The following is a 69,299-nucleotide window of genomic DNA, read 5'->3' on the forward strand; positions in this document are numbered from 1 at the left end:
CTCCACGGAGTCAGGTACCATGCAATGTCTCCAATCCGAGACAGAAAAGTCAATCTCAGGGCTGGGAAGAGATGGCTCAGTGGTAGAACGCTTGCCTTGCATGCATGAGGCCCTGGGTTTGATTCCTCAGCACCACATAAGCAGAAAAAGTCAGAAGTGGTGCTGTGTCTGAAATGGTAGAGCACTAGCCTTGAGCTGAAGAGCTGAGGGACAGTGCCCAGGCCCAGAGTTCAGGCCCCACGACTGGATCCCCTCTCAAAAAAAAAAGAAAAGAAAAAAGAAAAGGCAATCTCAGGTTTTTGATAGCCCCTTTTGGGAATCAATCCTTCCATGGCATATTCCTCTCTTGGGCTACTAACAGCAATTTTTGCCTTTTATTAATTGTGTCTTGCATTTTAGATAACTATTGTCATGGAAAAGATGAGGACCTTTACCAATCAAATTGTCAAGCGAAATGCCTCTTGGATGGTACACGGCCAAGACAGCAGGAAGTAGTTCCAGAAGAAATGACCTCTGTCCATACCCTGGCCTGGTACCCCTCCTATTTTTTTATTTTTTTGCCGGTCATGGGGCTTGAAATCTGGGCGCTGTCCCTCAGCTCCTCAGCTCAAGGCTAGCGCTCTACCACTTGAGCCACAGTGCCACTTCTGGTTTTCTGGTAGTTTATTGGAGTTAACAGTCTCACGGACATTCTTGCTGGGGTTGGCAAATATAAAATATAAACCAGGATCCTCAGATCTCAGCCTCCTGAGTTGGTAGGATTACAGGCATGAGCCACCAGTGCCCAGACAGTACCCCTATTTTTATTAAACAATGAAATGGGGGAAATGTTAGCACCGTGGTCCTCAGCTCCATCCAGCCTGAGCTCCTCCCAGCCTCAGAGTTCCCTCAACCACTCCGCTCTCCACCCAGACCCACCTGAGCATACCTACCTCATGTTCTGTTCCCCACAGCCTCCTGCTACCTGGATAGGGATGGATGCCATGTGCTCCCTCTCCTGGGAAATATGGCCTCTCTAATAAACCTTATAATAATCTTTCTCTTGTGCCTGCTTGCCTCTGGGTGGTCCCCTGAGTTGGGCATGAAGGATCCTTTCACTGAGAATTTCCTTTAATAATTAACCTAAAGTTTCCCTCCACAAAGAGGTTCTGCCTTTAATGTTTTGCCCTGTTCTGAACAATCAGTAATTTTTTTTCTGTAATTTCACATTTTATATTCTTTTTGGGGGTTCATCACAGTGCCCTGGCCCTGGACTGTCTATCTGTCTGTCTCTGTCTCTGTCTGTCTGTCTCACATACACACAGATAGACAGACAGACAGACAGACAGACACACACACACACACACACACACACACACACACACACAAGAAATAATGTAGGAAGGAAAGAAAATGAGAGAAAGGAAAGGAGAGAGAAAGAGAAAGGAAGGAAGTGTTGGGAGTGGTGAGTTTTAGCAGAAGCAGAGTATCTGGCTATGTTACATCAAATGTCCAAGCAGGAAGAATTTACCATGGTTAGGAAACACAGCTAGATATAGAAAGAGCAGAAAGTGAACTTAACAGAGCCGGGTATCAGTGGCTCACACCTGTAAACCTAGTACTCAGGAGGCTGAGATCTGAGGATCACAGTTCAAAGCCAGCCTGGGCAGGAAAGTTTGTGAGACTCTTATCTCCAATAAACCACCAGAAAACCAGAAGTGGTGCTGTGGTTCAAGTGGTAGAATGCTAGCCTTGGGCTGAAGAGCTGGGGGACAGTGCCCAGCCCCGGAGTTCAGGTCCCATGACCTACAGAAAGGGGCGGGGGAGAGCGAGAGGGAGAAGGAGAGGGAGAGAGAAAGTGAATTTAACAGACCAGATCAACTTTATGAAAGTTGAAAAATGATTCCATGGTGGCCTGAGGGGATTCACTAGATACAAGGCAAAACAGGGTCAGGGTGGAGAGCCTATAAATAAGGTCAGGGGGTAAGATTGCAGGTAGTTGGAGCAAGCTGGGACTTGCCTTGAGAGTCTGGTTAAGGCCTGAAATGATCTGGTTCTAGGAACCTATTGTACAAATCCATTGTGCAGGTTAACCATTCAGCCAGTTGTGCCCTGTTTCAATGAACTTACCTGAGGTAGTAGGGTTAGGGGAGTAGGATTTCACATTTAGATTAAGGATTTTTTTTGGTGGGGGGGGGGAAAGGGGGGAAGTCAGTGGCTCAAGCCTAGAGAACAACATTGACTTATGAGAACAAAGCAGGGCTTTGTCAGATCCAAGTCATCAGGAAGGATGGGCACAACAAGAATGCATTGTGAGATAAAGTGGCATCTTTGAAATCTGGCATAAACAAGGTCAGAGGACACAAGAAAGCTTCAAAGCAAAGTCCAAAGTCCCATGCTACGTATCAGTATGGTATAGGCATGTTCCCACATGTCCAAGTCCCTATCAGGGATCCCATATCCAGGTACTAAGTGAGGCCCCTGGTTGGCCATCTAGTGGAACCCTTCTGTCTCATAATGCTTGCATGCAGGAAGAGTCACACCACACAATTTCTTATTTGATGCCTTCTCAGAATTGCTACAAAAGAAGGACAATTAATCCAGGCACTGGTGGCTCACACCTGTAATCCTAGCTACTCAGGAGGCTGAGATCTGAGGATCTCAGTTCAAAGCCAGCCCAGGCAGGAAAGTCTATGAGACTCTTTTTTTTTTTTTTTTTTAATGTGTGCCAGTCCTGGGGCTTGAACTCAGGCTTGGGCACTGTCCCTGAGGTTTTTTTTTTTTTTTTTTGGGTCCGGTCATGGGGCCTGAACTCTGGGCCTGGGCGCTGTCCCTCAGCTCTTCAGCTCAAGGCTTACGCTCTACCACTTGAGCCACAGTGCCACTTCCGGCTTTTTGCTTATGTGTTGCTGAGGAATCGAACCCAGGGCCTCATGCATGCAAGGCAAGTGCCCTACCACTGAGCCACCTTCCCAGCCCCTATGAGACTCTTATCTCCAATTAACCACCAGAAAACTGGAAGTGGCATTGTGGCTCAAGTGGTAGAGCACTTGCCTTGAACTGAAGAGTTCAGGGACAGCATCCAGGCCCAAAGTTCAAGCTCCAGAACTGACCAAAAAAAAAGCAAAACAGCACACACACACACACACACACACACACACACACACACACACACACACACACACACACATGCGCACGCGCGCGCGCAGAACAAAACACATAACTTCAGTGCAACAATTTCTTGAATCTATAATGTTAGGAAAAGGAGGAGAAAGGAAAAAGGAAACAGTCCAGAATCAATCTTTCACAGGTGAGGACTATTTACTAAAAAACAGTGAGGAGCAGCAACCTTCCCATGGGATTGGAGGTTGTGCAAGGGGCTGGATTTGGGGTAGGGCTGATGTGGGTTTTAACAGGGAAGTAGAAAATAAAAAATGGTGGTCTCAAGGCACTGCCCTTGGCCCCCAAAGGAGGCCAGAATGCTCTGCCTAGGCTGCTGGAACTTTCAGCTAAACCAAGGTTGGAATGACCTGCTTGTGGTCAAGCACAGGAGTGCTCACTGGTGTTTTGCTTGACCTGGGAGAATAAGGCAGGAGTCAATCCTTCATAGAGGTTTTATTTCCTATTTTTTAGATATTTGTATCTTTATAATACCACCAATATTTGTTGTTCTTCTGGTCTAATTAACATGATGTTATATACGTATTGAAAGGACCAATGAAGGGATCCACCACATCGATCCCAGGGGACCATGCGGAGGCAGGCAGGGACAGGAGAAAGATTATTACAAGGTTTATTAGAGGAGCCTTATTCCCCCCCCTCCCCCAGAGAGAGCACATGGCGGCCTCCACCATGGGTAGCAGCAGGGTCTAGGGGATAGGAAGTGAGGTTCACGGGAGTTCTGATGGGTCTGGGGGAGAGAGGGAGGGGCCAGCATGTAGGGCAGGGAGGAGCTGAGGACCAAAGGTGGGCATAATGCTTACTTACACTATGACCAATATGATGTTCTTCAAAATGTCTAGATAATCTCAGCTACTAGGGAGGTAGTGTGAGAAAAACTTTTTTTTTTCTATCAAAGTGTGTTGTTTAAAAGTCCATGCTTTAGGGATGTGAAGGTGGCTCAGTGGTAGAGTGCTTGCCTTGCATGCATGTGGCCCTGGGTTCGATTCCTTAGCACCACATAAGCAGAAAAAGCTGGAAGTGGTGCTGTGGCTCAAAAAAAAAAAAAAAAAGTCCCTGTTTTAGCTTGAAAGTGAAAGAGGAACTGCTTTGGGATAAGGAAGGATTTTTTTTTTTTGTCCCTCGTGGGGCTTGAACTGTGGCCTGGGCGCTGTCTCAGAGCTCTTCAGCTCAAGGCTAGCGCTCTACCACTTGAGCCACAGCACCACTCCCAGCTTTTTCCATTTATGTGGTGATGAGGAATCGAACCCAGGGCCTCATGCATGCAAGGCAAACACTCTACCACTGAGCCACCTTCCCAGCCCAAGGAAGGATTTTTGAAATGTAAAGTTTTTGTAAGGTAAAATAAAGAGTCCTGCTACCATATGTAAGGTAAATTAAACAGGTAGGTTTAATTAGGTAGTCAAGGAAGAGAACGCCATGCAGTATTCAGGCAGGAAGAGTTTATTTTACCCAACTCCTGGGCGCCGTGCATGAAGAGTACATGGCAGAATGGAAGAATGATGGCCCAGCTGGGTTTAAGTAGGGAAGGGGGCGGGAAGAAGGTACCGCCAGGTGTGGCCAGGTGGGGAGGGGGAGATAAGGAAATACTGGGCGCAAATGTGACCTCAGGGCCTGTGACCCTCCCAAGGTCAGATGGGAGGTGTGACTGGGGACCTACCCAGGATGTGACTTAGGAGGAGGGGAAGTGGCTGACTGCTCTGGTGTGCCAGTTACTTAGGTGACACAGGTACTAGGCGGAGACTTAGCCCAGAGGAGGGTGGAGTTTGTCCCGCAGGCCTTATAGTTTTGTAGTAACTGTTTTTTCTAAAATGGAATTAAGACACACTTCAAAAGACACTCCTCAGACAGTTCAAGAAACAGAGTATAGGGGCTGGGAAGGTGGCTAAGTGGTAGAGCGCTTGCCTTGCATACATGAGGCCTTTGGTTCCATTCCTCAGCACCACATAAGCAGAAAAAAGCCAGAAGTGGGGCTGAGGCTCAAGTGGTAGAGCCATAGTCTACGGCTGAGAGCTGAGGGACAGTGCCCCCACGCTCAGAGTTCAGGCCCACAACCAAAAAAAAAAAAAAAAAAACAAAAAACCAAAACAAAACAGTGTAATTTGAGATTACTTGTCTACTGTTAATCTTATTCCAGAGTCATGTTATATAAATACATTTTACCCTATTCAAACTGCTGTAAGGTGAATCCAGTCAGTGAGATACAGAGAAGCCACATTTTGAGAGGTCAAATGGGGAGCTTTTATTAAAAAGACAGTGTCTGCAAGTAAATTATTGTCACAAAGACCTGCAGCCCTGCAAATACTCTTTAACACTATTAAGAAACTGAGTGATGAGAGCAGGGGAGGGAAGAAAGAGCAGAAAAACAGTACTAACAACCCAGATCAACTCTATCGAGAGCTGAAGTAGGGTGCCATGTTGACCAGAGTGTGTCTAGGAGACAGGTCACAGCAAATCGGGCCTGGCAAAATGGCGTATGCACTGCCCTGATCCTCAAATCTGGCAGGTTGGGGGTGGGGTGTGTGTGTGGGGTAGGGGACAGGGTCCCAGGAAACTCGAGACTTTCAAGTTCAAGGTACCGAACTGATAGGTGCAGTAACCTACAATCCAAGCCCCAGCCTCTGCCTCTAGGAATTCAGGCACACCCATTACCAGGGTAGTGGGACTTCTCTGGGGCTAAACAACATGATACATTAACATATCCCTTCTGGGTCTAAACACCATATATCTACATCTACAATTCAAAGGATGGCTTGTCTCACCTCTAGGGTTTGGAAGCTGAGTGAACAGCCCCTTTCACAATGTTAGGTGCCTGGATGGCTATGAAAACAAAATGACTTACTTAGACCTATTAGTTTTTCCTTTAAAAACTAGCCAAGCTTGAGCAGATTGTAAACCTGAGCTCAACCAACTTGAGCAGAGAGGCAGGGCCTCCTACATTAGTGATAAAGAGAGCAACCTGCATGTTCTTTGTTTGCTTGGGCAGATTTTTGGCTGTTGTTTATTCTTCTGCAGAAGTAAATTTTGTCTTGCTGAAAGATTTTTTTTTTTTTGCCAGTCATGGGGCTTGAACCCTGGGCCTAGGTGCTGTTCCTCAGCTCTTCAGCTTAAGGGGAGTGCTCTACCACTTGAGCCACAGTGACACTTCCGGCTTTTTCTGTTTATGTGGTGCTGAAGAAATGCGGGGCAAGCACTCTACCACTGAGCCACCTTCCCAGCCTGAAACAATTTTTTATTTTCATGTCTGCCATTGTGACTCCAGTGGTTCTTGGAGAGCTTATTTGTAACAGTAAAGAACATGCATATTGGGGGCTGGGAATATGGCTTAGTGGTAGAGTGCTTGCCCACATGCATGAAGCCCTGGGTTCAATTCCTCAGTACCACATAAACAGAAAAAGCCAGAAGTGGTGCTGTGGCTCAAGTGGTAGAGCTCTAGCCTTGAGCAAAAAAGCTCAAGGACAGTGCCCAGTCCCTGAGTTCAAGCCCCAGGACTGGCAAAAACAAACAAACAAACAAACAAACATGCATATTGGTTTGAGGCCAACCTGGGTAAAAAAAAAAAATACCAAGACTATCTCAAAAAAAGACAAGCCAGCCGTGGTAGTGCCAGCCTATAGATCCAGTTACTAGGGAGGCAGAGATAGGAAGCTTATGGTCCAAGGGCAGTCTTGGATAAACCCAAGGCCCTATCTGAAACAAAAACAAACTAAACTAAAAGCTGAAGTGCTTATGGTATGGCTCAAGTAGAGTGACTTGCATAATAAACCTGAAGCTCTAAGTGCAAAAAAAAAAGTCTTATCGAATTCTACTCAGATTACATAATTACAGAGGGCTAGGGAGCTTGATCTTGGGGCAAGCCCATAAATGTGCATTGCTGTCCTTTCCCTGTGGATGCAAACTGCTTCAGAGCCTCCTTTCTGATCCAATTGGGACTATAAAGCTGTAAGGTATATTGAATAAGTAGGTTTCATTAGGTAGCTGATGAAGAGAACACCAGACGCTATTCAGGCAGAAGAAGTTTATTCACGGAACTGCTGCCCTGCCATACATGGTGGAGAGGCATGGCTGAAAAGGAAAGGGGGTGACCCACCCCAGGGCCAGGACTTATCTAGGCCAGGGACAGGAAGAGGTGTGGCCAGGTAGGGGAAAGGTGTGGCCACACTGGATCTGGATGTGATCCCCCCGGGGTCTGGGACCCTCCTAAGGTCAGATGGGAGGCATGTGACCAGAGGTGGCCCAAGACGTGACCTAGCAGGCAGGGAAATGTGCCAGTTACCTAGGTAACAGATACTGGGCAGAAACTTAGCCAAGAGGTAGGAAGGTGTCCCTGTGCAGACCTTACAAAAATAACATTCTTCAGATTAAGAGCTACACTTTATCAGTCAGAGGCTAAACTGTTTTACAAAGTTATCATTTGGGACACACAAATTGCAATTGAGGTTACTGTTTGGTTAAATTCATAGAAGATTACTACCCTTTGCCACTATGTAGCCGTGTGTGTGTGTGTGTGTGTGTGTGTGTGTGTGTGTGTGTGTGTGTGTGTGTGTGTGTGTGTGTGTGTGTGTGTGTGTGTGTGTGTGTGTGTGTGTGTGTGTGTGTGTGTGTGTGTGTGTGTGTGTGTGTGTGTGTGTGCGCGCGCGCGCGCGCGCGCGCCAATGCCAATACTGGGACTTGAAATCAGGGATTGGCTTGCTGGCTTGGTGTTCTTTTTTTTTCCTGGTCCTATGGCTTGAACTCTTTCATTGAAGGCTGGTATTCTACCACTTTGAGCCACAGTGCCACTTCCTGTTTTCTGGTGGTTAGTTGAAGATAAAAGTCCCATGGACTTTCCTACCTGGGCTGGCTTTGCACTGCAATCCTCAGTTCTCAGCCTCCTGAGTAGCTAGGATTACAGGCATGAGCCACCAGTGTCCAGCTTGGCTTGGCATTCTTGCTTGGCTTGTCCAAAGTTGGCACACTTCCATTTCTGGCTTTTTGTAGGTTAATTAGAAATAAAGTCTCAGGGACTTTCCTGTGTAGACTAGTTTCCACAGGTCCCAGCCTGATCCAGCCAGTTTTTTTTTTTTTTTTTTGGTCCGGTTATGGGGCCTGAACTCTGGGCCTGGACATTGTCTCTCAGCTTTTCAGCCCAAGGCTAGCCCTCTACCACTTGAGTCACAGCGCCACTTACGGCTTTTTTTTTTTTTTCTGCTTATGTGGTGCTGAGGAATCAAACCCAGGGCCTCATGCATGCAAGGCAGGCGCTCTACCACTGAGCCACCTTCCCAGCCCCGCTTTTTTTTTTTTTTTTTTTGGTCCGGTCGTAGGGCCTGACTCTGGGCCTGGGCGCTGTCCCTCAGCTCTTCAGCTCAAGGCTAGCGCTCTACCACTTGAGCCACAGAGCCACTTCTGGCTTTTTTCTTTTTGCTTATGTGGTGCTAAGGAATCGAACCCAGGGCCTCAGGCATGCAAGGCAAACGCTCTACCACTGAGCCATCTTCCCAGCCTTTTTTTTTTTTTTAAACATGTGATACACACATGTAAGGAAGTTAGGAAAGCAAGGTTAGGTATGGAGAGAAACAGACACATTTTGTGGTTATTTATAACAAAGGCCTCAGCTGATCCTATGGAGAACGCTGGAGCTGGCATAGCCCTTCAGGGCTGCCCCCTATTGAGGCAGAGGCCAACCTGCAATTGTAGAGGGGACCCACAGCAGGGCACGTAATAGGGGAGGCCACTTCCTGCCTCAGAAGGCACTGCCCAGGGAGGGAGGTAGCTGTGTGGTATCAGCAGCTGATATTCTCAGTATCTAAGGAATGGGTGTGTTGTCTCTAAGAGAGATGTGGATGAAGTACTATATATTCATCATAACAAGAAATATTAATGTCCACAGAGGTGCCCAGGACTGTACCAAAGCCTGTCATTACATAAATTGTTTCTTAAGAAACTCATAAACTATACATGGAGTTTTTTTTTTAAGTTGTTACATTGTTTCCACCTACCAGAATATAAGCTAGGAGGGCAAAGGCTGTATCATGTATCCTCAGTGTTCAGACATTGACTCACTGTGGAATGAATTGGAGAGTTGAAAAAGACTCAAGAAATAGGATCTGTTTCTGTTATTCAGATTAAGAATGGCAGGTACACAGAGGACAGATATGTAATGTCCTTATCTCAAATCATGTTGGAGACACACTCTAAGGAAATACATTATGCATTCCACATGTAGCTTTCTTCTTCCTTTCCTTCCTTCCTTCTTTCCTTTCCCTCCCCCCCTTCACTTCCCTCCATTCCTTCTTTTATTTCTTTTTGTCAGATCTCAGCCTGCTGATTAGCTGAGATTACAGGTGAGCCACCAATGCCTGGCTCCACATGTAGCTTTCTTTCTTTTTCTTTCTTTCCTTCCTTCTTTCTTTCCTCCTTCTTTGCTTCCTTTCTTTCCCTTCCTTTTCTTCTCTTTCTTTTCTCTTTTCTTTTTCTGGGCCTGAAGCTTGAACTCCCTGCCTGAGCACTGTCCCTGAGTTTCTTTCTTTTTTTTTTTTAATGTAAATATTTATTTTATTTTTTCATTCTGAGAATACCATACAGAGGAGTTACAATTACATGGGCAAGATAACGAGTACATTTCTTATCAAGCATTTGCTGCCTCCTCGTTAGTTTCCCCTTCCCATCCCTTCCCATACTCCTCCCCTCCCCCCCACCCGATCCTCCCCCACCCCCCACCAAATTGTTAAGTTCATTTTTTGACATAACAACTTGTACATCTCATTGTTGCAATGGGTCCACCTGTATCCCTAGTTAAATGATTTTTTTTTTCCCTTCCCCTCCAGAAATTATACCAACATCAAATACAGTGAAAGTATGGGTTATACTGTGGGGGAGGGACATACAAAGCAACATAGAAATCATCTTATAAATGTGTTAGAAACAATAGCATGAAAGGAAATGTCCCTGAGTTTCTTTGTGCTCAAGGCTAGCATTCTACCACTTGAGTCAGAGCACCATTTCCAGCTTTTTCTGAGTTGTTTATTGGAGACAAGAGTCTCATAGAAGGCTGGGAAGGTGGCTCAGTGGTAGAGCGCTTGCCTTGCATACATGAGGCCCTGGGTTCCATTCCTCAGCACCACATAAGCAAAAAAAAGCTGGAAGTGGTGCTGTGGTTCAAGTGGTAGAGCTCTAGCCTTGAGCTAAAGAGCTGAGGGACAGTGTCCAGCCCCAGAGTTCAGGCCCCATGACCAAAAAAAAAAGTCTCATAGAAGGGTACTTGTCTAGCATACATGAAGCCCTGGGTTCCATTCCTCAGTACCACATAAACAGAAAAAGGCGGAAGTGGCACTGTGGCTCAAGTGATAGAGTGCTGAGTTCAAGCCCCAGGACTGGCAAAAAAAAAAAAATTACAGAAAGGCATTACATCCCAGATGAGAGGCATTGTGGATTCAGAAGTCTTGGATTTGAATTCAGTCAGCCACTAATGGTGTTATCTTAGGGGAATTTCTCTCTTTCTTTCTTTTCTTTTCGTGATTTTTTATTTTTTTGCCAGCCCTGGGCTTGAACTCAAGACCTGGGCATTATCCCTGAGCTTCTTTTGCTCAAGGCCAGCACGCTACCTCTTGAGCCACAGTACCACTTCCAGCATTTTCTGTTTATATGGTACTAAGGAATCAAACCCAGGGCTTCATGCATGCTAGGCAAGCACTCTACCACTAAGCCACATTTCCAGCCTCTTAGAGGAATTTCTAAGGCTCAGTATCTTCATTCCAGAGAGTGGGATTCACAATAGCACAGTTGCCTGAGGACTAGGGGAACTAGCAGACATGAAGGAGGGTACTTACCCTGCCCCCAAAACCTCAGTATAGAGGGAGGCTAGACCTGTGGAGAAGCAGATGAAGGACAGAAGAGACAGGGCCTGGGTAAACTTCCTACGTTCTGGCTTCCATTAGCACTGACAGCTACACTGTCTAGCCTCCACACATGCAGATAGTAGCTGCTGATCTGGAGTTGCACTAATTGGTTTTAAAGTCTCCTCCTTATCTTCTCCTCTGGAAGATAGCAGCTGTGTGGTAGCTGCTGCTAGTGCAAACAGAAGGAGCAGTAAACGGTGGCGATAGGGTGTCCTTACCATGGCAGGTGCACAGCCCCTAGTTCAAATCAAGGAACATCTTCGGATCCACAACCTCTTGGTCCGCCAGTGCCTGGCAGAGTTCCTGGGTGTATTTGTACTGTTGGTAAGCCTGGGAATTGATGGGAGGATAAAGGGAGATGGGCTTCCTACCATCCTTTCTTCCTCCCCGACCTTCCTTTCAATTCTGCTTCTTCTCTTTTCCCTCATCTTTTTTTTTTTTTTTTGCCAGTCCTGGGGCTTGAACCCAGAGCTTCTTTTGCTCAAGAAAAACTTTAGCCACAGCACCACTTCTGGCTTTTTCTGTTTATGTGGTACTGAACCCAGGGCTTTATACAATCTAGGCAAGCACTCTACCACTAAGACACTTTCCCAGCCCCTTTTTTTTTTCTTTATTTTTGCCAGTCCTGAGCTTGAACTCAGGGCCTGGGTGCTATCCATGAGCTTCCTTTGCTTAAGGCTAAGGTTCTACCACTTGGGCTCAGCCCCACTTTCCTCTTCTGCTTCTTCTTTTGGATTCCTCCTGCTTTTCCTTAGCTCTCACTTTTCTTCCCTTTCTTCCTTCCTCCTCCACTTTTTTTTTTTTTTTTTGGTCAGTTGTGGGGCTTGAACTTTGGGCCTGGGCACTGTCTCTCAGCTCTTCAGCACAAGGCAAATGCTTTACCACTTAAGCCACAGCGTCACTTCCGGTTTTCTGGTGGATTATTGGGAGATAGTCTCATGGACTTTTCTGCCCCAGCTGGCTTTGAACTGTGATCCTCAGATCTCAGCCTCCTGAATAGCTAGGATTACAGGTGTAATCCAGCCACCAGTGCCTGGCTCTCCTGCACTTCTTGCATTATTATTATTATTTTTGCCAGTTCTAGGGCTTGAACTCAGGGCCTGGGCACTGTCCCTGTGCTTCTTTTGCATAGAGCTAGCACTCTACCACTGGAGCCACAGCACCACTTCCAGATTTTTCTGTTTAGGTGGTACTGAGGAATTGAACCCAGGGCTTCATGCATGCTAGGCAAGCACTCTACCACTAAGCCAAATTCCCAGTCCTCTTTTTTTTTGGTCGGTTGTGGGGTTTGAACTCTGGGCCTGGGCGCTATCCCTCAACAATTCAGCTCAAGGCTGAAAAAGTCTCATGGACTTTCCTGCCCAAGCTGGCATTGAACTGCAATCCTCAGATCTCAGCCTCCTGATTAGATAGCATTACAGGTGCTTGACGCCAGTGTTTTTTTTTTTTGGGGGGGGGGAAGGGAGTTGGTTGTGGGCTCTGAACTCTGGGCCTGGGTGCTGTCCCTCAGCTCTTCAGCTCAAGGCTAGGGCTCTACCACTTGAGCCACAGAGCCATTTCCAGTTTTCTGGTGGTTTATTGGAGATACGAATCTCTGGGACTTTCCTGCCTGGGCTGGCTTTGAATCGAGACCCTCAATTAGGATTATAGGCATGAGCCACCAGCGCCCAGCTGGGAGACCCTTATGTCCAATTAACCACCAGAAAACTGAAGTGGCTCTGTGGCTCAAGTGGTAAGAGTGCTGACCTTGAGCTGAAGAGCTTAGGGACAGTGCCCAGGCCCAGAGTTCAAGCCCTATGACTGCCAAAAACAAACAAAACAAAAGTCACAGACTTTCCTTCTTGGGCTGGCTTTGAACTGGGATCCGTTGAACTCAGCCTCCTGAGTAGCCAGTATTACAGGTGTGAGCCACCAGCGCCCAGCTTCCCCATTTTTTTCTTTCCTTGCTTTTCTCCTTTCCTTGCTAGTCTTTCAAGTTTCTTCATTTCTCCTCTTTCCCGAAACTTTTCTCTCCCGCCGTTCACCTCCTGGGCTCTTAATTCTTCATCTCCCCTCTTTCCACAAGCTCCTTACTCAGGGTGCTGTAGCTCAGGCTGTCACCAGTGGAGAAACCAAAGGCAACTTCTTCACTATGTTTCTGTGTGGCTCCCTGTCTGTCACAATAGCCATCTACGTGGCTGGCAATGTCTCAGGTAAGGAGGGCAGGGTCTGGTCACTGAAAATGTGAGATGTGCGTGAGAGTATGTATGTGGTGATAATGAAGTCAGACCCTTTGGTGACTCATGGACATTATCTCCCTGAGCTTGACCAGTGACCTGGACTGAGATAGGCCTTTGGCCTCACCCACTCCTTCTCTGTCCAGTATCATCACTCTGTTCCCTTCTTTACAATAAACCTTAGCTCACCTGGGCAGAAATCTCATACCAGGGTGTTAAGGCTAGGTGATATCTTTTTGTGCCTTACACCTTGAAGCCTCTAGAGTTCACTGGACTCTGTTCAGAATCTCCCGTTTGTCCCTTAGATACACACTGCATTGGTAGGCCTAACCAGAACCTTGAGATGCAGCTTGCTCCAGGTTCAAATCTTCACTTCACTGTAGGACTTTGCCAAGTCATTTTTTGTTTTTGTGGCTTGTGGGGCCTGAACTCTGGGCCTGAGTGCTGTACCTCAGCTGTTCAGCTCAAGGCTAGCACTCTACCACTTGGGCCACCTTCCCAGCCCCTCACTTAAACTTTTTGAGTCTTAATTCCTTAAGTATATGAAAGTAATACTCCTCCCCGCCCCCCCCACCTAGTTTATGGCCCAGGCATTGTCCCTTAGCATTTTCTCTCGAGGCTGGCACTCTATTACTTGGGCCACAGCCCTACTTCTGGCTTTTTGCTGGTTAATTGGAGATAAGTCTCATAGACTTTCTTCCCCAGGCTGGCTTCAAACCTTGATGCCCAGATCTTAGCCTTCTGAGTAGCTAGACTCACAGGTGTCCAGCAATATTACTGTTTTAAGTGTTGTAGGGTTGTATGTTGTATCGCTATTGATTGGTAACAGTACTGGGCAGTGATATTTAGTAGATGGTGGCTGGTTTTCTTTTCTTGATGCTTCAAGGGGCCCACCTGAATCCAGCCTTCTCCCTGGCCATGTGCCTCGTTGGACGCTTCCCCTGGGCCAAGTTCCCAATTTACTGTGTTGTGCAGTTGCTGGCAGCTTTCTGTGCCTCAGGAGCCACTTACGTTCTCTACTATGGTAATAGAGGGCCTAGGGCTGGAGCCACCTATGTATGGGCTGGGGTGCCTGGGAATGGTTTCTGTTTGAGCAAAGATGGGAAATATCAGGTGTTCTCTCCTGAAGATGCTTTACAGAACTATACAGGTGGGGACTTGACTGTGACTGGACCAAAGGAGACAGCCTCCATCTTTGCCACCTATCCTGCACCCTACCTATCCCTGAACAATGGCTTCCTGGATCAGGTAGGTCTGAAAAAAAGATGTGGAAAAGTCCCAACCTTTGCCTTTTCCCTTGGTACACTCCAGCCTACTGTTGAGGTTTGGTGGGACAATTCAGAATTGGTTCTACATGGCACTCCTCCCCAAACCTGCTGCCTGTGTTGGATAAAGTCAGATAGTAAAGGGTGGTGGTGGGAAGTGTTTGGGTGAGGGAGGGCAGATGGAATACTACCAGGCAGCTGATGGGGTCCCCTTTTTTTGACTTCTGTCTACTCTAAGGTTCTGGGCACTGGGATGCTGATTGTGGGGCTCTTAGCAATCCTGGACAGACGGAACAAGGGTGTACCTGCAGGTCTGGAGCCTGTGGTGGTGGGGCTGCTGATCCTGACCATTGGACTATCCATGGGTGTCAACTGTGGGTTTCCACTCAACCCTGCCCGGGATCTGGGTCCACGGCTCTTCACCTATGTGGCCGGCTGGGGCCCTGAGGTCTTCAGGTGGGAGTCAGCTTTCTCTGGTGTGGTCTTCTACTCCCTCTCTTTGATAATGGCTGTTTCACCAGCTCTCTTCTAGACAGTTCTCTTGGCCTCTTCTGATAGTGTTCTCCAAGCCTCACATTCACCCTTCCTTCCTAGTTCCCCTCCCCACTTTTCACTGTAATAGTAAGGTTCGAGGATTGTTCTGGCACATCAATTTCTTCTTCCTCTTAGAAGAAGACCTCATCAGCAAAATATACAGATAATTCTCTAAGGCTCGAGTCTGGGCCAACTTGTGCTGGGGTTCCCTCCTCTCCAAGTGCAATGTATTGTTGTGAAAATACCCTGGTGTTGGTCATTCCAGGGACTATTGGAAAGGAGGTCTCTTATTACTGTCCCCCAGTCCCTGGGGAGAGGGAAAGCTAAAACAGTCAACCTTTGATGTCTCCTTTTGTTCTTCCCTTACAGTGCTGGTAATGGCTGGTGGTGGGTGCCGGTAGTGGCTCCTCTAGTGGGGGCCACCCTGGGCACAGCCACGTACCAGCTGATGGTGGCTCTGCACCATCCTGAGGATTCAGAGTCAGTTCAGGAAACCTCAGATTTGGAAACTCCTGCCTCAGCTAAGACAACGGAGAGTAAGCTGTGATTCTCACAGGATTCACTCCAGGATGTCAAGAGAACCACGATCCTGCCAGCTTGCAAATAACACATTCTTCATCCTTTTTCTTTTTTGGTCGTGGGCATGAACTCAGCTGTCCCTCAAGCTCTTCCGCTCAAGGCTAGCGCTCTTCTACTTGTGCCACAGCGCCACCTCCGGCCTTTTCTGTTTAGGTGGTGCTGAGGAATCGAACCACTCTACCACTGAGCCACCTTCCCAGCCCCCGACCTTCTTTACCTTAATTAGTAATCTAGACCCAGGGGAAAGCTTTCTGTTTACTTACTCCTTCCTCTGGAACCGCACTGCCCGCACAGGTGGAGAAACGGAGTTGTTGGCGGGTTGGGATTACTCCCACCCAGACCCGCCGGACCTCTAGGAATGCAGGTGCTCAGAGCAGCCGCCAGAGGGCGCGCACGCCGGCCGAAGGTCTGCTAAGGCCGTGGGAATCTGAGGGACGGAGACGCTGGCCAATTAATCCAATGGCGGCGGGAGGAGCTCGGCCGTGGGGACCTCTCAAGCTGGGTCCCCAAGGCCCGGCCTCAGCTCCTACGACCTCAACGCCTCCTGCTTCGGCCCTCTCAGATCGCCTCCATAACCAAAAAGCCCTCCACCCCCCCCACCTGCCCCCTCCCAGGGAGGCTGCCGAGCGCCGCCCCACCAGTGCCCGCAGACCCGGCGGAGAAACTGAGGCACCACAGCCAATCTGGAGAGGGGGAAAGGTCCTGAAATGAGGCGGGGAGAGAAGAGGAGGCTGCGGCACCGAGGGCGGAGGGCGGAGGCCCGGGCTGTTGGAGAAGATGCTCGCGGTGCGGAGAGGCCGGCGTGGCGCCCAGGCCCCCCGCTTCCCTTTCTTCCAGATTAAAGCATCCCAAACCTCTGCGTTCTGTCGCGCCCCGGGCGCTCGCGTGCTGGTGTGACGGAGCGGAAGCTCGGGGGTGGGGCTAAGACCCCCGCCCACCCCTCCTCCACTTGCCCCGCACAAAGATGGCGGCGCGCCCGCCCCGCCGCCCTCCCCAAAGCCCCTCCCGCCCCCCGCCCTCGGCCGCCTCCGCCGTCACTTCCGCCCCGCGGTGGCCGAAACTGACACAAAGTAGCGGGCCGAGGCCCCCGGGGGGAGCGGGGCCGCAGCTGGGGGGGGCGGGAGCCCGCGGGGAGCCGAGCCCAGCGCCCCCCGCCCCAGCCCCCGGCATGGGCCGGACGGGGCGGCCGCGGCGGGCGCTGAGCGCCGAGCGCTGAGGTGAGGTGAGGCGCGGCGGGGCGAGGCGGGGACCGGGCGCGGGGCCCGAGCGCACCGGGAGAGGCGGCCGCACCCCGGGCCGAGAGGAGCGGGAGGGGGGCGGTGTCTGAGGCCGGGGAGTCCCCGTGACTGTCCGCCGGCTGGGGTGCGTGGAGAGCGGGACGGGGGTGCGGAGTGCCGGGCACCAGCGTGGGGGGCCCCACACCCCGAGAGTTGTGAAGGTGACGGGGAGCCCCAGCCCCCGACTCCAGGTGCCCCGTGGAGGGAGCGCAGGGCCGGGCAGGGTCCGGGCTGGGTCCCGTCTTGGGGGCCGAAAGGTGGCGTGGGGTGGCGTTGGCGGCCGGGGAGCCCCGAGGGGCTGGGGGCTCTTTCTCCTTGAGCTGGCAGCCTCCCCGGAGAGGAGCACGGGCCAGCCCTAGCGCTGGAGGCGTTTTTCTTCGTGGAACATTGCCTTCTTCCCAGGGCTGGCTATTTTTATCCCAGATGTGGCTCTGTGGAGGGGGCTGGGGTGGGGTGATGGGGCAGGGCGACGTGGCTGATGGGCCTGACCTGTTTAGAAAACCCTAAGCTATTTGAGACCAGGAAGGAGACCTGGTCCCAACTGCCCGCTCCTCTCCTTGGCCCTGTTGCTTGCCCCCCAAGCCCTGTTTTCCTCTCCTCAGGGTCTCAGGGAGGTAAAACAACTTTGCTGCTCTGTGTCCAGATGCCTGGCTCCTGAGGGTTGGGTCTTGCTCTCCATTAACTCTTCCATAGACACGGACCCAGATCTTTGGGTTGGCTCCTGTTTCTTGGTACCCCTCCCCAGGGTGGGTCCAACTACTGAATTTGCTGTATGCCCACCCTGCATCTTCTTCTTTAACCTCTCCCTCCACACCCCGCCCTCCCATGACTCACGCTCTAGACTGGGTGGAGACCCTGGCTGGGGGCCCTGGAGGAGGGCTTGGCATCTCTAAAATGTGCATGAGGTTTTTCCATCCTGAGCCAGGCACCCTTGCTTGCCACAGCTGAGGAGGGTCAGGGATGAAAAGGACTATTAACTCTGAGGACTTTAGGTCAGGGAAGGAGACTGTTAGTGAAGGGAGAATTGGTATGGGTGACTGGGTTGTGGGCCCAGTCTCTGTAATTACAGACTTCGAGCAGACAGGCAATTAGTATCTCTTGGGGCTAACAGAGGCTGGAGAAAGGGGAACCAAGGAGGAGGTGGAAAGCCTTTCCACCCAAAGGTAGAAGAGGTGACCCTCTCTCTGGCAGTTTCTTTTAGGCCAGGCTGGGAAACAGGATAGAGGCTTGCTTCCTAGGTCAGACTTTTTATTCTCCTCCCCCTCCCTCCTTTTTTTTTTTTTTGAGAAAGACAGGACATTGGGAAAGAAGGTGGAAAGAAGCAGAGGACCTTTGATGGATGGTCTCTGATTCTGTATCCAGTTGCCATATCGACTTGTCTAGGCTTAAGCTGGGAAAGAAGGTGTAACTCCCAGATAGGGTCAGGAAGACCCCTCTCTCCTGGCTCACGAAGGGCGGCTGCCCAGATTGAGAGGAAGTGGTTTGGGGACTGTCTGTGCAGGAAGTGAAGGCCATACCATTTAATGTGTTGGGCTTCTGTGTGGAGGAGGTGGTAATGGAAGCTCTTAGGGGTTGTGGGAGGGGGAATTAGGAGCAGTTTGAGATGGGTGGAGCCTGCCCACTCCATTTCCTGATACTGCCAGGTGTTTCCTGAGTTGTATTCCCTCAGCCCTGCCCTTGGGGGGGACTCTTGCTTTCTAGTACAGACAGCAGTCTTGGTCAGGAGTAACCACACCTTGCTACTAGGAAGGCTGATGGAGCAATGCTTGTTTCTGGGATGGTTACCTTGAGAGCTGTGACCCTCTTGTCATAGCAACTCTTTCTCTGCTGGCCTTGGCCTCTTTTGAACTCTCAACTTCCCTCATGTTATCTAAGGCACCCCTTTCAACATCATTGGGCCAGGAAGAGGAGAGTGTGGGAGTTAGCAGGGGTCAGAGCCAGAGGAGAGAATCTTCACCAGGGATCTGATGAAGGGATTGAAGGGTTCTCCTCAACTTCCTGACCATTGGCTTCTGTCACCTTCCCGCAGGGTCTCCCATGGGATTGCTGGGACCTTGCTGGGTGAGATGGCACTGTGTGCAAAAAAGCGCCCCCCAGGTAAGAAAGTCCAGGACTGTGGATCCTCGAGACTATCAAAAGCAGGTGTCATTACGGTTTTGGGAGCCAAGGGAAAAGGGACAAGTGAAAAGGGCCTGGGGAAGAGGTGTATGTATGGAGATCAAAACCCTAACACATGCTGGCTAGGAAACTGAGTTTGTCCTTTTGATCCTTTAGCTAGTTTTATCTTCTGAGCTGGTGCTGAGCACCAGCTCCCTCACCGGGAAACACCTGTAATCTTGTCAGGGGCAGCCTGCATTCCTCAGCTCTGGCTTGGGAAGTCCCTGCTCTCCCCTCCCCTTCCCATGCTGGGACCTCCTAGTTTCCTGCAGGTAGGGGTGGGGTGGAGGTGGAGGTGGGAGTTGAGAGTGGTTGTCTCGGGCTGTCCGTTCACCCGCATTGGCCGGGGGTGGGGAGCGGAGAGGCGGGGCCTGCGTGCTGGCTTTCGCCTACGCGGCGCTGGCAGGCAGCTGCCCCTGCAGTGGGGGGAGCTGGCGGAGGCGGAGCCCGGGGCGTGGGCACCGAAGCCTGGACCAGTCAGCGCAGGCTGGCCTCCGCGGGGGGCCTCCGGAGCGGCGGCGGTGGCGCTGCGGAGCCCGAGTTGGGGACGAAGGGGTCCCCGCTCGCTCGCCGCCGGCGGCTGTGAGGATGGCCTGGGCTGCGGGCAGTGTGCGCACCGGCTGTCCGGGGCTCTCCTCTGAGCTGCCGCAGCCCTTGCACTTCCCCGGGGGGCCACCCTGTTGGCACCTCTGAGGCCAAGGACAGACTGTGCGCCTTCCCCAACTTAAACCGGGGTCATGACGGTCCCCAAGGAGATGCCTGAGAAGTGGGCCCGGGCCGGGGCACCTCCGTCTTGGAGCCGAAAGAAGCCCTCTTGGGGGACAGGTAACAGGAGGCAATGCCTGGTAGCTCTCCGGAACCCATAATCTGCCCCCCTTCCCCCGCAGTCCCCACATTCTCTCGTCCTCAGCCTCCCCCAGCCTCCTCTCCCTTCCTCTTTCCGACCCAAAGATCCTGCCTTTGCACTTTTTTTGTATGCACTGTGGTGATGGTGCTAGGTCTCAGCAGAAGGAGACCCCTCTGGGGAAGCTATTAGGAGTAAAGTGGCTCAGCTGTCTGGGGACTCCAGCTTGGGGTTTTGTTGCTGCAGTTTGCTCTTCAGGCTCTGCAAGGGTTTTAGGAGCCCAGCCTGTTGGCTTCCAGGCAGTTTTAAGGCATTAGGTTTTTTACTGCCTAACCAAGTTACTTCCTTTTATAGCCTAAGATCATATCGACCCCTGGGAGATGGGATGGTAACTTCATAGAAGCCTGCGATGGGATGGGAACTCTCCTTGTTCTGGAACTTGAACTTGGCGTCTGCAGTCCGGTAGCTGCAGAGGTTCAGGATAGTAGGGCTAGAGAGGTGTTACTAACCTAGTGACAACTGAGTGGTTTCAGTGAAATGTGTATAGGGTCCAAGAAAGATTACAGTAGAGAGAGGTGTTTCGGTTGCATCTCCTTCCCCTCTTCCTCCATGTCTGCAAGTTCCATATCCCTGACACCACCCCACCCCCACCTTCTCCTACTTGAAGATAAGCTTTGCTATAAGGTGATGTCATTGCTGGCCAGTCAGAAGCTGCTGCTGACTACATGTGACAAGCAGAGACTCCTGTAGGGGGACTGCACGTGGGGTTGGGATGCTGCCGCAGAGCAGCTCCAGGGCACTGTGACCCCATGTCTTGTGACTGATTCTACTCCTGCCCAGATTAGGGGGCATGCATTGGTTCTCAGGAGGAAAGGGTGCATTGTGCCTTCAGCTACTATCCTGTTTTTTTTTTTTTTTGGAGGGGGGGAATCCAGTCATGGGGCCTGAACTCTGGGCCTGGACGCTGTCCTTTAGCTCTTCAGCTCAAGGCTAGCGCTCTACCACTTGAGCCACAGCGCCACTTCCGGCTTTTTTCTTTTTGTTTATGTGGTGCTGAGGAATGGAACCCAGGGCCTCATGCATGCAAGGCAGGCGCTCTACCACTGAGCCACCTTCCCAGCCCTCAGCTACTATCCTGTTCATGATGGTGGATGCATTGATAATAGTAGCAAAGGGTCTGGGGATTCCCGTGACTGATAGTGGCTAAAGCATGATTGGAGAAGTCACTGAGCACCTGGTAGAAGACCTCACAGTTAGTGGTGGGGAAAAGAACATAGCCTTGTCTGTGAGTATAACCTGTACTGGCACTATATGCTTGTGATCCCAGCACTCCAGAGGCTGAGCCAGGAGGCTCAAGAATTTGAGGCTACATGGTGAATTCCTGTCTTGTTAAAAAAAGAATAGAGAGCTGGAAGCCCATGGCTCACACCATCAGGAGGCTGAGATCTAAGGATCTTGGTTCAAAGCCAGCCCAGGCAGGAACATCTGTAAGACTCTTATCTCCTATTAACCACCAGAGGGGCTGGGAAGGTGGCTCAGTGGTAGAGTGCTTGCTTTGTATGCATGAGGCCCTGGGTTCGATTCCTCAGCACCACATCAGCGGAAAAAGCCAGAAGTGGCGCTGTGGCTCAAGTGGTAGAGTGCTAGCCTTGAGCTAAATTGCTGAGGGACAGCGCCCGGACCCAGAGTTCAGGCCCCATGACTGACCAAAAAAAAAAAAAAAAAAAAAACCACCAGAAAAACAAAGTGGCGCTATGGCTCAAGTGGTAGGGCACTAGCCTTGAACTGAAGAGTTTAGGGACAGTGCCCAGGCCCAGAGTTCAAGACCTATGACTGACCAAAAAAAAAAAAAGAATAGAGAAAAGAAGAATGTTTATAGCCCTTTAAAGCCACTGCTTAGGCCATCAGTGAGAGAAGGGGAAAGAATTTAATGACTCCCCAGGCATGGGGAGTTGGGTAGGCCTAACAAGGTGTGGGTCTTGGCTTGATCTCTCCTCCTGACTATAGCATCCTTCTGTTACAGAAGAAGAAAGGAGGGCACGGGCTAATGACCGAGAATATAATGAGAAATTCCAGTATGCGGTAAGTGACACTAGTGAACTGGTTTCCTCTTCCTGAATGGGAGAGGGGAACAGTATAGAAACATCTGAAGCTGAGAGGGAAGGGCATGTCAGGAGATAAAGGCAACTGCCTCAGCTACTTTGTCCGCTATTGTGCTGACTTTCTAGGCCTTCTTTTTTTTTTTTTTTTTTGTCGGCCGTGGGGCCTGAACTCTGGGCCTGGGCGCTGTCCCTCAGCTCTTCAGCTCAAGGCTAGCACTCTACCACTTGAGCTACAGCAGCACTTCTGGTTTTCTGGTGGTTTATTGGAGATAGGAGTCTCACGGTCTCTCCTGCCAGGGCTGGCTTTGAACCATGATCCTCAGATCTCAGCCTCCTGAGTAGCTAGGATTACAGGCGTGAGCCACCAGAGCCCGGCTTTCTAGGCCTTCTGCTGGGGAAGTGAAATATGTGGATTCTTTCTCTTCCTTTGTCCCCATTTCACACTTACAGTTGCTGGCTTTTGGGACAGAGGTTTGGGAAGTAGAACAATGGTGGTTGGTCACTTTCTAATTATTTTTCTTCTGTGGCCATAGAGTAACTGCATCAAGACTTCGAAGTACAACATTCTCACCTTCCTGCCTGTCAACCTCTTTGAGCAGTTTCAGGAAGTTGCCAACACTTACTTCCTGTTCCTTCTCATTCTACAGGTGAGTGATCTATAGTGATCCTTTTGGGATTCATAAAGCCAAAGAAGAGGAAGGTTTCAGGGCAAAAGAAGATTAGCTGAAGCCTGAAGCATGTTCCTCTTTTCTCATTTCAGTTGATCCCACAGATCTCTTCCCTGTCCTGGTTCACCACCATTGTGCCTTTGGTTCTTGTCCTTACCATTACAGCTGTTAAAGATGCCACTGATGACTATGTGAGTTGTTTTTATTCTTCTGCTTGTCCCCATTCGCCTTTCCTTCTCTTCCACCTCTACCTCCCAGTTCATAGGCCACCTTCATCGAGCACAATTCCATGGTGCCCTTGACCTTCCTTCATTGCTCCAGCTAGATGTGTATCTGAGGTGGGAAGGAGGAGTCAAGGCAAGAGTTGGTTGAACTAGTATACAAGTATATATAAGGCTGACCCAGCAACTCAGCATTCCACTGATGGTCCATTCCTCTTAGAGCAAGAGAAGGTATTACCTTTCTTATTCTCTTCTTTTAGTTCCGCCACAAGAGTGATAACCAGGTGAATAACCGTCAGTCTCAGGTGCTGATCAATGGAATGTGAGTACCAGTGGGAGATAAGGGCTCTAGGGAGGAAGGAGGCCTCCTGGGAACGTGTATAGCTACTGTCAGCCTCTTTACTGTCTTCTTGTTGCCACAGTCTCCAGCAAGAGCAGTGGATGAATGTCTGTGTTGGTGATATCATCAAGCTAGAAAATAACCAATTTGTAGCGGTAAGGGTCAAGGTACCCCTTGAGTCGGCTGGGTTCTTTCTTTTGGGGTAGGAAATAATGAGTCCTTCCTGTTGCTTCTTAAACACCCCTGAAAGGAGATTTTCTTGGATGGAAGGTCTTATGTTGTTAAAATTCCTGAGACCAACTTTTCAAGCACTTGGAACTAAACAAACTATGCTTAGTAGAGGAATAGTCACCTCCCAGTGAGGGTGGAGGTTTGTATTTGTAGTTCTCATTAGATTTTCTCTCTAGGCGGATCTTCTCCTCCTTTCCAGTAGTGAGCCCCATGGGCTGTGTTACATAGAAACAGCAGAACTCGATGGGTAAGTATCAGCCCTCTTCGCCTCCTGAAGGTAAATAATTCTTTTTAGAAAATTTAAGGGTAAGAAAGGCCTTGGGTTCACAAAATTATTTGCTGGGTTAAGCAGTGATGATCAGGTACCCCCCAGATAGAATCTAGAAGACTGGCAGGGAGCTAGGCCTCAGGAGATCTTTTCTTCCAGAGAGACCAACATGAAAGTACGCCAGGCGATTCCCATCACCTCGGAACTGGGAGACATCAGTAAGCTTGCCAAATTTGATGGTGAGTAATGTTGGAGAAGCAGTCTTCAGGTAGAAGAGATGGGTTGGGTTTTGGTATTCACATTGGACACTTTGCTTTTGACTACTGGTTGCTATGATTATATAGCTCCCTGCGGTTTTTTTTTGTTTTTGTTTTTGTTTTTTTCTTAGTCTTGAGGCTTGAACAACTCAGGGTCTGGGCATTATCCCTGAGATTAAGGCCAGCACTCTACCACTTGAGCTTTTCCTGTTTATGTGGTACTGAGGAATCGAACCCAGGGCTTCATGCATGCTAGGCAAGCGCTCGACCAATAAGCCACCTTCCCAGCCGTCCCTGCATTCTTTTGGGAGGGACATATTGGGAATGCCAGGGGCCTACCACTCACTTTTGAACTGACAGTCATTCAGCCATCAGGAGCTTTGTGGCTGACAGCTCCCTGCTTGCTGGGCATGCTGAGAGAAACTCAGCTTATCCTTTTTGCTTGTTAGCTCAGAATAATGGTATGGTCTTTATAATAGATATTATAGGAAGTGTAGAAGAAAAATTAACAGTCCCTTCCATGCTCTGATTTTACCCTCTGTAGGTAGCTACATATTTTTCTATACATGTATAAACTTAAGTAAGTGTGATTCTGTTCTACCAATGTCTCTAGGTTACACTTAAAAAAAAACCTATTAAATGTATCTTAAATATCTTCTTTTGGGGGGGTGGGGGGAGTCCCGGGGCTTAAACTCAGGGCTTGGGCACTATGTCTGAGCTTTTGTGCTCCAGGTTAGCGCTCTACCACTTTGAGCCACAGTTCCACTTCTGGTTTTTTGATGGTTAATTGAAGATAAGAGTCTCAGGGATTTCCTTCCTTCCTCCCTCCCTCCCTCCCTCCCTCCCTCCCTCCCTCCCTCCCTCCCTCCCTCTCTCTCTCTCTCTCTTTCTCTTTCTTTCTTTCTTTCTTTTTTTTTTTTGCTGGTCCTGGGGTTTTAACTCAGGGACTGGGCTCTGTTCCAGAGCCTCTCTGTGCTTACTAGCACTCTACCACTTGAACCACAGTGCCACTTCCAACTTTTTCTGTTTAGGTGGTACTGAGGAATTGAACTCAGGGTTTTGTGCATGCTAGGCAAGCACTCTACCACTAAGTCACATTCCTAGCCAAGTCTCAGGGACTTTCTTTACTGGACTGGCTTCAAACCATGATCTTCAGATCTTAGCCTCTTGAGTAGCTAGAATCATAGGCATGAGTCATCAGCATCTGGCCCGTTTTATTTTTTGTTTTGTTTTGTTTGGTTGTGGGGCCTGAACTCTGGGCCTGGGCTCTGTCCCTCAGGTCTTCAGCTCAAGGCTAGCACCCTATCACTTGAGCCAAAGGGCCACTTCTGGCTTTTTCTGCTTATGTGGTACTGAGGAATGGAACCCAGGGCCTCATGAATGCAAGGCAAGCACTCTACACTGAGTCACCTTCCCAGCCTCCATTTTTTTTTTTTTTGGGTCCGGTTGTGGGGCCTGAACTCTGGGCCTGGGCGCTGTCCCTCAGCTCTTCAGCTCAAGGCTAGCGCTCTACCACTTGAGCCACAGCGCCACTTCCGGCTTTTTTCTTTTTGCTTATGTGGTGCTGAGGAATCAAACCCAGGGCCTCAGGCTTGCAAGGCAAGCCCTCTACCACTGAGCCACCTTCCCAGCCCCTCCATTTTATTTTTTGATATAAGATTTCTTTAGCCCATCCTGCCCTGAAAACTCATGATTCTTATACCTCAGCCTCCAAGTGCTGCCTGATCCTTTTTTTTTTTTTTTTTTTTGGTTGGTCATGGGGCTTGAACTCTGGGCTTGGGCGCTCTTCAGCTTAATACTGCTTGAGCCACAATGCTACTTCCGGTTTTCTAGTGGTTTATTGGAGTAGTTTATTCATGGACTTTCCTGGGTTTGAACTGTGATCCTCAGATCTCAGCTTCCTGAGTAGCTAGGATTACAGGTGTGAGCCACCGGCACCCAGCTCTGCCTGATCCTTTAACTGAATAGTTATCCTACTTCTTTTTTGTTTTTTTGTTCAGTCGTGGGGCTGGAACTCTGGGCTGGGGCTGGAACTCTGGGCTTGGGCGCTGTCCCTGTGCTCTTCAGCTCAAGGCAAAGTGCTCTACCATTTGAGCCTCAGTGCCATTTCCAGTTTTTGAGTGGTTTATTGGAGATAAGAGTCTCACAGACTTTCCTCCCAGGCTGGCTTTGAACCATGATCCTAAGATTTCAGCCTCCTTAGTAGCTAGGATTACAGGTGTGAGCCACCAGCGCTCGGCCCTACTTCCTATTTTTGCCCACTTTCTTGAGCTGCTACTTATGTTTTATTGTCTTATGTCAACCATTAAGCTGTTGATTAGATTTTGAGACCTTGAGTAGTGGTACTCCATCTCCCATTCAGGTGAAGTAATCTGTGAACCGCCCAACAACAAGCTGGACAAATTCAGTGGAACCCTCTACTGGAAAGACAACAAATTTCCCCTGAGTAACCAGAACATGCTGCTGCGGGGCTGTGTGCTGCGAAACACCGAGTGGTGCTTCGGGCTAGTCATCTTTGCAGGTGAGCTGCTAAGCATCCAGTGAAAGAAGGATAATAGAAGTTTGGGCTGATAGACTAGGTGAGGTAAAAAATCTTCAGCTTGGAATGCAGCCTCTTGTCCGCCTACTGTCTCCATTCTACCCTGCTTTCCTGCAGTATGAGATGAGAGCAGAAGGTACTAGGCAGATTTGGTATTTGACTTCCCAATCTTTTCTAGGTCCTGACACCAAGCTGATGCAGAACAGTGGCAGGACAAAGTTCAAGAGGACAAGTATTGATCGCCTGATGAATACACTGGTGCTCTGGGTAAGTTTCCCATGTCTTTTCCCCTACCCCTTCCCTCAGTGATTCCCTTTGCTCCCATTGCTCTTTCCTGCTCAATAATCAGACTTCAGGTTTGGCTTTTAAACTACTGGCTACTCAAAAGCAGCATTTATTTCAGGCTCCTTATAGACCTAGAAGATGTTATTTAACACACGCACACACACACATACACACACACACCTTATGAATGTGTGTAAATCAACAACTCAAAGAAAACTGAAACAAATCATCCTTTCTGCAGGTTCCCGTTAAGATGATGACTTAGTACATCACGTGACCTTCTGTTTGCCTTTGCCAGGGACAAGGAGGCCTTCATAGAGATGGAGAGGGAATTCAAAGAAAAATTTCCATGTGGAAGATAGTTAGCAGGGTCTTTTACCCCCAGCTTCCAAGGATGAAGGTTCCCAAAGGGAAAGTTTCTGTTTACATTTTTGGCAATTCCTCAATCCTTCTTTTGTTTGACTAGAAATTGGAGCTCCTTGTTAGACTTTCTTTCCCCTTCCTGTGCCCCTCCTGCCTACTGCTTGCCCCATCTACGTGCCAGTTTACTAAGACTGGGGCCAGCCATTGCTGAGGCAGTTTCCACCCTGGCTTTAAAGTGTTTGCAGAAACCCAGCCTGAGGGAGCAATAGAAGTTAGGTCTGTCTTGTAAAGGCTCACCCAGCCCCCTTGTGGTTATTGGGCACCCTGCTGGTTGAAGTCTCTACAGCAAAGGCAACTTTATTTACTTTAAATTTTACTGTTTTTTTGTTGGACGTGAGGCTTGAACTTGGGGCCTCTGAGCTCTTTTTGCTCAAGACTAGCACTCTTACCACTTTGGGCCACAGAGCCACTTCCAATTTGCAGTGTTAATTTTGATTTTCTTTTTAACCAGTCCTGGGGCTTGAACTCGGGGCCTGGGCACTGCTCAAGGCTAGCACTTAACCACTTGAGCCAGTCTACCACTTCCTGCTTTTTCTTTTTCTTTTTTTTTTTTTTTTTTTTTGTCGGTCGTGGGGCTTGAACTCTGGGCCTGGGCGCTGTCCCTCAGCTCTTCAGCTCAAGGCGAGCGCTCTACCACTTGAGCTACAGCGCCACTTCCGATTTTCTGGTGGTTTATTGGAGATAGGAGTCTCAGGGTCTCTCCTGCCCGGGCTGGCTTTGAACCGCGATCCTCAGATCTCAGCCTCCTGAGTAGCTAGGATTACAGGCGTGAGCCACCAGCGCCCGGCTACTTCCTGCTTTTTCTACTTACGTGATATTGAGGAATGAACCCAGGGCTTCATGCATGCTAGGTAAATACTCTACCACTAAGCCACATTCCCAGCCCTCTCTGGTGGTTAATTGGAGGTAAGAGTCTCACAGACTTTTCTGCCTAGGGTAGGCTGGCTTTGAACCATGATCCTCAGATCTATCATCCTTATGAGTAGCTAGGATTATAGGCGTGAGCCACTGGTGCCTGGCTTAAAGGCAACTTTAGAATAGATGTCTGAACCTAGACAATGGTCTTAGTTATCTTCTTTTTCTTTTCTTTTTTTCTTTTTTTTTTTGGGTCCAGTCATGGGGCATGAACTCTGGGCCTAGGTGCTGTTCTTCAGCTCAAGGTTAGCGTTCTACCACTTGAGCCACAGCGCCACTTTTGGCTTTTTTCTTTTTGCTAATGTGGTGCTGAGGAATCGAACCCAGGGCCTCAGGCATGCAAGGCAAGCGCTCTACCACCGAGCCACCTTCCCAACCCCTCTTTTCTTTGTTTTGCAGGAGAGTCTTGTCCCATAGACACTGCAGCTGGCCTGGAGCTTGAGCTCCTCCTGTCTTAGCCTCTTAAATTTTGGGATTACGGCAAGTGCCGCCATGCCTGGCCCAAGCTTTTTTTTTTTTTTTCTGACTAATCAAGAAATCTGTATTTATGGAAATACAGTTAGCAATCTGGCGAGGCACTGGTGGCTCACGCCTGTAATCTGAGCTACTCAAGAGGCTGAGATTTGAGGATTGTGGTATGAAGTCAACCTGTGGTACAAAGTCAACCTGGGCAAAAAGCCCCTGTGAAATTCTTACCTCCAATTTACTACTCAAAAGCCAGAAGTGGAGCTGTCACTCAATGGCACTCTGATTCTGGGTGATGGTGACTCAGGCCTGTAATCCTAGCTACTCAGGAGGCTGAGATCTGATGATTGCAATTTGAAGCCAGTCTGGGCAGGAAAGTCCGTGAAACTCATCTCCGATTAATCACCAGAAAACCAGAAGTGGAGCTGTGGCTCAAAGTAGTAGAACATAAACCTTGAGCAAAATTGCTCAGGGACAGTGCCCAGGCCCTAAGTTCAAGCCCCAGAACCAACCCCTCCCCCCCCCCCAAAAAAAAAACAAAAACAACTGAATAAAGACATTACAGTATGATGGCTTATTTTTATTGGCTTCTGGAAGCTTTTTTTGTTTGTTTTTTTTGGGTCCAGTCATGGGGCCTGAACTCTGGGCCTGAGCACTGTCCCTCAGCTCTTCAGCTCAAGGCTAGCACTCTACCACTTGAGCCACAGCGCCACTTCCGGCTTTTTTTCTTTTTGCTTATGTGGTGCTGAGGAATCAAACCCAGGGCCTCATGCATGCAAGGCAAGCGCTCTACCACTGAGCCACCTTCCCAGCCCCCTGGAAGCTTAACTTAGGTAAATGGGCAAGGTTTTCTGATGTGCGGGAAATAGATCTTGCCCTTGTAGACTGTTGAGGATTCCAGATTGAGAGACATAGAACTCTTCCAGATTTCTCATTACACAGATGAGAAAATGTTTAGCGAGAATCATTAACACATGAAGAGAAGCTGTCGCCAGTTCTGATCACTTCCTAGTAGAGCAAGTTTGCTCTACCAAGTTCACAGATGCCTGATCTTTTAAAGATTCCCAATACCACTAGTGCTTTCCTTCAGTGATGAGTTTGGTTTTGAAGGCTTCCTCTATCTAGCCTCTACTTCTTATTCTTCCCCAGATTTTTGGATTCCTGGTCTGTATGGGGGTGATCCTGGCCATTGGCAATGCCATCTGGGAACATGAGGTTGGGATGCGCTTCCAGGTCTACCTGCCCTGGGATGAGGCAGTGGACAGTGCCTTTTTCTCTGGCTTCCTCTCCTTCTGGTCCTACATCATCATCCTCAACACCGTCGTGCCCATTTCACTATATGTCAGGTATGTGCTCTCTCTGCCTGGGGGTCTCCTTAGCAAACATTTCTGTGAAGATGAAATCCTTGAGAAGGAATGTGGAGTCTTGTTGTACTGTGAACTTTATGCTATCTGTCTTTGTGTTTGTGTAAAGCAGACTTTGTTGCTACAGTGGACTGGTACTTCGGACTGTATTAGAACAAAAGCTATGTTGATTTACTTAGCACATTTATTGCATACCTGTTCTGTGCAAAGTAGTGTAGTAGGTCCTATAACATGTACACAAATCAGTGGTTCTCCTTCCTATTAGGAGCGGAAGTCTAGTAGAAGAAGAAAAATCTATAAAATAAAATGGGGCCTATAAGGCAAAATGGGGCCAGGTGCCCCTGAAAATGGGGCCTATAAGGCAAAATGGGGCCGGCTCACTCCTGTAATTTTAGCTACTCTGAAGGCTGAGATCTGAGAATCACGGTTCAAAGCCAGCCCAGGCAGGAAAGTCCGTGAGTCTCTCATCTCCAGTAAACTACTAAGAAAAAGCTGGAACTGTCCCTGTGGCTCAAGTGGGAGAGCTCCAACCTTGAGCAGAAGAAGCTCAAACCTCAGGGTTGGCAAAAATGAAAAAAAAGAAAAGAACAGAAAAGAAAAGACAAAAGAAAACAAAATGGGTATAAGTGCTTTAGAAGTCATTCTACAAGCTAGGTGTCTATGGCTTAGTTCTGTCATCCTAGCTACTAAGGAGACTGAGATCTGAGGATCACAGTTCAAAAGCAGTCTGGGTAGACAAATCTTTTTTTTTTTTTTTTTGGGTCCGGTCGTGGGACTTGAACTCTGGGCCTAGGCGCTGTCTCTCAGCTCTTCAGCTCAAGGCTAGCACTGTACCACTTGAGCCACAGCGCCACTTCCGGCTTTTTCTTTTTGCCTCATGCATGCAAGGCAAGTGCTCTACCACTGAGCCACCTTCCCAGCCCACAGGGTAGACAAATCTTAATGGCTCTCTAGCCGAAAAACAGCTGTACTGGTCAGGTGCAGGTGCTTCCCACCTGTAATCTTAGCTACTCAGGAGGCTGAGATCTGAGGATTACAGTTCAAAGGCATTTTGGGCAGGAAAGTATGAAACTCTTATCTCTAATTAACTACCAAAAAATAAATAAATAAAAAAAGCTGGAGGTAGAGCTGTGGCTCTAGTAATAGAGTACTAGTCTCGAATACAAAAAGCTCGTTGTAGTACATAGGCCCCGAGTTCAAACCCCAGGACCAGCACACACACATGCACACGCACACGCACGCACGTGTGCACGCAAAGAGATTGGGCACCAGAGTCTCAAGCCTGTAATCCTAGTTACTCAAGAGAGCTGAGGATTGAGGTTCAAAGCCAGCCCAGGAAGGAAAGTCTGTGAGACTCTTACCTTCAACTAACCACCAGAAAACTGGAAGTGGTGCTGTGGTTTTAGTGGTAGAGTGCTAGCCTTGAGCTGAAGAGCTCAGGGACAACACCCAGGCTCAGAGTTCAAACTCCATCACTGACAAAAAAAAAAAAAAGGAAAGAAAAAAAAAACTGCACTGAAGGCTTGGCTCAAGTGATAGAGTGCTAATTGTGAGTGGAAAAAGCCTAGTGAGAGTGTGAGTTCTTGGAAGTAGCACTGTGGCTCAAGTGGTAGAGCGCTTGCCCTTGAGCTGAAGAGCTGAGGGACAGCACAGAGTTCAAGCCCTATGACTGACAGAAAAAAAGAAAAAAGATGAGGTTTTGAGGTTAAATCCTGATACCAGCACATGTACATAAAAAAGTCATTCCACTTAGACTTTTCTGTGGAAAACAGGAGCACTTAGATGTGTCAAGTAGCCTCTACTAAGAGCAGTATCATCCTGATACTCTATACCAGAGGCACCAAGCACATAGGGGCTGGAAGAGCATTGGTCCCATGCAGTTAATCAGGAACAACAATTGAGAAAAGGTTGCAGTTGTACTGGGGTGGGTAAAAGTTGAATTGGGAACAAAGGCAAGGAAGTGGCCGTCTGGGAATGCCTAGGTAAGAGCCAGTTCCACAGGTGCTTGGACCATTACTGGAGCTGTGGCAGAGCAATCTGGAAATGGAAGCTTGTTCATTATTGTGGAAGGCCTTGAATCTATGGGCATGGGGCTTGGTAATCTATGAAAGGTTTTAAAAAAATTAAAGAATTATCTAGGTGCCAGTGGCTCACACATATAATCCTAGCTACTTAGGAGACTGAGATCTGAGGATTCTGGCTCAAAGCCAACCAAGGCAGACAAATCCCAGAAACTCTTATCTCCAGTTAACTAAAAAGCTGGATGTGGAGTAGTAGCTCAGGTGGTTGAGTGCTACTTGAGTTTGAAAAAGCCTGATGAGAACAGAAGGCCCTAAGTTCACAACTCAGTACTAGGCTCCTGAACCAAAAAGAAATCTTAAGGATGTATTCTTTAAAAATGTGAGACCAGGGACTGGGAAGGTGGCTCAGTGGTAGAGCGCTTGCCTTGCATGCATGAGGCCCTGGGTTCGATTCCTCAGCATCACATAAGCAGAAAAAGCCGGAAGTGGCGCTGTGGTTCAAGCGGTAGAGCACTCGCTTTGAGCTGAAGAGCTGAGGGACAGCGCCCAGGCCCAGAGTTCAGGCCCCATGACTGGTAAAAAAAAAAAGTAAGACCAGACCTGGCATCAATTGGTCATGCCTGTAATCCTAGCTACTCAGGAGGCTGAATCTGAGGATCATAATTCAAAGCCAGCCCAGGCAGGAAAGTCCATGAGATACTTTATCTCCAACTAACAAGAAAACCAGAAGTGGCACTGTGGCCTCAAGTGATAGAGCACTAGCCTTGAGCTGAATTGCTGAGGAACAGTGCCCAGACTCAGAGTTCAAGCCCCACCACCAACAAAAATAAAAATAAAAATAGAAATGTAAGAAAAGACAGATGTGGTTGGTTCATGCCTGTAATCCTAGCTACTCAAGACTGAGATCTGAGCATCCACGTTCAAAGCCAGCTTAGGGAAGAGACATCAGTGAGACTCTATCTCCAACAAAAAGTCAGAAGTGGAGTTGTGGCTCAAATCAGTAGAACTCCAGCCTTGAGCAAAAAAGCCAGGTAAGATATCAAGGCTTTTAAGTTTGAGCCCAAGTACCCCCTCCTCCTCCCTCCTCACACACACCCATTAAAGGTGCTAAGGACAGGAACTGGGAATGTGCCTTAGTGGCAGAGTGCTTGTCTAGCATGCATGAAGCCCTGGGTTTGATTCCTCATTACCACATAAACGAAAAGGCTAAAGCCGGGCGCCCATGGCTCATGCCTGTAATCCTAGCTACTCAGGAGGCTGAGATCTGAGGATCTTGGTTCGAAGCCAACCCGGGCAGGAAAGTCCTGAGACTATCTCCAATAAACCACTAGAAAACTGGAAGTGGCAGTAGAATGCTCGCCTTGAGCTGGAGAGCCCGAGGACAGCGCCCAGGCCCAGAGTTCAAGCCCCATGACCCAAAAAAAAAAAAAAAAAAGGCTGGAAGTGGCACTGTGATTCAAGTGGTAGATTACTAGCTTTGAGTAAGAAGAAGCTTAGGGCTAGTGCCCAGGCCCTGAGTTCAAGCCCTGGCACTGGCCAGAAAAAAAAAAAAAGGTTAAGGACAAATTGAGGAAGTGTTGACTGGCAGTGGTATATATTATAGCATAAACAGGAACAACAGGACATCATTAGGATGTTTTAAGTACAGAAAGTGTTAACAGTAAAGACACCAATTAGGATGAAGGGAGGAGAAGGAGGAGAGAGAAGAAGGAAGAATGTAAAAGAAAGAAACTTTCTTTCCTACTTAGTGCCTTGCATGTGAGATAAGAAAGCCTGACTTTTTTTGTTCTATTTTAAAACAAAGTCTCACTGTGGCCCAGGCTATCCTTGACCGTTCAGTGTTCTTCAGTCTCCCAAGTGCTGGGATTACAGATGTATATCACCATGTGTGGCTCAGCCTGTGTTTTTTTTCTTTTTTTATAGGGGGTACTGGGATTTTTAACTTAGCTTTAGGCAAGTGCCCTACCACTTAAACCATGCCCTCAACCCTGTTATTCCTTTGTACTGGTTCTGAGGCTTGAATTCAGGGCCTGGGTACTTTCTCTTAGCTCTTTCACTTAAGGCTGGCACCATTTCATTTGAGGCATACTTCTACTTCTAGCTTTTTGGTGGTTAATTGGAGATAAGAGTTTCATGGTTGGGCCTGGGAAGTTGGCTCAGTGGTAGAGTGCTTGCCTCGCATGCATGAGGCCCTGGGTTCGATTCCTCAGTACTACATAAGCAGAAAAAAGCCAGCAGTGGTGCTGTGGCTCAAGTGGTAGGGTACTAGCCTTGAACTGAAGAGCTGAGGGACAGTGCCCAGGCCCAGAGCTCAGCCCCCACAACTAGCAAAAAAAAAAGAGTTTCACAGTTTGCCTAGGCTAGCTTTGAACATTAGATCTCAGCTTTCTGACTAGCTAGGATTGTAGGCATGAGACATTGGTATCTTGTTTGAACTTTATTTTGCTTTGCTTTAGTTACTTTTCATGGGTCTTGCATTATTATTATTTTATTTTTTTGTCAGTCGTGGAGCTTCAACTCTGGGCCTGGGCACTATCCCTGAGCTCTTCAGCCCAAGGCTAGCACTCTACCCTTTGAGCCACAGCATCCACTTATGGTTTTTTCTGTGTATGTGGTGCTGAGGAATAGAACCCAGGGCCTCATGCATGAGAGGCAAGCACTCTACCACTGAGCCACCTTCCCAGCCCTCTTGCATTATTTTGTCCATAGCCATCCAGGACCTTCATTTTCTTTTTCTTTTTCTTTTTTTTGCCTTTCCTGTGGCTTGAACTCTGGGCCTGAGCACTATTCCTGAGCTGCTTTTGCTTAAGGCTAGCACTCTCGTGGCCTTTTCTGTTTATGTGGAACTGAGAAATCGAACCCAGGGCTTCATGCATGCTAGGCAAGCACTCTACCACTAAGCATATTCCTTGCACCCCGACCTAGATTTTCTTTACCTATGATCTCCCATGTAGTGGGGATGGCAGATGTAAACCACCAGAGCTGTCTTGTTAATTGAGATGGGGTCTTGGTAACTTTTGTCTAGGCTGACCTCAGCCCATGATCTTTCTGATCTTCACCTCCTGCGTAGTCAGAATTATAGGACTACCCAACACACCTGTTCAGTCTGTTACATTCTTCAGGAAGTGCTTTATGGATGTTTGAAGAAAAATAATTACAAACATTGGATGATAGCAATATTGTAACTGGTTCTATGTTATTTACCTTTTCCTCACAGCTTAATTTTCTTTTCCCAGTTTGGGGTTTTGCTGTTCTTTTTTTATTTGCTGTTCTTATTTTTTTTTTTTTTTGTCGGTTGTGGGGCTTGAACTCTGGGCCTGGGCGTTGTCCCTCAGCTCTTCAGCTCAAGGTGAGCGCTCTACCACTTGAGCTACAGCGCCACTTCCAGTTTTCTGGTGGTTTATTGGAGATAGGAGTCTCATGGTCTCTCTTTCCTGCCCGGGCTGGCTTTGAACCGCGATCCTCAGATCTCAGCCTCCTGAGTAGCTAGGATTACAGGCGTGAGCCACCAGCGCCCGGCTTGCTGTTCTTATTTTATATCTAAGTTCACTGGAAGTCTTGGTAACTGCCTAAGAAAGTTATCTTTCTGCCTCATCAGGTTACAGTGTGTGTATGTGGAGGAGGTTGGGAGAAGGGTTGATAAGTTGTGTGGGAAAGGCTATGATGACATTTCCAGCTATGGCATATTTTGCCTCATAGTAGGATTCTCGCAGGGGCCTCAGCTCCATCAGAAACAAGTTACCAGATGTGGCCCAATTGCTTAGCTGTTTTGGACCAAAACACAGAGCCCTTTCTAGGAACACTAACAGTCCATATTCCAAAAGGGATGATTAGCAAAGAAGACGGGAGAGGCAGAAAGCACCATTTCTTTGTGACTTTCTGAGGCGCCTCTCCCTTCTGGAGTCAGCATTGCCACTTTGCTACAGTCAGGGTTGTGGAGCTGCAGCCCAGAGGGAAAAGAGAGTGTGCTGCCTGAGTTGGCAGTGAGGAGAGTGGGCTGCCAAGCCTTCTTGATTTTCTCCTCCAGCACAGCTCCTTTGAGGTGGCATCTGTGTTGTTGTGGTGTGCACAGTACCCTCATTATTTCTCTCTCTTTTTTTCTCTCTCTCCTCCTACTTTGCACTTTCTCTTGTTTTTCTCTGCATGGTTTCTGTATTTAGTCCTGAGGTAAGAGCTGGTTGAGTGCCTTGTCTGCAGTCCCTTTCCTCTCAGCCCGTGCCGTCTGTCCTGCCTGCCCAGGCCCTGTGCACCTTTTTGTCTGGAGAGAGTGTCAGGAGGGTTGGGTCGGGAGTTCATTTGCTCGCTGTCCACAGCCGGCTCTACCCACAGGCTCTCCTTGCTCGTACCCACCCAGGTTCCTGTGCCCAGGTGTCTTCTCCATTTTTGTTTCTCCCCAGGTGGAGGGCCTGCAGCCAAGGCCTAGGTGGGTGGGGCCCCTCCTCCCTTCCTATCCTAAGCCTTCCCTCCTGTTCTGTGTAGTGTGGAAGTCATCCGGCTGGGTCACAGCTACTTCATCAACTGGGACAAGAAAATGTTCTGCATGAAGAAGCGGACACCCGCTGAGGCCCGCACCACCACGCTCAATGAGGAGCTGGGCCAGGTGGAGTACATCTTCTCTGACAAGACGGGCACCCTCACCCAGAACATCATGGTCTTCAACAAATGCTCCATCAATGGCCGCAGCTACGGTACGGCAGTGTCACGGGGGACTGGGGCTCCCATCTGCTGGAAGGACAGTGGAGCTGGGGCTACCACAGTTGTCTTGACAATTTTTTCCCAAGTGTTTTTTGTTTTTTGTTTTTGTTTTTTTTTTCTTTTTTGGTGTTAGTACTGGGTCTTGAACTCCAGCCTTGCTCACTTAGTTGTTTTTTTTCGTGTGTGTGTGTGTGTGTGTGTGTGTGTGTGTGTGTGTGTGTGCGTGTGCGTGTGTGTGTATGTGTGTGTGTGTATGTGTGTGTTGCGTGTGCGTGCGTGTGCCTGTCCTGGGGCTTGGAACCTCAGGGCTCTGGGCATTAACCCTGATCTTTTTAGCTCAAGGCTAACACTACCACTTGAGCCACAGCTCCACTTGTGGCTTTTTGGTGGTTAATTGGAGATAAGAGCCTCAAGGACTTTCCTGCCTGGGCTGGCTTTGAACCTATTATCCTCAGATCTCAACCTCTTGAGTAGCTAGGATAACAGGCATGAGCCACCAGTGCCGGCTTTTTTTTTTCCTGTCTTTTGAGACAGGCTTTACTCTGTAGCCCAGGTTAGCCACAAACTTACAATCTTGCCTCAGCCTGCCAAATGCTGGCATTATAGGTGTGCACCACCATGTCCAGCTTTCCTACTTAGGTCTGAGGGTCCTTGAAAGTGTCTATTGAGTATCCTGGGCCTGAAAGCAGTACTCAGAGTCCTTCTTTTGTCCTCCCCTCATCTTCCCTCTTGCTCTTGCCCTGGTCTCAGCTCCAGCACCAGGGAACTCCTTGGCTGTTTGAAGTGAACCCCAAGACGCTGGCCTCGGGGCATCCTTGGCTGCCCCATGGAGTGCTAGACTCTCCCCTTGTTGCTGCTCAGGGCCTTTGTGAGTCTGTAATGTGACCATGGTCTTGCCAGTGTGGCTCTGTTGTAGTGGCCTGTGGCTGAGCTGTGGGGGTGGCTTGGGGCACAGTGTGTGAGCTGGCCTTTGTGCCGGTGTGAGTCCCCTGGTAACTGCTTTTTGCACTAACCTGGACCTCATGGCCACTGTGTGAGGCTACATTTATGGCTAGGCTCAAAGGAGGGCTGGGAGCCCTGGTAGGGAGGTGAAGGATCGGGGCTTCCCTGAGGGAGAGCTGCTGAGAAGTGGTGGGGGTGGCTGTCGGGAGCAATGGCAACCTGGCTTTTTGGTGGCTAGGGTCCTGGGTTCTGGGATCTAGGGGTCTGTGAGTGTAGGTGATGTCTACTTGACAGGGCTGGGGGTTCCAAATACCTGGAGGGTATATATGTTAGAGGCTTTCCTTACCATTCTAGAGATGTCCAACTCTGATGTTGCTTCTCCTTCTTTCTTATCTGTGTGTAGGTGATGTGTTTGATGTCTTGGGACACAAAGCTGAATTAGGAAAGGTAAGATCTAGAGTTCATATTTATTCCATGTGCCAGTCAAACATAGGGTGTCTGATCAGTAACAGTTGATCTAAATAGGTGATGTTACCTGGGGAGGAAATGGAAGCTGCCTAGAAAGATGGATATTTTAAGGAAGAACAGACGTGGGAATTTTTGCAAGGTGCCAGTGGCTCATACCTGTAATTCTAGCTATTCCAAAGGCTGAGATCTGAGGATCTGCCCAACCTGGGCAGAAAATCTGTGAGACTCTATCTCCAATTAACCACCAAAAAGCAGGAAGTGGAGATGTGGCTCAAGTGATAGAATGCTGGCCTTGACTGAAAAAGGGATAGTACCCAGGCCCTGAGTTCAAGTTTCTAGGATCAGGACTCAAAATAAACTGGAAATTTTGCTGGGCATGATAGCACATACTTGTAATCCTAGCACTTCTGACAGAGGATAGCCTGGGCTAGATAGCCAGTTCCAGACCTCCCTGAACTACGTAAAAGAATATGGGATTTTGAGGCCCACATTGGTCAGACTCTTGGGCAGGAATAGCCTACACTGAGTGGTAGGAGGGCAGGGATAGCTACTTTCTTAGTATGTAGCCTGATGATCTAACCTTTCCTAAGAGCCTTCTTACCCATTCCAGAGGCCTGAACCCGTTGACTTCTCTTTTAATCCTCTGGCTGACAAGAAGTTCTTATTTTGGGACCCAAATCTCTTGGAGGCTGTCAAGATGGGAGACCCACACACACATGAGTTCTTCCGCCTTCTTTCCCTTTGTCATACTGTCATGTCAGAAGAAAAGAATGAAGGTGAGCTGAAGAGCTAGTTTGAACTCAGCCTCAGCCTAATTTGTGCTCTTGAGTCTGCTCAGCAATGCTGCTGGGTTGGGGCCTCCTGGGTGAAGTGCATGGCTGGAAATGTGGCCACTTACACTGTATGTATTCTTTTCCCCCAGGAGAGTTGTACTACAAAGCCCAGTCCCCAGATGAGGGGGCCCTGGTCACTGCAGCCAGGAATTTTGGCTTTGTGTTCCGCTCTCGTACTCCCAAAACCATCACCGTCCATGAGATGGGCACAGCCATCACCTATCAGCTACTGGCCATCCTGGACTTCAACAATATCCGCAAGCGCATGTCAGTTATAGGTAAGGCTAGGCCTGCAGGGGTAAGCTATGCTGGAGAACTCTTGTTGATGGGTTTAGCTGGGAATCTGCCTGCCTGAATTGTTCTGCACTTTCTTCCCCTGCCCCATTGTAGTGCGGAATCCAGAGGGGAAGATCCGACTCTACTGCAAAGGCGCTGACACTATCTTACTTGACCGACTCCATCCCTCCACCCAGGAGCTACTCAACAGCACTACTGACCACCTGAATGTAGGTGTGAGAAAAGGAGGGCCTGCCTAGTGTTTTTGTGGCTTGTAATATTGGGAGTAAAGATAGGGTTTGGTTTGTGTGTGCATATGTGTCTCTGTGTGTGCATGTGTGTGCATATGTGTGCTTGTGTGCCAGTGCTAGTCCTGGGGCTTGAACCTAGAATCTAGTGCCTGTGTGCTAGTGCTCTATTCCTGAACCACTGCTCTACTTCTGGTTATTTGGTAGTTAATTGGAGATAAAGGAACTCACAGACTTTCCTGTGGAGGCTGGCTTCAAACTGTGATCCTCAGATCTCAGACTCCTGAGTAGCTAATAGGGGTGAATCACTGGTACTTAGCAGGGCATGATTTTGGGGGGATGTGTTGTGTATTACTGAATATATTTACGTTATATAATATGATGTTTTGATATATCTATGTATCTATCTATATATATATATATAGTAGTGGTTACTCTATTGAAGTGAATTAACACATCACCATCTCATAGTCGCATTTTCTGTGGTAAGAACACTTAAATTTTTCAGCAACTTTGTGTGTGTGTGTGTGTGTGTGTGTGTGTGTGTGTGTGTGTGTGTGTGTGTGTGTGTGTGTGTGTCTGTCTGTGCATGCTAGTAATGAGACTTGAACTCAGCCTCATGCTTTTGCTTAGCGTTTTCACTCAAGGCTGGTGTTCAGATACTTAAGCTACACTTTTATTTCTGGCTCTTTGCTGGTTAATTGGATATAAGAGTCTCTTCAGTTTGTCTGCTTTGCTGGCATCAAACCAGTATCCTCAGAAACCAGCTTCCTGAGTAGCTAGGATTAGAGACATGAACCACTGGTGTTTGGCCTTTCCAGCGATCTTAAGGCTTGAACTCATGGTCTGGATACTGTCCCTGAGCTTCTTTTTGCTCAAGGCTAGCACCCTACTACTTCTTGCTTTTTTGGTAGTTTAGTATAGATAAGAGTCTCATGGACTTTCCTGCCCTGGCTGGCTTCAAACTGCAATCCTCAGGTCTCAGCCTCCTGAGTACTTAGGATTACAGGCATGAGCCACTGTACCCTGCTTTTTTTTTTTTTTAATTTTTATTGTGAAAATATTGTACAGAGGGGTTACAGTTACATGAGCAAGGTAATGAGTACATTTTTTTTCTCAAGCATTGTTGCCTCCTCCTTTGTTTTTCCCCTACCATCACTTCCTTCCCATTTCCACAACTACACTCCCCCCTCCTTTTTTTTAAAGCAACTTTTTTTTTTCTTTTTTTTGGTGCGTCATAGGGCTTGAACTCTGGGCCTAGGTGCTATCCCTCAGCTCTTCAGCTCAAGGCAAGTGCTCTACAACTTGAGCCACAGCGCCACTTCTAGTTTTCTGGTAGTTAAGTGGGGATAAGAGTCTCTTGGACTTTTCTGCCCAGGCTGGCTTTAAACCGTGATCCTTAGATCTCAGCCTCTTGAATAGCTAGGGTTACAGGTATGAGCCACCAGCACCCAGCTTTTAAGCAACTTTCAATTGTGGTCCTCATGCTATACATTATTAGCTCTCTAGACTTTCTTAGGTGTGACTTTTACTGCTCTGTCCCCAGGAATATGCAGGTGAAGGACTGAGGACCCTGGTGCTGGCCTACAAGGATCTGGATGAAGAATACTATGAGGAATGGGCTGAGAGACGGCTACAAGCCAGCCTCGCCCAGGACAGCCGGGAAGACAGACTGGCTAGCATCTATGAGGAGGTTGAGAATGACATGATGGTGAGGGCTACAGTAGGCTGAGGGTGGGCAAGGAGGGCCAGTGCCTGCCACTCTCGTTCCATGAGTCTTTGTGGTGTTTTCAGCTGCTGGGTGCAACAGCCATTGAGGACAAGCTTCAGCAGGGGGTTCCAGAGACCATCGCGCTTCTGACACTAGCTAACATCAAGATTTGGGTGTTAACTGGAGACAAACAAGGTGAGAGTCCAGCAGGGCAGAGGAAATGGCATGTGTGCAGTGGTCGTGTCAGACTCTTGTGTGGAGCCATGCCATCAGGCGGGAGAGTATACTGACCTTGTCGGATACCTGCCCGTAGCTCCTGCGTTCTCTCTTGGTAGAGACAGCTGTGAACATTGGCTACTCCTGCAAGATGTTAACAGATGACATGACAGAGGTGTTCGTAGTCACAGGCCACACTGTGCTGGAGGTGCGAGAAGAACTCAGGTAAATGAGAGGCCCCAGGGAGGAAGAAGCTGCCTGCTGTACCCACAGCCTGAGCAGAGGTTTTTGGACCCTGCCAAGGTTTCCTTCTCAACTTCTTGCTACTGTTTTTGGGACCCCCATACTTTCATTCCCCTTCACAGGAAAGCCCGGGAGAAAATGGTAGACTCATCTCGCACTGTAGGCAATGGTTTCACATATCAGGAGAAGCTTTCTTCTTCCAAGCTCACTTCTGTCCTGGAGGCTGTTGCTGGGGAGTATGCCCTGGTCATCAATGGTCACAGCCTGGTAAGGGCCACCATGCTTAACGTGGGCAGCTTCCTTCCCCTCCACAGTGTGAATTTCTCTCTGAATTTCTTCTTCTGTTGGTGGTGGTGGTTGTGGGGCTTGAACTCTGGGCCTGAGCGCTATCCCTGAGCTCTTCAGCTCAAGGCTAGCACTGTACCACTTGAGCCACAACACCACTTCCAGTTTTCTGGTGATTTATTGAGATAAGAGTCTCACGGAGTTTCCTGCCCAGGCTGGCTTTGAACCATGATCCTCATATCTTAGCCTCCTGAGTAGCTAGGATTACAGGGTTGAGCCACCAACGCCCGGCATCAGAATGGCTTTATGTCTTGTCTCACTCTCAACTTGCCTGACTGCTGAGAGGGCTGTCATCCTCAAGAGAACAAAGGTGCTGAGACTCCCATGTCTCTGTGTTCTAGGCCCATGCACTGGAAGCAGACATGGAGGTGGAGTTTCTAGAGACAGCGTGTGCCTGCAAAGCCGTCATCTGCTGTCGGGTGACCCCCTTGCAGAAGGCACAGGTGGTGGAACTGGTTAAGAAGTATAAAAAGGCTGTGACCCTTGCCATTGGGGACGGGGCAAATGATGTCAGCATGATCAAAAGTGAGTGTGTACCTGAACTGGACATTGATGAAAGTGAACTTAGCAACTGAAGGACAGCGATGGGAAGGAGGGAATGTGAGAGAGAGGAAACAGTTGACACTAAGCAAAAGGAAAGAAATGTACACATCACCCGATTTGGAAGAAGTAGTTGTAGTGTTGAAGTTTGTAGAGTTCATAAGCTTTATAGGCCATGATAATGACAATGCACCTTGGGAAGGTTAAACATCTGTTTGTGACTTTGGCTAAGTATCACTGTCCCACAATACTGTGAAATTTATGTAATCACTTAATCTCAATAAAGAAAAAAAAAAGTAAAGTGAGTGTACATTGGCAGGTGTGTAGGTGGAGCAGGAGCAGTAGCACTGCCACTGGGGTCTCTGGATCTGGGGAAGAGGAGTGGGGAGGAGAATCTGAAATGTGTGGGCCATCTTCACCTTCTTATCATCTCTTGTCTCTGCAGCAGCTCACATTGGTGTGGGTATCAGCGGCCAGGAAGGGATCCAGGCTGTCCTGGCCTCGGATTACTCCTTCTCTCAGTTCAAGTTCCTGCAGCGCCTCCTGCTGGTACATGGTCGCTGGTCCTACCTGCGCATGTGCAAGTTCCTCTGCTATTTCTTCTATAAGAACTTCGCTTTTACCATGGTCCACTTTTGGTTTGGCTTCTTCTGCGGCTTCTCGGCCCAGGTAGCAAGTGTTCTTGTATCTTTGTAAGCTCTTTAAGGGCAGAGTTGTATCACCTGTTCACTGCCCAGTTCTTTAGTTTGGTGTATATAATATATATTTTTAGCTGTTTATTGATAATAGAGAGGGAACTCATGAAAATTCTTTGCCAGTGTGGTGGTGTAAGTATGTAACTCCAGCTTTTGGGTAGGCTGAAGCAGCAGGAGGATCATCGAGTCCATCCTGAGTTCCACTTCAGCCAGGATACATAGAAGACCTTGTCTCAAAAACAAACCAAAATGCTGGGTATCAGTGGCTTATGTGTCTTAATTCTAACTATGCAAGAGGCTAAAACTGGGAGGATCAAAGTTCAAACTCAGCCTGTGCAAAAAAGTCTATGAGATTGTTTCTAAAATCACCAGGAAAAATTAGAGCTGGAGATGTGGCTCAAGTGTCAGAAGATTGGCTGAGCATAAGGCCATGAGTTCAAACCTCAATACCAACTACAAAAAAAAAAAAAGAGGGGCTGGGAAGGTGGCTCAGTGGTAGGGCACTTGCCTTGCATGCTCGAGGCCCTGGGTTCGATTCCTCAGCACCACATAAGAAAAAAGCCAGAAGTGGTGCTGTGGCTCAAGTGGTAGAGTGCTAGCCTTGAGCTGGAGAGCTGAGGGACAGCGCCCAGGCCCAGAGTTCAGGCCCCACGACCGGACCCCCCAAAAAAAAACAAAAAAAACAATTTTCAGGACCAGAAAGAAAAAATCCAAATTTCTTACATGTTATATCTGTGTTCTCCCTGTGACTTCATTTATGGTGTTCATTCCTTCCTTGCCTTCTGTTTCTTCTAGACTGTGTATGACCAGTATTTCATCACTCTTTATAACATTGTGTATACCTCCCTCCCGGTCCTGGCTATGGGAGTCTTTGATCAGGTATGGGGGAGTTGCATGACCAAGCAGGAAGGGGAGAACATTGCTGAAAAACTGTCAGACTGATGTAGTGGGTGCGTAGCACTTGTGCCCAGTGTCCATGGTCATCATGAAAGCAGTTCATTTAGAGGAGGGGATAGGGAAGCTCTTCATGTCAGCTCCAGAATTCATAACTCCTGAGGTAACATAGTACAGATTGACTAGGAGAAGCTGACTTGAGGTTGGTTCTCACTGTTAAAGACTTTGGGAAAGAGGAGCAGTCCCTAAGGCCTCTTTTGTCACTGGTCTCTACACAGGATGTTCCAGAGCAGCGGAGCATGGAGTACCCTAAGCTATATGAGCCAGGCCAGCTGAACCTCCTTTTCAACAAACGGGAGTTCTTCATCTGCATTGCCCAGGGCATCTACACCTCTGTGCTCATGTTCTTCATCCCGTATGGAGTATTTGCTGAGGCCACACGGGACGATGGCACCCAGCTGGCCGACTACCAGTCTTTTGCAGTCACTGTGGCTACATCACTGGTTATTGTGGTCAGTGTGCAGGTATGAGGCTGCCAGAAGCTGCCTTTTCCTCTGGAAAGAGGAAGCCTTTTATCTCTAGGGCTCCCTGGTGGAAGGTCTTGCTGGAAGAGAGGCATGGTTTCTCTGGGGTGCTTTTATTGGTGACAATTACTTTTGCAGATTGGGCTGGATACAGGCTATTGGACTGCCATCAACCACTTCTTCATCTGGGGCAGCCTTGCTGTTTATTTTGCCATCCTCTTTGCCATGCACAGCAATGGGCTCTTTGACATGTTTCCAAACCAGTTTCGGTTTGTGGGTAAGTCCCTGTGTTCTAGAGCTAGTATGGTAGTCCGCCAGTGTGCACATCACAAGCATTTATCAATATGTGCCAGGCACTCTACAAGGTGTTGTGGGGATGTCAAGGTATAACTGAATCAGACCCTGCCCCCAAAGAACTTCCACATCTATGAAAGTGATGAATGGCCCTGCCAGGCCTTGGGAGGTCAGGGCTGCCAGGCTTCACGGTCATCAAGACACTGCCAGTGGTGTGGCCATGGATAGTCCGTCAGAGCAAGCATGAGACTTTTATCTCCAATTAACCACCCAGAAGCCAGAAGTGGAGCTATGGTTCAAGTGGTAGAGCATTTAACCTTGAGCAAAAAAGCTAAAGGACAGTGCCCAGGCCCTGAGTTTCAGCCTCAGGATAAGCACAATAAGTAAAAAATAAATAAAATCATGAACCAGATATTGGTGGCTCTTAAGATCCTGAGATTGGAAGCATCATAGTTTGAGGCTAGAAAAGTCGGTGAGATTCCATTTCAATAGAGGGAAGCTAGATGTAGTAACATGCACTCAGCTACAAAGGGAAGCCTAAAATAGGAGGACTGAGGCTTAGTCATGTTCTCAGGCTAGAAATGAAACCTTATCTTAAAAATAATCAACAGCCGGGCACTGGTGGCTCACGCCTGTAATCCTAGCTACTCAGGAGGCTGAGATCTGAGGATCGCGGTTCAAAGCCAGCCCAGGCAGGAGAGACCGTGAGACTCCTATCTCCAATAAACCACCAGAAAACCGGAAGTGGCGCTGTAGCTCAAGTGGTAGAGTGCTCGCTTTGAGCTGAAGAGCTGAGGGACAGTGCCCAGGCCCAGAGTTCAAGCCCCACGGCCGACAAAAAAAAAAAAAAAAAACAATAAAAATAATCAACAAAAAGAAAGCAGGGCTAGAGGCATGGCTCATTAGTAGCGCATGTGCCTAGCAGGCCCATGCTTGCCACTCTTAGACCCTCTCTACTACTCTGCTTTGTTTTCTACTGACTTCAAATCATAGTAGGAAACCAGGCGATGGTAGTAGTCAGCAAAGTTCTCTGGGGAAGAATAATCCACAAGAGGAAACAGCAATACAAGGCCTTAGGCCAAGGCTTTCAGGGAAGCTTCTGTACCAGAAGCTGGGAGAAGGGGAGGGACAACAGAGGATGAGAATTTACCTAGATCATCTAAGCCTATATAGATCAGGTTAAGAACTTGGAATTCTAGGGCTGGGAAGGTGGCTCAGTGGTAGAGCGCTTGCCTTGCATGCTCGAGGCCCTGGGTTCGATTCCTCAGCACCACATAAGCAAAAAGAAAAAAGCCGGAAGTGGCGCTGTGGCTCATAGTGGTAGAGCGCTAGCCTTGAGATGAAGAGCTGAGGGACAGTGCCCAGGCCCAGAGTTCAGGCCCCACGACCGGACCCCCAAAAAAAAAAAAAAAGAACTTGGAATTCTATTTTTTTTTTCTTCTTGATTTGGGTTTGGAGGTTGAACCCAGGACCTCATATATGCTTTTTTGCCAGTCCTGGGACTTGAACTCAGGGCTTGGGCACTGTCCCAGGGCTTTTGCTGTCAACTAAGATGGGTGGGGGAGAGTTTGGGGCTAGGGAGATAAACATTTGAGGAAGAAGTGGGCAGAGAAAATAAGGAAGGCAGAAATGACAGACTTTGAGGCTGGGGAGGTGGGATTGCCAGAAGTAGGGACGAGGAATTCAGAGGCTAGCCTCCTGTCACTTCATGACTGCTGAGACCACTGACTTCTGTTGCCCCCCAGGGAATGCCCAGAACACCCTGGCCCAGCCCACTGTGTGGCTCACCATCGTGCTCACCACTGTGGTCTGCATCATGCCTGTGGTTGCCTTTCGGTTCCTCAGGCTCAACTTGAAGCCAGATCTCTCTGACACGGTAAGAAGCTTGGCTGTTTCTTTCTTGAGGACAGAGACAGTGTGTCCGACAAGCCTCTCTGGCTTGAACACTGTGCACTTGTTTCTGGGCTTTGTTACAAATGCTCAGGGTGCATGCTGTGCATTGGGAGCTGCCTGCCCTGGTGATCAGGGTGATGTTTGACACTGCCCTGCTGACAGAGGACCCCCCCCCCCCCCCTCCCCAAGGTTCGCTACACCCAGCTGGTGAGGAAGAAGCAGAAAGCACAGCACCGCTGCATGCGGAGGGTAGGCCGCACTGGCTCCCGGCGCTCCGGCTATGCCTTCTCCCACCAGGAGGGCTTTGGGGAGCTTATCATGTCGGGCAAGAACATGCGACTCAGCTCCCTGGCTCTGTCCAGCTTCACCACCCGCTCCAGCAGCAGCTGGATTGAGAGCCTACGAAGGAAGAAAAGTGACAGTGCCAGCAGCCCCAGCGGTGGGGCTGAGAAGCCCCTCAAAGGGTGAAGACGTGGACCAGGACACCTTGTGCCCATGACCAGAGCAGACAAGGCCCTGGCAGGTCACCAAGGGAACTGCTGGTCCTCATTCCTTGCCTCTTATCTCCCTGGTAGACTCTTCTCGCTGGTCTCACCAGCCTGGGGAAAGGGGGGAAAGGGCCTCAGGGGTCGAGCAGAGGCTCAGGTAGCAGGCAGTAGCCCCAGTGGGGGATCAGATGTGGAACCAAAACCAAAAAAACTGAGATTGAGTCTGCCCCTGCCCTGCCCTGCCCAGTAGCCCACAGGGAGATGATAAATCTCTATATTTTTTTACTCTTGTTCCTCAGAGGGGATCTAGTGCCCCTGTTCCTGAATTCTGAAAGAATGTATCATGCCGGGAAGCCAGAGACCTGCTGGGGCCTCTGAGCCCCCCTCATCGTGTGTACGTCTCCTTGATTTGTGTTTGTGTCCAGTTTGGTTTTGTCTTCTTATTTTTTATTTGGCAAGTAGAGGAGGCATTATGTGACTTTTATGTTGTGATTGGTGTCTTAACTCTCCTGGGTAGAGGAGAGCACATAGTGGGCTGCCCCTTCCTGCTGGAGTGGTTTGGGAGCTGCTTGCCCTCCAGCCACTAGTGCCCCCCTTGGGACTGACCAGAGGGGGAGGGACTGTCAGCCAGAGGAGTTGCGAGGAAAAAAAAAATGTCTTGATGCCTTCCTCACCTTGAGAGTAGAGTGCGGCCCTTCCCCAAGGCACACATAGCAATTCTTGGACTCCTTAAGCTCTGCTGGTATTGGCTGGAGCCTGGAAAAGTGTCCCCATCATTCTCAGTGAGCTAAAGCTGAGTGTGAAGTTTAGTTTTACCTAAGGAAAAAAATAAGTTGTTTTCTTTCATTTTAGTACTAAGTTCATTAGCAGACTTCCTCCCCACTTCCTTCCCCCTCCTCATCTGGTACTTTCTTACATCCCTACCCCAGGATCCTGAGGTGGGACTGAAGGGGACACTCACTCCCAGTGAGCAGGGGGCCCTGTCCCTCCCCTCCACCCCCAGGCCCAGCCCCTGGGCAGAGGTGATAGGAAGAGGGCAAGACCCGCCCGTGCCCAGTTTGGTCTGAGCAGGGCTCCATTGGAGCTTGGGCTCAGCGTGTCCTGTCTCTCCATCATCCACACTGCTGTCTGTCCCCGAAGTCAGGCACTTCTCAAGTTAGTTGCTACCTAATTATCCTTGGGGAGAATCCTTTCCGCTTCTTTGGTATTTGGGGAGTAAGAGAAGAGTGGGCACTGGAGCCAGGCTGCAGTGGGGTAGGTGTGGAGTGGGGGATGGGAGGTATTGACAGGGAAATCCCTTTTGGCCACACAGTTTACAAACCCAATATCATGTATGTTTGTGTGTCTCTCAAGGTGAGAGTCTGATTTTTATACCAAAGAGGAAATGATTTTTTTTCATATTTGGTTTGTCTATATTATATAAATATAAATATATATATATATATACAGTTATATATATTATTTTTTTGGTTCTCTCTCATTTTTTAGGGAGGGAGGAAAGTACCAAGTTGCATTGAGCTGTAATTAAGGAACATTCTGTATAATTTATGACACATTTCTATACTTGCAAAAATTATATCATTTTATGGACATAAAAGAAAAATGCCTTTTTATAAAATTCCAATTTCTGAGAAGTATGTAAAATGTCTCTTTTCTGATGTTTAACCAAGACTAATGTTAGAGGCAGACAGAAACTGGCTCACGATGGAATTGCGTGGATGGACCTGGATAAGATGGAGGAAAGGGGTCTGGAGGGTCAGCACCTCCTCTGTTGGTATGCCTGCCCCCCATCTGCCAGGCCGTGCATGCTGTGGCCATGCTGATTTCTGGTACTTACGACTTTGAACTGGTTGTTCTTCCAAACACAGGCCTTCTCACACTGGGGAGGGTGGAAATGTGAAGGAAAAAACAAACAAGTGTTTTAGGGTGTTTTTCTTCAATTCCTTCCTTCCTTCCTTCCTTCCTTCCTTCCTTCCTTCCTCCCTCCCTTCCTCCTTTCCCCCCTCTCTCCCTCCTTCCTTCCCTCCCTCCCTCCCTCCTTTTTTTTCCCCCCTCTTTTTTTTCCTCTTGTTGTTAGTACTGGGGATTGAACTCAGACTCTTGTACTCTCTTGTTGGGCTTTTTGTCCTCAAGGATGGCACTCTACCACTTGAGCTGAGCTCCATTTATGCCTTTTTTTTTTTTTTTTTTTTTTTTTTTTTGGCTATGGGGCTTGAACTCTGGGCCTGGATGCTGTCCCTCAGCTCTTCAACTCAAGACAAACGCTCTACCACTTGAGCCATAGGGCCACTTCCAGTTTTCTGGTGGTTTATTGGAGATAAGAGTCTCATGGACTTTCTTTTTTTTTTTTTTTAATTTAATTTTATTTGTGAACATAATGTACAGAGGGGTTACAATTACATGGGCAGGATAATGCGTACATTTCTTACCATGCATTGCAGCCTCCTCCTTTGGTTTACCCTTCACATCCCTTCCCAGCCTCCCCCCTCCCCCCCAATCCCAATCTTTCTGCTTTCTCCCCCCCACCGACGTTGTAAAGCTCATTTTGGACATGACAACTTGTACTTCTCATTGTTGCAACAGGTCCACCTGTATCCTTAAACAACTGGTTTTTCCCCATCTCCTCCACAAGTTATACTGACATCAAATATAGTGAAAGCAGGGGTTATACTGTGGGGGAGGGACATACAAAGCAACAAAGAGATAATCTTATAAATGCGTTAGAAACATTCATGAAAGAAAAAAACATTAAAATACATATCTAAAGGTTCATTTTCCTGACATCACATTATCTGACCTTTTCCGCTTGACTCATACATATACTTGTTCAACCACTTTGGAAAGCAGTATGGAGGTTCCTCAAAAGACTTCACATAGAACTCCCCTATGACCCAGCAATCCCACTTTTGGGCATTTACCCAAATGTTTACAAACAAGACCTCATGGACTTTCTTGCCTGGGCTGGTTTTGCACCTTGATCCTCAGATCTCAGCCTCCTGAGTAGCTAGGATTACAGGCATAAGCCATCTGCACCTGCTTCTTCTCCCTTCTTTTTGTGGTTATTTGGAGATAAGAGTTTCAATGGATTTTCCTTGGTGGGCAGGCTTCAAACCTTGGTCTTCAAAGCTCATCCTCCTGAGTAGATAGGATTACAGGACTGAGTGGTACCCCTTGTACCACTTCCTTTCTGGTGACACCAACCAGCCTCCTAGCTCCACAGCTTCCTGTGGACACTGAAGAAGGTCATAGTAGATCAAGTGCACTTTTCTCCAGAGAAGAGGGTCTCAGGAGAGCTAGGACCAGGGTGTGCTGATGGACAGTAGAAGAAGCACAACTGCTGGTGGCCAATAGCAGTAAAAGCAACCTATCCCAGGCTGATTTCTTACTCATTCCCCACCAATCTGCTCTGGCATGGGGTAAACCTCTCCCCCCCCTTTTTTTTCCCTCAGAAATACAGGGTTTCAAGTAGATGCTAAGCTTGGGGAAGGCCAGAGGATAAGATCAGTTGTTTTTTTCTTCAGGAGAAATCCCAAGAAGGCGACTGTCCCCAGGAACAGACTTCCTGCCTCCAAAGCCTGCCCAGCCACGTCACCCCTTCCCCAGAATCTGTCCAAACCCTGTGCCTCAGGCAACAAATAACATGGAACCTTGGTTCTTGCACCTTCTGGAATAGAGAAATAGTCCTTAATGCCATGAAGTTGGTCAGGCTCCAGCTTCGTTGTTCTTGCCAGCCTTCACCCAGACAAACTGATGCCCCCTCTTCCCATGATAGGCCTCTAGCCCTGCCTGTACCTCCTACCCTTACACTGCCTCCCACTCCCAATAATAAAGGTGTGTGTGTACGTGTGTGTGTGCGTGTGCACGCGCACGCTACTTTTTTTTTCTCTTCCAGTCCTAGGGCTTGAAATCAGGGCTTGGGCACTGTCCCTGAGCTTTTGCTCAAGGCTAGTCCTCTACTACTTGAACCACAGTGCCACTTTTTTTTTTTATGTTTATGTGGCACTGAGGAATTGAACCCAGGCTTTCATGTATGCTGGGCAAATACTACACTAAGCCACATTCCCAGCCTCTGCGGCTGAGCTTTTGTGCACAAGGTTAGCACTACCATTTGAGCCACAGCTCTACTTCGGTTTTTGTTTTCGTTTTTTGGTGTTTTTAAATTAGAGAATCACAGACTATCCTGCCCAGGCTGGCTTCAAACTATGATCCTCAGATCTCAGCCTCCTGAGTAGCTAGGATTACAGGTGTGAGCCATCAACTCCAGGCCTGACAGGTTTTAGAGGACAGACCTGGAATAGTCTGCCATAGAGAATGTTCTTAGCTGGAGCCATCGGATCCAGCAGGGCCAGCATCATGTTTACTGTCATTGCTACTTCCGGACATGGTTTCTTTCCTCTTTGGGTAAACATTCCTCCTGAGTCATCTACTCAGTCCATTTCCCCCCTCCTTGCCACAGGTAACCCTTAATTTTATTCCTTCACTGTATGAACTCACTAGACTGATCAACCTTGGTCTTAGCATCTTCTTCATCTTACCCAGGTCTGCCACAGACCTAGTCCCTTCTCTAACTGTGGATGCTAAGTTGATCTGATGCCCTTGCTGTCTTCCTTGGCTGCCTTGATTCTTGGGGTATTCACCTTCATTGAGTGAATGCCTGTCCCTGGCACCACATTGGAGTAGCGCTGCCTCTTGACATTGCATCATCCAGGATCTGACCACTCAGATCCTTCTGTTCTTCCACCTTTCTTCTGTTCCCAACACATACTATAGCCTCCTCCCTTTTCTCTGAGTCACTTGCTTTCCTTTTTTTTTTTTTTTTTTTTAACTTCAGATGGGGAGTCTCACTATGTTTCCTTGAATTCAGGAGCTTAAAGGATCCTCCAGTATATGCCTCCATCCAGAGTGTTGGGGCTACAGGTGTGTCACACAGTCCAGCATCTCACTTCCTCTGAGCCCTTATTCTCTAGTCCAGCTGTAAATCTACAGCTTGATATTTTCACTCTGGACCAGCCCAACTCCTGCTCTAGTGAGGATACCTCATGGAAGGCAGAAGTTCTTCCCTCTCAGTAGGTAGTCAGCCAACAAGGCAATCAGCTCTACTTTTGTTTTCTTTGGGTGAAGGTCTTGAATGCTAGTCCTTGAGCTCAGTGGATGCTTTACCACTTGAGCTATGTCTCCAGTGAAGTTTTTTCTGATTAAAGATGGAGTCTAGTGGACTTGTTATCTGTGCTAGCTTTGAACCTAGATCCTTTAGGTCTCAGCCTCCTGAGAAGCTACCTAGATTATACTTCTTTTTTACTCTCCTCTTCCTTTCCCTTCTCCTCGTCTTCTTTCTCCTGCTCCTTCTTTTTCTTCTGTGGTACTAGGGAGCTTGCAAGGCTTACAAGACAGGGAAGATTTCCCACATGAACCACATGAACCACACTTCCAGCCTTTTTTTCTTTCTTTCTTTTTTTTTTTTTGGTCCGGTTGTGGGGCCTGAACTCAGGGCCTGGGTGCTGTCTCTCAGCTCTTCAGCTCAAGGCTAGCACTCTACCACTTGAGCCACAGCGCCACTTCCAGCTTTTTTCTTTTTGCTTATGTGGTGCTGAGGAATCGAACCCAGGGCTTCAGCCATGCAAGGCAAGCGCTCTACCACTGAGCCACCTTCCCAGCCCTTCCAGCCTTTTTTTTTTTGCCAGTCCTGGGACTTGAAATCAGGGCCTGGGCAGTGTCCCTGAGCTACTTTGCTCAGGGCTAGCACTCTACCACTTGAGCCACAGTGCCACTTCCAGCTTTTTTCTGTTTATGTGGTACTGAGGAATGGAAACCAGAGATTCATGCATGCTTGGCAAGCACTCTACCACTGAGCCACATTCCCAGCTTCCCAGCCTTCTTTTATTCTTTCCTCCTCTTTCCTCAACTTCCAAACATCTCCCATAATACCTAGAAATGATTAAACTGCAGTGTCTGGCATAAATGTTTCACAATGATTGAAACCTAGACCCAAAAGTATTTCTGGTTCTAAAAGTGGGCCATCATTTAGGTTGAGACTCAAATTCTTCAGACAAAAAGATATGGTAAAGGACTTGGGATGTGGCTCAGAGGTAGAACACTCTTGTCTTGCATGCACAAACCCTGGGGTCCATCTCCATCACTACAAACCAAACAAACAAAATCAGTCTCCCCCAAAACTTTATCTATCACCGGCATTGGTCTTGTAATAGGAGAGCGCTCAGGTTAGTGAGGCAGGGACCAGCAGGCTCTACTGTTACCATCTCCTGGGACTAGGGGAGGAGTTGCTGATAAAAGTCTAGAACTGTGGTCTCTACTCTAGGGGGCAGGGGCAGCCATTTGGAGATTCCTGGTTAAAACAACACTGAAGCTTCTGAGCTGAGGGAGGAGTTACATTCACTTTTTATCTCCGTTCTGAGACTAAGCTACACTCACTCATTGTAGGGGAGAGTTTGCCATTTGTTGATTTGGCCATATCTGATATGGGAGCTGCCCTAGCTATGTCCAGCAAGATTAAAGGTGGTTTGTGCTAGGTTTTCAGTTGAGTGTTTTTAGTGTTCTATTTCCTAGGACTTTGCTCTGACCCCAGAGAGAGACACTGACCTGTCTGATCAAACTTGCCAGTTTTCAGTGAGTTGTCAGGAGCTGCCCATCCCACACAGCTGGAGAGCTGGTAGGCAGCCGTTCTCTCCCTGGACTCAGAGAAGGCCTAGAGTCCCTCAGAAAACAGACTCCCGTCGGATGCTGGTAGCTCATGCCTGCAATCCTAGCTACTCAGAATCTGAGGATTATGGTTTGAGGCCAGCTTGGGCAGATTAATTACTGAGATTCTTATCACCAAATAATCAGTACAAAGCCAAAATGGAGCTGTGGCTCAAGTGATAGCATTAGCCTTAGATTAAAACAACAACAACAAAAACAACTAAGGGACAGTACCTAGGTCCTGAGTTCAAGCCCCAGTGAATACACACACACATACCCCACATACAGAGTTTTTGGACAGAGAACAGAAGAGTCCTCAGGCTAGGCCAACCAAATGTTTGCCTGTGAGCTGGAGGTTTTCCAGGGCCTCGTCTGCTGCTGCAGCAGGCCTGGTGACTTCCATGGGTCCATGTACTGGGACAAGGAAGAGGGGGAGTTAAGGTTTACTCAAGAGCCTGTGGGATGGGCTGGGAAGGTGGTTCAGTGGTAGAGCTCTTGCCTTGCATGCATGAGGCCCTGGGTTTGATTCCTCAGCACTACATAAGCAGAAAAGGCCAGAAGTGGTGCTGTGGCTCAGGTGGTAGGGTGCTAGCCTTGAGCTTAAAGAGCTGAGGGACAGCGCCCAGGCCCAGAGTTCAGGCCCACAACCAGGAAGAAAAAAAGGCAGTGGGAGATGAGTAGTGGTGACAGGTGGAAGGAAAGCACCATGTCTCTTACTCATAAGCCATGCCATCCTGCATGCAGCCTGCCATGAGCCACAGAGAACCAAGTTCTCTTCTTGGTCCTGTTGCTTGCTGTGGACAGGGAGCTTCAGTCCCAAACTCCGGACCACTGGGCACCTACTCCTGGCATTAGGTCACCTGTAGGGGTGCAAGACTGGTTGGCTTTGCAGGGTGCCCAGGTTTGGAGTGGGTTTAGGCACTGGAGGATGTTAAACAGCTTCCACCAAACCTTCAGAACTGACTCAGTGGGGATAGTGGCACAGGTCGGGCCTGGAGGGTTGCTTCTTTATCCAAGAAGGAGGAAGACTAAAGAAAAAGAGGAAGAGATGACCTTGTACCTCTCTTTGAAAGCAGTGCAGTGAAATGGACCAATAGTTCTCTGAGGCAGTGGTTATTAATTGCTTGGGCTCTTGGTTCTCCTTTGAAAAATGAGAGGATGCTGGGAAATAAAATACTTCTGTGTTTTTATAAAGGGTACACAGTTTAGGGCTGGGAAGGTGGCTCAGTGGTAGAGCACTTGTCTTGCATGCATGAGGCCCTGGGTTCGATTCCTCAGCACCACATAAGCAAAAAGAAAAAAGCCAGAAGTGGTGCTGTGGCTCTAGTGGTAGAGTGCTAGCCTTGAGCTGAAGAGCTGAGGGACAGCCCCCAGGCCCAGAGTTCAGGCCCCATGACCGGACCCCTCCAAAAAAAATAAAGGGTACACAGTTTAATAGATTCCTCAGCTCCGGTGGATGCCAAATAGATTGGCCTGTTTAAAATGTTCCTGGGCCCCAGGACAAGTAATTAAAAAAGGCCCACATACCTAGTAGCTAGGCATAGAGGAAGTATGATTAAGTATTTCAGGCTAACAGTTTAGATATCTTTTGATTCCTTCCTTTGCAGATCTATCTTCATAAGATCTTAGAAGTCCAGCTTTAGAGCCAGGTGCCAGTGGTTCACACCTGTAATCCTAACTACTCAGGAGTCTGAGATCTAAGGATGGTGGTTCAAAACCAGCCAGGGCAGAAAAGTTCCTGAGGGCTGGGAAGGTGGCTCAGTGGTAGTGCTTGCCTTGCATGCCTGAGGCCCTGGGTTCCATTCCTCAATACCACATAAGCAAAAAGAAAAAAGCCGGAAGTGGTGCTGTGGCTCAAGTGGTAGAGCACTAGCCTTGAGCTGAAGAGCTGAGGGACAGCGCCCAGGCCCAGAGTTCAGGCCCCATGACCAGACCCCCCCCCCAAAAAAAAAAAAGTTCCTGAGACTCTTATCTCTATTAACAATTAAAAAGCTGGAAATGGCACTGTGGCTCAAGTATGTTGCACGTGGAGAAAGAAGCTGATCAACATGAAATTTATTTCCCAAGAGCCTTTGCCACCTCCAGAGAAAAATAGAAAGTCTTTTGAATTGGCTTTGAATTATGATCTTCAGATCTTAGCCTCCTGAGTAGCTAGGATTACAGGAGGCTTAGTGTGTCCTTTTAAGAAGAGACACCAGAAATCTTTCTCTCCTTCTCACGTGCATGGAGGAAAGGGCCACTCAAGGACAAAGTAACTGCAGACCAGGAAGTAGACAGTGCCCAGAACCAGGGCTGAGCCCTGCAGCCTCCAGAATGGAGAAGGTACATGTTCAGTGTTGAAGCCACTCAACCTGTGGTATTTTGTTATGGCTGCTGGAGGGAAGGAATATGGATGATTTCATAGTTTTAGTTCAGTTTACAAGACAATGCTATCATCTGCTAATTTTATTATGCCATGGAAAATATTATTAACATAATATCATTTATCTAAAACCTTGGGTTTATTTTCTCAGAGAAAACCTAATGAATCTGAGCTTCCCAAATTTCTCTTACTGGCTTTATGGCTTAGATAATCTACTTTACTAAATCTACTTTACTAAATGTTTAGGAGGATGGGTAAACAAATGCATTTACCTAAATGGGACAAATACATGTCTCTATAAAAGACATTATAATATTGCCAGACAGTGTAATTACCAGTCTGAGTGATTTTGAATGTTCTCTGTAGAATGTGCTGCTGTCCAGTCATGCAGGCCTGAGGGCCCTTGTGGAAAGCATCTAGCTTGTGGTAGGGTGTGTGCGTGTGTGTGTGCATGCACACACACACCAGTCCTGGGGTTTGACTTCAGGGCTTGAGCACTGTCCTTTAACTTTTTTCCAAGACTACCGTCTACATTGGAGCCACAGCTCCACTTCCAGATTTTTGCTGGTTATTAATGGTAGGTGTCTCATGGACTTTTCTGCCCAGAATGGCTTAAACCATGTTCTTCAGATCTCAGCCTCTAGAGTAGTTAGGATTACAGGTGTGAGCTACTGATGCTGGGCTAGTAGAATCTTTTGAAAGAATGAGCTGGAGAGACTTAGAAGAGACTCAGGATTTTTAGGATCATTCCAGTTCAGAAGCAGATAACCTCAAGGTACCAGGCTGATAACCTAATAGCATGAGATAACAAAGCCTCAGTACTCCCCCTCCCACACAAAAGGACTGGACATGTAGCAGTACAGTGCTCGCCTGTCATACATGTGCAGTGATCCTAGCCCTGAAAAAAAAAGTGAAACTGCCAACTTTTATTTCAGAGGGAGGGTTAGTTTAGGTTTAGGGTTGTTTTTGCAAAAATATATGATCCTCCTGCCTCAGTCTCCCAAATACTGGAATTACAGATATGTGCTATTATAGCTGACCTTTATTTCTGTTTTGAATTTTTTTTTTTGGTTGTGGGGCTTGAACTAAGGGTCTGGGTGCTGTCCCTGAGCTATTTTGCTCAAGGCCAGCATTACCATTTTGAGCCACAGCACCACTTCAGATTTTCTGGTGGTTAACTTTGGTGGACTTTGCTACCTGGGCTGGCTTTCAGCCACAATCCTTAGATATCAGTCTCCTGGGTAGCTAAGATTACAGGCATGAGCTGCTAGTGTCTGACTTGAATTTTTTTTTTTTTTTTTAATGAATCAGGGACAGGTACCTAGGCACATACTTGAAATCTTGGCTCCTAGGAGATCAAGGCAGGAGGACCACTAATTTGAGGCCAATCTGGGCTACCTATGAGAAAAAGCAATCTTTTCTGTCAAACTAGTCACTATTCTGTAGTGATATTTCCTGGTACTGAAATAATCCTGGAATTACTTGTTTCTTGACTTCAATTGTAACTATCATCTGTGTTGTTTGTAACCAGCTGGCTATATCAGGGTCTGAGTTCTTACCAATGGAAAAAAAAAGTAGGATAACCCTCCCCGCACACCTTGAGTGGAACTTCCCACTGACTTTACCAGCCTCCTCCAGCCATAACCCCTCCCAGCCAGGAGAAGAATATGTGCCTTTGCCTCCAAAAGAACAGCGCCCCTCTCACCCCCTCCTCATCAGAAGGTACCTTTCAGGCTGGGAAGGTGGCTCAATGGAAGAGCGCTTGCCTTGCACACCTGAGGCCCTGGGTTCGATTCCTCAGCACCACATAAGCAGAAAAAGCCAGAAGTGGCACAATTGCTCAAGTGGTAGAGTGCTAGCCTTGAGCTGAAGAGCTGAGGGACAGTGCCAGGCCCAGAGTTCAAGCCCCACGACTGACCAAAAAAAAAAAAAAAAAAGAAGGTGCCTTTCACTGACAGAGGGCTTTTTTTTTTTTTTGTCAGTCATGGGGCCTGAACTCTGGGCCTGGGCACTGTCCCTCAGCTCTTCAGCTCACCCTGAGCGCTCTACCACTTGAGCCATAGTGCCACTTCTGGCTTTTTCCACTTATGTGGTGCTGAGGAATCGAACTCAGGGCCTCAGGCGTGCAAGGCAAGTGCTCTACCATTGAGCCACCTTCCCAGCCCCTGACAGAGGGCTTTCTAACTTCCTTGTAGTACCCTATCATCCCAGTAACCAAGGAGACGATGATACCTCACACATGGAGGAAGTGGACTAGGCCTGCGAGCTCCACACTCACCTTCATTCCCTCTGATTTTGTTTATTTTTGTTAACATTTAAAAAGTCTGTATAGCATGACAACTACTTAAAGGGGAGGATAAGATTTCTTTCTACTTGTAAGTGAAACTGGGACACCGTAGCGAAGCAGATTAGAAATGCTTTTTTCTAGTTTCACTTTGGTTTTGGACAGGTGAAGATGTTTGTTATAAGCTCTAAAGTGACTGGTTTATGGTCTCAAGAGTTTAGCTATTAAGCCAGATTCCTTAGCAGACCAAATCTTTTGTCATTGATGTGTTCTGACACATTACCTTGATGTTTAAAGAAATGTTTTTGTTGAAATGGCTTGAGTTTCATCAGAGAGGGTTCAATTAGTTTTCCATTCCTTGTAGTTAATGCTGTTTGTGCTAGTCCTCTAGAAATATGTGTTAGGCTGACACAACTTGATGGAACTCCACAGGACTTGTTTTTCAAAGAAAAGTGTACCATTTAGAGAAATACAAATAAACTTCCCTAGATGTTGTGTTAAAAAACATTAAAGCCACTCAGCAGCAGAGCTTGTGTGTAATGTAGTACGCTCACAGTGTGCTTTAAAAGGTAGCAAATATAGATGAGTTAAAAAAAAATATGGGCCTGACTCCTTAGTGACAAGAAGGTTAGAATAGAAACTGAGCAGACCTACCCAGCCCGTCAGCCTAGCTCTAAGGAGAGTAAGACAGTGCACCCTTCTGTACAGAAGTAAGATGCCTTGACAAAGTCCCGTGTCTCTGTGTGTCTTTTCGTTTTCTGACACTGGAGGTCGTGTGTTTCCAACCTATATAATGAGACGTCTCAAAACATAAAAAATGAAACACATATTACTAATAGTGGCTTGTTATTATTTCATAATAAATCAGTGTATTCATTTCTTAATTTTTAATTTATAGTATGGTAAATCTTGTTTAGAGATAATTCACATAAAAAAAGCCTCTTTGAGGGCCTCAACAGTTTTTTTTTTTTTTTAATGCTGGTTCTGGGGCTTGTACTCAGGACCTGTGTGTTGTCCTTTAGCTTTTTCACTCAAAGCTGGTACTCTACCTGCACTTCTGGCTTTTTGCTGGTTAATTAGGGATAAAGATCTCATGGACTTTCCTGCTTGGGCTGGCTTCAAACCATGATCATCAGATCTCAGCCTTCTGAATAGCTAGTATTACAGGTATGAGCCACTGGTGCCTGATAATAATTTTTAAATTGTGCTAAAATAGGTATCCTAGCTGGGGGTGTACATCAGTAGGAGAGCATGTGTCTAGCATACACACAGCCTGAGGGGCTGAAGATGCAGCCAATAGATGTGCTTGCCTTTTATGCTCAAGGCTCGGGGTTCAGTCCCCAGTGCACCATAAATAATAATACAAGAAAAAAAAGGTTAAAAATAAAAGGAAAAAAAAAATAAAAGGAAGAACCAGGCAAGTGGTGGCTCAGCCCTGTAATCCTAGCTACTCAGAAGGCTGTGATCTGAAGATTGTATTTTTTTAACATTTTTTTTTATTATCTTTAAGTAGTTGTACAAAGAAGTTCCCATTCTACAAAACAGTATATGAGTACAAAGTGTCTGACAACATTGTCACCCATCTCTCTTAACCCATCCCTTCTCTCACTTTTTTTCTTTAATTTTGATTAGGTGATTACATAAATTTCACATATTTCACAGTATTGTGGAATAGTGATACTTAGAGTCCCAAACACATTTTAACTTTCACAAGGCAAATTGTCATTATCATGGCCTATTCAGTTTGTGCATTCTATGAGCTTTGACAATACAAGTGATTTTTTCCACATCGGGTGATGTTTACATTTCTTTCCTTTTGCTTAGTGTGGGCTGTTCCCACTTATTCTGTTCCTCCTCCTGGCTTCCCTCTGTTGCGTGCATATACCTACCAAATATATGATTCAGAACATGGAGTCATTTAGCAATGACATGACAAAATGGATGGCTGTCCTTTGTTTCTTGAGTCCTGTTACTTTGCCCTATCTTGTATTTTGGCTTTAGGCAGGAGGATCGTAGTTTGAAGCTAGCCTGAGCAGGACAGTCCATGATACTCTTGTCTCCAGTCTTTTTTTTTTTGGGGGGGGGTCCGGTCGTGGGGCCTGAACTCTGGGCCTGGGCGCTGTCCCTCAGCACTTCAGCTCAAGGCTAGCACTCTACCACTTGAGCCACAGCACCACTTCTGGCTTTTTTCTTTTTGCTTATGTGGTGCTGAGGAATCGAACCCAGGGCCTCATGCATGCAAGGCAAGCGCTCTACCACTGAGCCACCTTCCCAGCCCTTGTCTCCAGTCTTGAACATGAAAGTTCAGGGGCAGCACACACACACACACACACACACACACACACACACACACACACACACACGCACACGCACACGCACACGCGCGCACACACACACACACACACACACACACACACACACACAAAAGAAAAAATCTCTCTAACAAAGAAAAGTATCAGCTCTAAAGTTTCAGTGGGCGGGGGGGGGGGGGCGGCGGGGGTGCCTCCTTCCTTGCATAGGCTTGAATCAGACTCTCAGTCATCTTGATCTTTCCAGCTTGGACACGTACAGCTACAAGAATAAGACCAAAAATTTCAGGAAAAAGTTACTGTATCCAACAGTTTCGCTATGGCAGAAGTGAAGTCAATGTTCTGAGAAGTTCTTCCAAAACAAGGGCAGTTGTCTGTGGAAGATGTAACCACAATGGTGCTGTGTAAACCCAGAATTTTACCCTTGAAATCTCTGACTCTGGAAAACCTGGAGAAAATGCAGCAAGCAGCACAAGATACAATGGCAAACAAGAAATGGCAGAAAAGGAACAACGGCAAATAACCCACTACCAATACCCCAGCACTCTAGCGAAGACACTCCTTTTCAAGTTACTTAATAACAAAAATATTCTTTTTTTTTCTATTCATATTTGTATGTTTCAGTTTTTGAAACTTAAAAAAAATATTCTGCATCTCTATGCTGAAAATAGTATTTGCTAATAAAACTGAATATTCCTCTAAGTAAAAAGTAATCAAGAGGCTGGGAAGGTGGCTCAGTGGTAGAGCGCATGCCTTGCATGCCAGAGGCCCTGGGTTCGATTCCTCAGCACCACATAAGCAAAAAGAAGAAAGCCGGGAGTGGCGCTGTGGCTCAAGTGGTAGAGCTCTAGCCTTGAGCTGAAGAGCTGAGGGACAGCGCCCAGGCCCAGAGTTCAGGCCCCATGACCGGACCCAAAAAAAAAAAAAAAAAAGTAATCAAGATTGGGGACACTTGTGAATTTAAACATTAGTATGTATTTAATACAAACTTGGGACAAATTTTATGAGATTTTTCTTTTACTCCAGCCAAGTTTTTATAATTTTAAATTACCATTTATCATTCCTATTACTATCAATTTTGCATAATAACAAGTGAATAAAGGCAACTTTTATATAGAGAGGGTCTTTACATATTTCTTGAAAACCTGAATTTTAAGATACATAGTTGGGTTTTCATATTACCTAATAAAAATCAAAATCATTTTTAATCAAAACAAAGTTTCAAGGGCATCAAATACCTATTGTAACAGATATATAGGATCTGCTTTTGCTGAAAAGTCCTTTCTTGGGGCCCAGGAGTTAACTAAAACCAGAAAACAAAGCTTGGCATCCCTATCTTCATTTTTATATCTGTCTTTTCACTGAGTGCTTCTCTCTGCCAATTGCTCTGCAATCATCCTCCCAATCCAGGAAAGACTGGCTTGATCAATAACATCTTTACCATGAGGAATGACATAAACTGCTTCAAAACAACAGCACATCCTCCACTTACCAGGCAACAATGCCTTGGTTAGCCCTCAACTGGTGACCAGGAGAACAACTTCTCCAGAGCCCCAGATAATGATCAATTAGGCCATGCTTTGACCAGGATCATTTCTAATAATCATGCTTTTGCCCAAATTATTTTTCTGTTTAAATTTACAGCTTGTCTGTAATGCAAGGCCAGTGCTGGTCTCTTCCTACAGTGTGTCCACGCCACATCATAACCTTTTTCGCCCTTCACCATCTCTGCTGTCTTTTATTTGATGTATTGTGGGCAAGTGACTAGATTTAGTGTGTGGAATCCCTGGAGTTTGGCCTAAAACTCTGGTTTCATAATGAAGCCCTGCCACCTGGGGCATTCCCTTGAGCCCTGTTCTGATACCATCCCCATCTCCCCAAAGGTAGCTTCCACTTTGACATCCCCAACAGTAGATACAAATGGAACCAAGTAAATATGCAATAATTTGTGTCTTACTTCTTCATTTTATTTTTAAGATTTTTTTTGGGGGGGGGGTTCGGTCGTGGGGCCTGAACTCTGGGCCTGGGCGCTGTTCCTCAGCTCTTCAGCTCAAGGCTAGCGCTCTACCACTTGAGCCACAGCGCCACTTCCGGCTTTTTACTTTTTGCTTATGTGGTGCTGAGGAATCGAACCCAGGGCCTCAGGCATGCAAGGCAAGCGCTCTACCACTGAGCCATGTTCCTAGCCCCGCTTTTAAGATTTTTTTATTTTTATTTTTATTTTTTATTATCTTTAAGTATTTGTACAAAGGAGTTGCCATTTAACAAAGCAGTTTATGAATATACTGTATCTTGATCAATGTCACCCCTTTTAACATTCTCATCCATCTCTCCCCGGCCTACCTCTTCCCTCAGTCTTCTTAATTACAATTTTTTTTCTTCCCATCCCCACTCTTCTTAATTTTATAGGATATCTATTGCGTTACTGACCACATTCTCCCCTCCTCCTCCTCCTTGTCCTCTTCCTGTTCCTCCTCCTGCTGGTCCTGGGCTTGAACTCAGGGTCAGGGTGATATCCCTGAGCTTATTTGCTAAGCTAGTGCTCTACTGCTCTACCACTTGAGCTATAACTCCCCTTCTGGTTTTTTAGTGATTAATTGGAGATAAAAGCTCACAGACTTTCCTGCCCCAGCAATCCTCAGATCACAGCCTCCTGAGTAACTAGGTTTACAGGTATGAGCCACCAGTGCCTGGTTTCCTCTTCATTAAAACAAACTGCAGTGCTGAGAATGAACCCAGATGCTAGACAAGTACTGTACCACTGAGCTCCACCCTCATCCTAGGTCTGGCTTCTTTTACATTCATGAGACCATTAGTACATGCCGTACAAAATTTGGGAGTGGACCAAAGGCTGTCAGATACTGGGCTTTTTTTTTTTTTTTTTTCTTTCAGTAATGGAGTTTGAAGTTAAGGCCTCATGCTTGCTAGCCTGGTACTCTACTGTTTGAGTAATGCCTCTAGCGCTGCATTTTATTAGTTACTTTGAGGATGGGGTCTAGTGGACTTTTCTATCTAGGCTGGCTCCAATTGTGATCCTCAGCTAGGCACTGGTAGCTCATGCCTAAAATCCTAGTTACTCAGGAGGCTCAGATCTGAGGATGACTGTTCAAAGCCAGCCCAGACAGGAAAGTCCATAAGACTCTTCCTTTTTTTTTTTTTGTCCGTTTTGGGGGCTGAACTCTGGGTCTGGGCACTGTCCCTCAGCTCTTCAGCTCAAGGCTAGCACCCTACAACTTGAGTCACACCGCCACTTCTGGCTTTCTTTTTTTTTTTTTTGTCGGTCATGGGGCTTGAACTCCAGGCCTGGGCGCTGTCCCTCAGCTCTTCAGCTCAAGGCGAGCGCTCTACCACTTGAGCTACAGCGCCACTTCCGGTTTTCTGGTGGTTTATTGGAGATAGGAGTCTCATGGTCTCTCCTGCCCGGGCTTTGAACCGCGATCCTCAGATCTCAGCCTCCTGAGTAGCTAGGATTACAGGCGTGAGCCACCAGCGCCCGGCTACTTCTGGCTTTTTTTCTGCTTATGTGATGCTAAGGAATTGAACCCAGGATCTCATGCATGTGAAGCAAGTACTCTACCACTGAGCCAACTTTCTACTCCCCCCAAGAGACTCTTATATCTAATTAACCACCAGAAAACTGGAAGTGTCCCTGTGGCTCAATGTGGTAAAGCACTAGCCTTGAGTGAATAAGCTCAGGGATAGGGCCCAGGCCCTGAGTTCAAGCCCCACAACCCCACCCCCACCCCCCCAAAAATTGTGATCCTTTAGATCTCAGCCTCCTGAGTAGCTAGGATTACAAGCATGAACCACCAGTGTCCTGTAGGCTTTCTTTTTCTTTTTCCTTTTTTCTTTCTTTCTTTTTTTTTTTTTTTTTGCGGGGTTGTGGGCCTGAACTCTGGGCCTGGGTGCTGTCTCTCAACTCTTCAGCTCAAGGATAGTATTCTACCACTTGAGTCACAGCGCCACTTCGAGCTTTTTCCGCTTATGTGGTGCTGAGGAATCGAACCCAGGTCCTCATGCATGCAAGGCAAACGCTCTACCACTGAGCCACATTCCCAGCCTCAAGGGTTTCAGCTTTCTGACTCTTGGGTTGAAGTATTGTGAAAGCCTAAATGGCAAGTGAGGGCTTTAGATCAGCCCTTGACAAGTGGCTTTTTGGCAATGGTAACACCAGATTTAATGGCCACTTCCTTTCCTCATCTATACCATTGTCAGGCTTCACTTCTGCACTCTGTTCAGGACTAGAGAAGGGGAGTGTCTCCAGAGTCATCTGCCTGGCAACGTGACTCCTTGAGCCAAGCACTTTGACCAGAGGGTTTCCAGGCCTTGTTTATGTGTGCTGGGCAGGATATGGGAGGTGGAGGGAGGTTCCTTGACTGGCCAGGTTGCACCTGAGCCCATCCCTAACACTGGAGGTGAAGTCAAGGCCATCAACGGCTGTAGCTGCTCCAGTGCAAAGAGTGAAACTGGGTTTTGGACCTCATTCCAGCCCGAGGTTCAGGAGTCTCACATAGGTCCAGCCATTCACCCCTATAGGCCAAATAAAACTACATGGTGTGAAGGTCAGGGAAAGATTTGTTACACGGTAGCCATGGGAAGACAGCACTTCAACACATCCTTTGCTGTCTTCGAGGGCTACAGACAATTAACTCACGCTAAATAGGGAGAACTGGGAGTAGGGGTAAGAAAGATTTGCATAGTTCCTAAGTCACAGGTATGACTTGGTTGAGCATTAGTTCAGTCTTTGTCTCTGGAACTTGGTACCTTTTCACTTATTCTCTTCCAAGATGATAAGAAGATGGCATATCTTGTCAGAAGGGTGGTTTGCCTTTTGTCACAGATGTTTATTGGTGAATTCTGTTCTTCCTGGAGCCCAAGGTGACTGTAGAATGCCTGCAGCCGGGAATGGCTCACATCAAAGAACACACATGCCAAGTATGTGTGTGGTGGGGTGAGTGTCCAGCTCTTAGTGAGTTCACGGGTCCAGCAAAACTATCTTTTATGTTGTGTCTTGCAAAAGGAGCACTGTGTTGGTGAGCAGCATGGGGACCAGCACTTCTGTGAACACGTAAGTGGATGATGATGAGAATCTGCTTTGCTCTCATGACTCCATGTTGCTCCTCTCTTGGTCCATTCTTTTTATGTATCCAAAGACTCTATAAGAAGGACTTGTGGGCTGGGAAGGTGGCTCAGTGGTAGAGCGCTTGCCTTGCATGCTCGAGGCCCTGGGTTCGATTCCTCAGCACCACATAAGCAGAAAGAAAAAAGCCGGAAGTGGCGCTGTGGCTCAAGTGGTAGAGCGCTAGCCTTGAGCTGAAGAGCTGAGGGACAGCGCCCAGGCCCAGAGTTCAGGCCCCACGACTGGACCCCCCCCCCCCCAAAAAAAAAAGAAGGACTTGTTTCTCCCCTCTTGGCCCATTCTTGCTATGTATCCAAAGATGGAATATGAAGAATTGACTCCCACCATGTTTTCCCAGGTGCATACAGGTATCAGTCAAGCCACCAAAGATATGCTCAGATTTCCTGACACAGGCTGGGCAATCTGACCTGAGCCTGGCTGTAAACATTCCATTGTGGGCCTAGACTGTAAGGCTCTGAGGCCAAGCTATGAGTCCAGGAAAAGGTTAAGATGTTGGAAGATGAAAAGCTATATCCTGTGAAGGTCAAACTGTCTAGGAGATAGAGAAATAGAGCTGTTTGAACATTAAAAAGGTTTGAGACCTTCGATAAGGTAATACTTACCCTATTCTCTACCTGCACCTGCAGTCACCCCTTCCTCCCCCCCTCCCCCCACCCAATACTAAACTCATGGAATCCCTGTCTCCTTGCTCAGACCCTATAAAAACCTTGACTCCAACCCTGCCCCCCTTGACACAACCCCCAAATCCATGGAAGGTCTGTGTCCCTCCCTGGCAATAAACAGTCCTAGACTGTTGAAATTGAGTCTGGCCTGTTTCCTTCCTTTCTCCTCCATTTTTCTAACAGGTGTCATGGGTAAGGGCTTGCTCTAGGCCAATAAAACCACTTGATCCCCAGTGGTAGAGGAGCCTTCTGTGTGTGTGTGTGTGTGTGTGTGTGTGTGTGTGTGTGTGTGTGTGTGTGTGTGTGTGTGTGTGTGTGTGTGTGTGTGTGTGTGTGTGTGTGTGTGTGTGTGTGTGTGTGTGTGTGTGTGTGTGTGTGTATGTGACTTAGAGTGCTCTAAGACCAGGGCCCAAAGTAAGAGCTCCACTGTCCTGCCCATATCCACTCAATGTCTGCAGGACCATTGCAGTGCTGGGGTGATCCACCACAGAGAGAAGGGGCAGGAAAGAGAAATAGGGGTGAGTTTTGCTTCTTCAGTAGTGAGGATTGAACTCAGGGCTTCAGGCTTGCTCGAGAAGCACTCTTGCCACTGAGCCACACCACCAATCCATACAGGGGTGAATTGTGGAGAACTCTCTTGTCTGTATTTCAGGCTCACTGTGGGTAGAAATCACAACTTTCAGGGTGTACAGGGGAGGACAGCTGTCCCACCCCAACATAATGGTTTTGGGGTTATTTTTCTCATTCTATTCTTTCTATGGCCCAAAGATCACAACAGGGCCAACCTCCAACATATTTGTTTCTGATGTTATTCACTCCTCTAGAGTCCCTGCCCACCCTAGTCTATGCACCTCCTTTCCACCACCTCCACAAAGAGGATTGTGTGGTGCTGGGGAGGAAGTTCTCAAAGTGATTGTTTTAACTCGAGGGCAGGGAGGGTGGTTGGGGAGGGGAAAAGGAGGCTCTGGAAGGTCCCTGAGCTTGGAAGCTCATAAACCGCAGCTCAGAAGTCTTGAGGAGAGAGCATGGAGGAAATGATTGGCTGCTCCATGTAGCTGCACACAAGTGGACACTGCTGTGCACAGGTAGGCCTAGGCCTGTTCCTTCCACCATCTCCACTTTCCCTGGTGGGCCTCAAAGTCTCTGTGGCTGCTTTGACCTTGCTACAAATCCCAAGGCCTATTCTCTTATTGACGTCAATAACAGAATAACAGAACATGTTTGTGTTATTTAAAATGTCCTTATTCCACCTCTGTGTTTGATTCATGAATATAACATTCTAGGTTGGAAACACTTCCACAATTTTTTTTCCTTTTTTCTTCTTTTTTTTTGGTTGTGGGGCCTGAACTCTGGGCCTGGGCGCTGTCCCTCAGCTCTTCAGCTTAAGGCTAGTGCTCTACCACTTGAGCCACAGTGCCACTGCTGGCATTTTCTGCATATGTGGTGCTGAGGAATCGAACCCAGGGCTTCATTCATGCAAGGCAAGCACTCTTACCACTGAGCCACCTTCCCAGCCCCACTTCCACAAATATTTTTTTGTCACTTGTGGGGCTTGAACTCAGTCTGGGCGTTGTCCCTGGGCTCTTTTGCTTAAGGCCAGCACTCTACCACTTTTGAGCCACAGGGCTACTTCTGGTTTTTGAGTGGCTAATTGGAGATTAGAGTCTCACAGAGACTTTTCTGCCTGGGCTGGCTTTGAATGGTGATCCTCAGATCTCAGCCTCCTGAGTAGCTAGGGTTACAGGAGTGAGCCACTGGCTCCCAGTCCTACTCTTTTTTTTGGATAAGGTCTTACTATAGCCAAGGTTGGGCCTTGAATTGGGATCCAGCTATTTGAGTTTGATAGTATAGGCATGCACCACCATAGAAAGCATCATTCTATTGCCTTGTTCTAGTGTTGCTGTGAAGGCCAAGTCGTCTGACCCTGGCTTGTATGAGTCTGGGTTCAATCATGCAGTGATTTAAACAGGGAGAGTAGTATAAGGCAGTATTCAGCTACATAAAAATTGCTCTTGGATATAAGACGTGTGTGTGTGTGTGTACATGTGCACACATGCGTGTGTGCACTAGTATTGGGTCTTAAACCCTAGAGTTTGAACTCTAGGCTTAGCTTTTTTTTTCTTTTTAAGACTGGCATTCTTCCACTTAAACCATACCTGTACTTCTGGCATTTTGTTAGTTAATTGGAGTCTTACAGACTTCCTCCCAGGCTGGCTTTGAACCTTGATCCTCAAGTCTCAGCCTCCCGATCAGCTGGGATTACAGGTGTGAACTAGCAGTGCCTGACAATTCTTTTTATTTTATTTTATTCTTTTGCAATGCTGGGGATCAAACCCAGGGCCTCACACATTTTATTAAAGGGCTCTACTATGGATCTATGCCTCCCCAGGCTGAATGTTTTATGAGGTACCTTCCCTAAGGCTGAGAAGTATATGTGAGAAGAATATGTTTGGGAGAGGCTCTGCCCCAGTTTAGGGGTTTAGACCTCACTGGAAAAATTCTGGTGTAGCCCAAATGGTTGGCTGAGAAGT

At 47.7% G+C, this 69,299-nt stretch overlaps 2 protein-coding genes and 1 pseudogene across 5 annotated transcripts; all 3 read left to right on the forward strand.

The window, feature by feature from the left end:
* The first annotated feature begins 11,258 nt into the window (after nucleotides 1–11,258).
* Aqp10 (aquaporin 10) lies at nucleotides 11,259–15,601 on the forward strand. Its single transcript, XM_070013826.1, has 6 exons — nucleotides 11,259–11,363; nucleotides 13,105–13,231; nucleotides 14,142–14,279; nucleotides 14,385–14,503; nucleotides 14,759–14,976; nucleotides 15,424–15,601. The coding sequence occupies exons 1-6, from the start codon at nucleotides 11,259–11,261 to the stop codon at nucleotides 15,599–15,601; spliced, it is 885 nt and encodes a 294-aa protein (XP_069869927.1).
* Nucleotides 15,602–16,691: 1,090 nt separating this feature from the next.
* Atp8b2 (ATPase phospholipid transporting 8B2) lies at nucleotides 16,692–48,949 on the forward strand. 4 transcript variants are annotated; one of them, XM_070013878.1, is made up of 28 exons: nucleotides 16,692–16,855; nucleotides 18,940–19,007; nucleotides 21,935–21,993; nucleotides 22,547–22,660; nucleotides 22,774–22,872; nucleotides 23,163–23,224; nucleotides 23,325–23,397; nucleotides 23,650–23,720; nucleotides 23,901–23,980; nucleotides 26,361–26,519; nucleotides 26,716–26,804; nucleotides 29,775–29,971; nucleotides 36,490–36,698; nucleotides 38,051–38,094; nucleotides 38,726–38,891; nucleotides 39,038–39,226; nucleotides 39,339–39,454; nucleotides 41,019–41,183; nucleotides 41,267–41,378; nucleotides 41,519–41,624; nucleotides 41,765–41,909; nucleotides 42,329–42,512; nucleotides 42,973–43,196; nucleotides 44,018–44,101; nucleotides 44,395–44,640; nucleotides 44,779–44,917; nucleotides 46,680–46,810; nucleotides 47,017–48,949. In XM_070013878.1, the coding sequence occupies exons 2-28, from the start codon at nucleotides 18,977–18,979 to the stop codon at nucleotides 47,293–47,295; spliced, it is 3,573 nt and encodes a 1,190-aa protein (XP_069869979.1). In that variant the 5' UTR covers nucleotides 16,692–16,855; nucleotides 18,940–18,976; the 3' UTR covers nucleotides 47,296–48,949. The 4 variants fall into 4 exon arrangements, with proteins under 4 accessions (XP_069869979.1, XP_069869978.1, XP_069869976.1 ...); XM_070013877.1 differs by having other exon boundaries at nucleotides 16,692–16,850; XM_070013875.1 differs by lacking the exons at nucleotides 16,692–16,855; nucleotides 18,940–19,007 and adding an exon at nucleotides 19,639–19,892.
* Nucleotides 48,950–61,285: 12,336 nt separating this feature from the next.
* Nucleotides 61,286–61,515, forward strand: LOC138821539 (BBSome-interacting protein 1-like; annotated as a pseudogene).
* The last annotated feature ends 7,784 nt before the right edge of the window (nucleotides 61,516–69,299 follow it).

The sequence above is a fragment of the Dipodomys merriami genome, unplaced genomic scaffold (genome assembly GCF_024711535.1).
Source record: "Dipodomys merriami isolate MVZ:Mamm:240054 unplaced genomic scaffold, mDipMer1.0.p SCAF_92, whole genome shotgun sequence".
Classification (NCBI taxonomy): domain Eukaryota; kingdom Metazoa; phylum Chordata; class Mammalia; order Rodentia; family Heteromyidae; genus Dipodomys; species Dipodomys merriami.

What these genes read in the sequence shown, in the direction of transcription:
- Atp8b2 (XM_070013875.1), top strand. Translation starts at nt 19,805, where the DNA reads ATGACGGTCCCCAAGGAGATGCCTGAGAAGTGGGCCCGGGCCGGGGCA. An exon ending in GCACTACTGACCACCTGAAT is followed by an intron (nt 39,455 to 41,018) that starts GTAGGTGTGAGA and finishes CTCTGTCCCCAG; the next exon opens with GAATATGCAGGTGAAGGACT. An exon ending in GTTAACTGGAGACAAACAAG is followed by an intron (nt 41,379 to 41,518) that starts GTGAGAGTCCAG and finishes CTCTCTTGGTAG; the next exon opens with AGACAGCTGTGAACATTGGC.
- Aqp10 (XM_070013826.1), top strand. Translation starts at nt 11,259, where the DNA reads ATGGCAGGTGCACAGCCCCTAGTTCAAATCAAGGAACATCTTCGGATC. An exon ending in TGGGTGTATTTGTACTGTTG is followed by an intron (nt 11,364 to 13,104) that starts GTAAGCCTGGGA and finishes TCTTTCCACAAG; the next exon opens with CTCCTTACTCAGGGTGCTGT. An exon ending in TGGGGCCCTGAGGTCTTCAG is followed by an intron (nt 14,977 to 15,423) that starts GTGGGAGTCAGC and finishes CTTCCCTTACAG; the next exon opens with TGCTGGTAATGGCTGGTGGT.